The following is a 72,089-nucleotide window of genomic DNA, read 5'->3' as shown; positions in this document are numbered from 1 at the left end:
GGGTCGTCTTATACACCAGGTCGTCTTATACGTCGGAATATACGGTAATATAATGTGCCCCACATAGCCTTCCTTCTAATATAATGTGCCCCACATAGCCTTCCATCTAATATAATGTGCCCCACATAGCCTTCCATATAATATAATGTGCCCCACATAGCCTTCCATCTAATATAATGTGCCCCACATAGCCCTCCATATAATATAATGTGCTCCACATAGCCTTCCATATAATATAATGTGCCCCACATAGCCTTCCATCTAATATAATGTGCCCCACACAGCCTTCCATATAATATAATGTGCTCCACATAGCCTTCCATCTAATATAATGTGCCCCACATAGCCTTCCATATAATATAATGTGCTCCACATAGCCTTCCATATAATATAATATGCCCCACATAGCCTTCCATCTAATATAATGTGCCCCACACAGCCTTCCATATAATATAATGTGCTCCACATAGCCTTCCATCTAATATAATGTGCCCCACATAGCCTTCCATATAATATAATGTGCCCCACATAGCCTTCCATATAATATAATGTGCCCCACATAGCCTTCCATATAATATAATGTGCCCCACATAGCCTTCCATCTAATATAATGTGCCCCACATAGCCTTCCATATAATATAATGTGCCCCACATAGCCCTCCATATAATATAATGTGCTCCACATAGCCTTCCATCTAATATAATGTGCTCCACATAGCCTTCCATATAATATAATGTGTCCCACATAGCCTTCCATATAATATGTGTCCCACATAGCCTTCCATATAATATAATGTGCCCCACATAGCCATCCATATAATATAATGTGCCCCACACAGCCCTCCATATAATATAATGCGCCCCACATAGCCTTCTATATAATATAATGTGCCCCACATAGCCCTCCATATAATATAATGTGCCTCACATAGCCTTCCATCTAATATAATGTGCCTCACATAGCCTTCCATCTAATATAATGTGTCCCACATAGCCCTCCATATAATATAATGTGCCCCACATAGCCTTCCATATAATATAATGTGCCCCACATAGCCTTCCATATAATATAATGTGCCTCACATAGCCTTCCATATAATATAATGTGCTCCACATAGCCTTCCATATAATATAATGTGCCTCACACAGCCTTCCATATAATATAATATGCCCCACATAGCCTTCCATCTAATATAATGTGCCCCACACAGCCTTCCATATAATATAATGTGCCCCACATAGCCCTCCATCTAATATAATGTGCCCCACATAGCCTTCCATATAATATAATGTGCCTCACATAGCCCTCCATATAATATAATGCCTCACATAGCCTTCCATATAATATAATGTGCCCCACATAGCCCTCCATATAATATAATGCGCCCCACATAGCCCTCCATATAATATAATGTGCCCCACATAGCCCTCCATCTAATATAATGTGCCCCACATAGCCTTCCATATAATATAATGTGCCCCACATAGCCTTCCATATAATATAATGTGCTCCACATAGCCTTCCATATAATATAATGTGCTCCACATAGCCTTCCATATAATATAATGTGCCCCTCATAACCTTCCATATAATATAATGTGCCCCACATAGCCTTCTATATAATATAATGTGCCTCACATAGCCTTCCATATAATATAATGTGCCCCACATAGCCCTCCATATAATATAATGTGTCCCACATAGCCTTCCATCTAATATAATGTGCCCCACATAGCCTTCCATATAATATAATGTGCCCCACATAGCCTTCCATCTAATATAATGTGTCCCACATAGCCTTCCATATAATATAATGCGCCCCACATAGCCTTCCATATAATATAATGTGCCCCACATAGCCTTCCATCTAATATAATGTGTCCCACATAGCCTTCCATATAATATAATCCGCCCCACATAGCCTTCCATATAATATAATGTGCCCCACATAGCCTTCCATCTAATATAATGTGTCCCACATAGCCTTCCATATAATATAATGTGCCTCACATAGCCTTCCATATAATATAATGTGCTCCACATAGCCTTCCATATAATATAATGTGCCCCACATAGCCTTCCATCTAATATAATGTGCCTCACATAGCCTTCCATAAAATATAATGTGCCCCACATAGCCTTCCATCTAATATAATGTGCCCCACATAGCCTTCCATATAATATATTGTGCTCCACATAGCCCTCCATATAACATAATGTGTCCCACATAGCCTTCCATCTAATATAATGTGCCCCACATAGCCTTCCATATAATATAATGTGCCCCACACAGCCTTCCATATAATATAATGTGCCCCACACAGCCTTCCATATAATATAATGTGCCCCACATAGCCCTCCATCTAATATAATGTGCCCCAGATAGCCTTCCATATAATATAATGCCTCACATAGCCTTCCATATAATATAATGTGCTCCACATAGCCTTCCATATAATATAATGTGCCTCACACAGCCTTCCATATAATATAATGTGCCTCACATAGCCCTCCATATAATATAATGTGCCCCACATAGCCTTCCATATAATATAATGCCTCACATAGCCTTCCATATAATATAATGTGCCCCACATAGCCCTCCATCTAATATAATGTGCCCCAGATAGCCTTCCATATAATATAATGCCTCACATAGCCTTCCATATAATATAATGTGCTCCACATAGCCTTCCATATAATATAATGTGCCTCACACAGCCTTCCATATAATATAATGTGCCTCACATAGCCCTCCATATAATATAATGTGCCCCACATAGCCTTCCATATAATATAATGCCTCACATAGCCTTCCATATAATATAATGTGCCCCACATAGCCTTCCATCTAATATAATGTGTCCCACATAGCCTTCCATCTAATATAATGTGCCCCACATAGCCCTCCATATAATATAATGTGCCTCACATAGCCTTCCATATAATATAATGTGCCCCACATAGCCCTCCATATAATATAATGTGTCCCACATAGCCCTCCATATAATATAATATGCCCCACATAGCCTTCCATCTAATATAATGTGCCCCACACAGCCTTCCATATAATATAATGTGCCCCACATAGCCCTCCATCTAATATAATGTGCCCCACATAGCCTTCCATATAATATAATGTGCCTCACATAGCCCTCCATATAATATAATGCCTCACATAGCCTTCCATATAATATAATGTGCCCCACATAGCCCTCCATATAATATAATGCGCCCCACATAGCCCTCCATATAATATAATGTGCCCCACATAGCCCTCCATCTAATATAATGTGCCCCACATAGCCTTCCATATAATATAATGTGCCCCACATAGCCTTCCATATAATATAATGTGCTCCACATAGCCTTCCATATAATATAATGTGCTCCACATAGCCTTCCATATAATATAATGTGCCCCTCATAACCTTCCATATAATATAATGTGCCCCACATAGCCTTCTATATAATATAATGTGCCTCACATAGCCTTCCATATAATATAATGTGCCCCACATAGCCCTCCATATAATATAATGTGTCCCACATAGCCTTCCATCTAATATAATGTGCCCCACATAGCCTTCCATATAATATAATGTGCCCCACATAGCCTTCCATCTAATATAATGTGTCCCACATAGCCTTCCATATAATATAATGCGCCCCACATAGCCTTCCATATAATATAATGTGCCCCACATAGCCTTCCATCTAATATAATGTGTCCCACATAGCCTTCCATATAATATAATCCGCCCCACATAGCCTTCCATATAATATAATGTGCCCCACATAGCCTTCCATCTAATATAATGTGTCCCACATAGCCTTCCATATAATATAATGTGCCTCACATAGCCTTCCATATAATATAATGTGCTCCACATAGCCTTCCATATAATATAATGTGCCCCACATAGCCTTCCATCTAATATAATGTGCCTCACATAGCCTTCCATAAAATATAATGTGCCCCACATAGCCTTCCATCTAATATAATGTGCCCCACATAGCCTTCCATATAATATAATGTGCTCCACATAGCCCTCCATATAATATAATTTGTCCCACATAGCCTTCCATCTAATATAATGTGCCCCACATAGCCTTCCATATAATATAATGTGCCCCACACAGCCTTCCATATAATATAATGTGCCCCACACAGCCTTCCATATAATATAATGTGCCCCACATAGCCCTCCATCTAATATAATGTGCCCCAGATAGCCTTCCATATAATATAATGCCTCACATAGCCTTCCATATAATATAATGTGCTCCACATAGCCTTCCATATAATATAATGTGCCTCACACAGCCTTCCATATAATATAATGTGCCTCACATAGCCCTCCATATAATATAATGTGCCCCACATAGCCTTCCATATAATATAATGCCTCACATAGCCTTCCATATAATATAATGTGCCCCACATAGCCCTCCATCTAATATAATGTGCCCCAGATAGCCTTCCATATAATATAATGCCTCACATAGCCTTCCATATAATATAATGTGCTCCACATAGCCTTCCATATAATATAATGTGCCTCACACAGCCTTCCATATAATATAATGTGCCTCACATAGCCCTCCATATAATATAATGTGCCCCACATAGCCTTCCATATAATATAATGCCTCACATAGCCTTCCATATAATATAATGTGCCCCACATAGCCTTCCATCTAATATAATGTGTCCCACATAGCCTTCCATCTAATATAATGTGCCCCACATAGCCCTCCATATAATATAATGTGCCTCACATAGCCTTCCATATAATATAATGTGCCCCACATAGCCCTCCATATAATATAATGTGTCCCACATAGCCTTCCATCTAATATAATGTGCCCCACATAGCCTTCCATATAATATAATGTGCCCCACATAGCCTTCCATCTAATATAATGTGCCCCACATAGCCTTCCATATAATATAATGCGCCCCACATAGCCTTCCATATAATATAATGTGCCCCACATAGCCTTCCATCTAATATAATGTGTCCCACATAGCCTTCCATATAATATAATGTGCCCCACATAGCCTTCCATCTAATATAATGTGTCCCACATAGCCTTCCATATAATATAATGCGCCCCACATAGCCTTCCATCTAATATAGTGTGCCTCACATAGCCTTCCATATAATATAATGTGCCCCACATAGCCTTCCATCTGATATAATGCGCCCCACATAGCCTTCTATATAATATAATGTGCTCCACATAGCCTTCCATCTAATATAATGCGCCCCACATAGCCTTCCATATAATATAATGTGCCCCACATAGCCTTCCATCTAATATAATGTGCCCCACATAGCCTTCCATATAATATAATGTGCCTCACATAGCCTTCCATCTAATATAATGTGTCCCACATAGCCTTCCATATAATATAATGTGCCCCACATAGCCTTCCATCTAATATAATGTGTCCCACATAGCCTTCCATCTAATATAATGCGCCCCACATAGCCTTCCATCTAATATAATGCGCCCCACATAGCCTTCCATATAATATAATGTGCCCCACATAGCCTTCCATCTAATATAATGTGCCTCACATAGCCTTCCATATAATATAATGCGCCCCACATAGCCTTCCATCTAATATAATGCGCCCCACATAGCCTTCCATATATTATAATGTGCCCCACATAGCCTTCCATCTAATATAATGTGCCCCACATAGCCTTCCATATAATATAATGTGTCCCACATAGCCTTCCATATAATATAATGTGCCCCACATAGCCTTCCATCTAATATAATGTGTCCCACATAGCCTTCCATATAATATAATGCGCCCCACATAGCCTTCCATCTAATATAATGCGCCCCACATAGCCTTCCATCTAATATAATGTGCCTCACATAGCCTTCCATATAATATAATGCGCCCCACATAGCCTTCCATCTAATATAATGCGCCCCACATAGCCTTCCATATAATATAATGTGCCTCACATAGCCTTCCATCTAATATAATGTGCCTCACATAGCCTTCCATCTAATATAATGTGTCCCACATAGCCTTCCATCTAATATAATGTGCCCCACATAGCCTTCCATATAATATAATGTGCCCCACATAGCCATCCATATAATATAATGTGCTCCACATAGCCTTCCATATAATATAATGTGCCCCTCATAGCCCTCCATATAATATAATGTGCCTCACATAGCCTTCCATATAATATAATGTGCCCCACATAGCCCTCCATATAATATAATGTGCCCCACATAGCCTTCCATATAATATAATGTGCCCCTCATAGCCATCCATATAATATAATGTGCTCCACATAGCCTTCCATCTAATATAATGTGCCCCACATAGCCTTCCATATAATATAATGTGCCCCACATAGCCTTCCATATAATATAATGCGCCCCTCATAGCCTTCCATATAATATAATGCGCCCCACATAGCCTTCCATATAATATAATGCGCCCCACATAGCCCTCCATATAATATAATGCGCCCCACATAGCCCTCCATATAATATAATGTGCCCCACATAGCCCTCCATATAATATAATGTGCCCCACATAGCCCTCCATATAATATAATGCGCCCCACATAGCCTTCCATATAATATAATGCGCCCCACATAGCCTTCCATATAATATAATGCGCCCCACATAGCCCTCCATATAATATAATGCGCCCCACATAGCCTTCCATATAATATAATGTGCCTCACATAGCCTTCCATATAATATAATGCGCCCCACATAGCCTTCCATATAATATAATGTGCCACACATAGCCCTCCATATAATATAATGTGCCCCACATAGCCCTCCATATAATATAATGCCTCACATAGCCTTCCATATAATATAATGCGCCCCACATAGCCTTCCATATAATATAATGCGCCCCACATAGCCCTCCATATAATATAATGCTTCCCACATAGCCCTCCATATAATATAATGTGCCCACATAGCCCTCCATATAATATAATGTGCCCCACATAGCCCTCCATATAATATAATGTGCCCCACATAGCCCTCCATATAATATAATGTGCCCCACATAGCCCTCCATATAATATAATGCGCCTCACATAGCCTTCCATATAATATAATGCGCCCCACATAGCCTTCCATATAATATAATGTGCCCCACATAGCCCTCCATATAATATAATGCGCCCCACATAGCCTTCCATATAATATAATGTGCCTCACATAGCCTTCCATATAATATAATGCGCCCCACATAGCCCTCCATATAATATAATGTGCCTCACATAGCCCTCCATATAATATAATGTGCCCCACATAGCCCTCCATATAATATAATGCGCCCCACATAGCCTTCCATATAATATAATGTGCCTCACATAGCCTTCCATCTAATATAATGTGCCCCACATAGCCCTCCATATAATATAATGTGCCTCACATAGCCCTCCATATAATATAATGTGCCTCACATAGCCTTCCATATAATATAATGTGCCCCACATAGCCCTCCATATAATATAATGTGCCTCACATAGCCTTCCATATAATATAATGTGCCTCACATAGCCTTCCATATAATATAATGTGCCCCACATAGCCCTCCATCTAATATAATGTGCTCCACATAGCCTTCCATATAATATAATGTGCCCCACATAGCCCTCCATATAATATAATGTGCCCCACATAGCCTTCCATATAATATAATGTGCCCCACATAGCCTTCCATCTAATATAATGTGCCCCACATAGCCCTCCATATAATATAATGTGCCCCACATAGCCCTCCATATAATATAATGTGCCCCACATAGCCTTCCATATAATATAATGTGCCCCACATAGCCTTCCATCTAATATAATGTGCCCCACATAGCCTTCCATATAATATAATGTGCCCCACATAGCCCTCCATCTAATATAATGTGCCCCACATAGCCCTCCATATAATATAATGTGCCCCACATAGCCCTCCATATAATATAATGTGCCCCACATAGCCTTCCATATAATATAATGTGCCCCACATAGCCTTCCATATAATATAATGTGCCTCACATAGCCTTCCATCTAATATAATGTGACTCACATAGCCCTCCATATAATATAATGTGCCCCACATAGCCTTCCATATAATATAATGTGCCCCACATAGCCTTCCATATAATATAATGCGCCCCACATAGCCTTCCATCTAATATAATGTGACTCACATAGCCCTCCATATAATATAATGTGCCCCACATAGCCTTCCATATAATATAATGTGCCCCACATAGCCTTCCATATAATATAATGTGCCCCACATAGCCTTCCATCTAATATAATGTGACTCACATAGCCCTCCATATAATATAATGTGCCCCACATAGCCTTCCATATAATATAATGTGCCCCACATAGCCTTCCATATAATATAATGTGCCCCACATAGCCTTCCATATAATATAATGTGCCCCACATAGCCTTCCATATAATATAATGTGCCTCACATAGCCTTCCATCTAATATAATGTGACTCACATAGCCCTCTATATAATATAATGTGCCCCACATAGCCTTCCATATAATATAATGTGCCCCACATAGCCCTCCATATAATATAATGTGCTCCACATAGCCTTCCATATAATATAATGCGCCCCACATAGCCTTCCATATAATATAATGTGCCCCACATAGCCCTCCATATAATATAATGTGCCCCACATAGCCCTCCATATAATATAATGTGCCTCACATAGCCTTCCATATAATATAATGTACCCCACATAGCCTTCCATATAATATAATGTGCCTCACATAGCCTTCCATATAATATAATGTACCCCACACAGCCTTCCATATAATATAATGTGCCTCACATAGCCTTCCATATAATATAATATACCCCACATAGCCTTCCATATAATATAATGTGCCCCACATAGCCCTCCATATAATATAATGTGCTCCACATAGCCTTCCATATAATATAATGCGCCCCACATAGCCTTCCATATAATATAATGTACCCCACATAGCCTTCCATATAATATAATGTGCCTCACATAGCCTTCCATATAATATAATGCGCCCCACATAGCCTTCCATATAATATAATGTGCTCCACATAGCCTTCCATATAATATAATGCGCCCCACATAGCCTTCCATATAATATAATGTACCCCACATAGCCTTCCATATAATATAATGTGCCCCACATAGCCCTCCATATAATATAATGTGCCCCACATAGCCCTCCATATAATATAATGTGCCTCACATAGCCTTCCATATAATATAATGTACCCCACATAGCCTTCCATATAATATAATGTGCCTCACATAGCCTTCCATATAATATAATGTACCCCACACAGCCTTCCATATAATATAATGTGCCTCACATAGCCTTCCATATAATATAATGTACCCCACATAGCCTTCCATATAATATAATGTGCCCCACATAGCCCTCCATATAATATAATGTGCTCCACATAGCCTTCCATATAATATAATGTGCCCCACATAGCCCTCCATATAATATAATGTGCTCCACATAGCCTTCCATATAATATAATGTGCCCCACATAGCCTTCCATCTAATATAATGTGCCCCACATAGCCTTCCATATAATATAATGCGCCCCACATAGCCCTCCATATAATATAATGTACCCCACATAGCCCTCCATATAATATAATGTGCCCCACATAGCCTTCCATATAATATAATGTGCCCCACATAGCCTTCCATATAATATAATGTGCCCCACATAGCCTTCCATCTAATATAATGTGCCCCACATAGCCTTCCATATAATATAATGCGCCCCACATAGCCCTCCATATAATATAATGTACCCCACATAGCCCTCCATATAATATAATGTGCCCCACATAGCCTTCCATATAATATAATGTGCCCCACATAGCCTTCCATATAATATAATGCGCCCCACATAGCCTTCCATATAATATAATGTACCCCACATAGCCTTCCATCTAATATAATGTGCCCCACATAGCCTTCCATATAATATAATGCGCCCCACATAGCCCTCCATATAATATAATGTACCCCACATAGCCCTCCATATAATATAATGTGCCCCACATAGCCTTCCATATAATATAATGTGCCCCACATAGCCTTCCATATAATATAATGCGCCCCACATAGCCCTCCATATAATATAATGTGCCTCACATAGCCTTCCATCTAATATAATGTGCCCCACATAGTCTTCCATATAATATAATGTGCCTCACATAGCCCTCCATATAATATAATGTGCCCCACATAGCCTTCCATATAATATAATGCGCCCCACATAGCCCTCCATATAATATAATGTGCCCCATGTATTTTCCCGTTTGGTGCAGGCTCCGGCGCTGAGCCCGCCGTTTTCTGATCACGCTCCCCTCACAGCTGCCCAGAGGTTATTGCAATAAAATACAATAACGGGCGATTAAAACATCGGATCTACCACAAAATACTATCAATAAAAACGTCAGCTCGGCCCGCAGAAGAGAAGACGTCACCCGGTCACAGACCCCGAAAAAGAGACGCTCGCAAAATGGCGACAGAAGGAAAAAATTAAGTTTTTTTTTTTATTTATTTTGTTTACAAATTATTATTTTTTTCACCATTGCAATAAAAAAAAAAAAAGTTTGGGGTCTTTACTGGCCCTGCCCCGGGATGGAGGGGGGGATGGGTCAGTGGAAGCTTCTAGAACAGCGGAGGTCGCGGGAGCGCAGGGTTCAGCGGTGACCGGGACGTCTCCTGCTGATGACTAATAAAGTGTCGGTGTGTTATAGTGAGGACCCCCGGATGTACGGAGCAGTCACGGCCGGCGGAGTCCGGGATATCAGCGCTGCTGTGGACGGATAGCGGATCCTCGGTGTACGGGATGTGCTCGGTGCTGCCGCTCGGGTTGTGACTAGATACTTGTCGCCGCCATTTTATGATCCGAGAGTTGCCGCCATTTTGAGTGGCGTGTGGGCGGCGCATGCGCACATAATCTCAGCGTTTGGCCGCTTTCCCGCCTTTTCTCTCTGATGAGACGCTTGAGGACCTTGTCATTCCTGTCACCAGGTGTCATGGCGACTGAATGTGAGGTGATTCCCTGTAACAAGCTGGTGGCCATTGTGTGTGTATAAATATGTGTATGACCTGGTGATAACATCACTGCTGGTTACATAAAACTACACAGAAGCTTCAATGGAACAACCGTGAGCCACCTAACCCTAGAACTACAACTCCCAGCATGTTCCTACTGTATAACTACAACTCCTAGCATGTCCCTACTGTATAACTACAACTCCCAGCATGTCCCTACTGTGTAACTACAACTCCTAGCATGTCCCTACTATAGAACCACAACTCCCAGCATGTCCCTACTGTAGAACCACAACTCCCAGCATGTCCCTACTGTAGCACCGCAACTCCCAGCATGTCCCTACTGTAGCACCGCAACTCCCAGCATGTCCCTACTGTAGCACCGCAACTCCCAGCATGTCCCTACTGTAGTACCGCAACTCCCAGCATGTCCCTACTGTAGCACCACAGCTCCCAGCATGTCCCTACTGTAGCACCACAACTCCCAGCATGTCCCTACTGTAGCACCGCAACTCCCAGCATGTCCCTACTGTAGCACCACAACTCCCAGCATGTCCCTACTGTAGCACCACAACTCCCAGCATGTCCCCACTGTAGCACCACAACTCCCAGCATGTCCCCACTGTAGCACCACAACTCCCTGCATGTCCCTACTGTAGCACCACAACTCCCAGCATGTCCCTACTGTAGCACCACAACTCCCAGCATGTCCCTACTGTAGAACCACAACTCCCAGCATGTCCCTACTGTAGCACCACAACTCCCAGCATGTCCCCACTGTAGCACCACAACTCTCAGCATGTCCCTACTGTAGAACCACAACTCCCAGCATGTCCCCACTGTAGCACCACAACTCCCAGCATGTCCCCACTGTAGCACCACAACTCCCAGCATGTCCCCACTGTAGCACCACAACTCCCAGCATGTCCCTACTGTAGCACCACAACTCCCATCATGTCCCTACTGTAGCACCACAACTCCCAGCATGTCCCCACTGTAGCACCACAACTCCCAGCATGTCCCCACTGTAGCACCACAACTCCCAGCATGTCCCTACTGTAGCACCACAACTCCCAGCATGTCCCCACTGTAGCACCACAACTCCCAGCATGTCCCCACTGTAGCACCACAACTCCCTGCATGTCCCTACTGTAGCACCACAACTCCCAACATGTCCCCACTGTAGCACCACAACTCCCAGCATGTCCCCACTGTAGAACCACAACTCCCAGCATGTCCCCACTGTAGAACCACAACTCCCAGCATGTCCCCACTGTAGCACCACAACTCCCAGCATGTCCCCACTGTAGCACCACAACTCCCAGCATGTCCCTACTGTAGCACCACAACTCCCATCATGTCCCTACTGTAGCACCACAACTCCCAGCATGTCCCACTGTAGCACCACAACTCCCAGCATGTCCCCACTGTAGCACCACAACTCCCTGCATGTCCCTACTGTAGCACCACAACTCCCAGCATGTCCCTACTGTAGCACCACAACTCCCAGCGTGTCCCTACTGTAGAACCACAACTCCCAGCATGTCCCTGCTGTAGCACCACAACTCCCAGCATGTCCCGACCACCGCAGAACTACAACTCCCAGCACGCCCCGACCACCGCAGAACTACAACTCCCAGCACGCCCCGACCACCGCAGAACTACAACTCCCAGCACGCCCCGACCACCGCAGAACTACAACTCCCAGCACGCCCCGACCACCGCAGAACTACAACTCCCAGCACGCCCCGACCACCGCAGAACTACAACTCCCAGCACGTCCCGACCACCCCAGAACTACAACTTCCAGCACGTCCCGACCACCGCAGAACTACAACTCCCAGCACGTCCCGACCACCGCGGAACTACAACTCCCAGCACGTCCCGACCACCGCGGAACTACAGCTCCCAGCACGTCCCGACCACCGCGGAACTACAGCTCCCAGCACGCCCCGACCACCGCGGAACTACAACTCCCAGCACGTCTCGACCACCGCAGAGCTACAACTCCCAGCATGCCCCGACCACCGCAGAACTACAACTCCCAGCAAGCCCTGACCACTGCAGAACTACAGCTCCCAGCACTCCCCGACCACCGCGGAACTAGAACTCCCAGCACGCCCTGACCACTGCAGAACTACAGCTCCCAGCACGCCCCGACCAGCGCAGAACTACAACTCCCAGCACGCCCCGACCACTGCAGAACTACAACTCCCAGCACGCCCCGACCACTGCAGAACTACAACTCCCAGCACGCCCCGACCACCGCAGAACTGTAACTCCCAGCACGCCCCGACCACTACAGAACTACAACTCCCAGCACGCCCCGACCACTGCAGAACTAACACTCCCAGCACGCCCCGACCACTGCAGAACTACAGCTCCCAGCACGCCCCGACCACTGCAGAACTAACACTCCCAGCATGCCCCGACCACTGTGTAATTTGTGTCACAAAGTGAAATTTACATGTAAATTTAACTTTGTGACACAAATTATACTGTCAGTATGTAAAACAGAAGCAGGTGACTGACAGCACAGTGACCGGTCACAAGGCACAGAGGCATACATGAATAGAGAGCACGAGCAGATCATTAATGCAGACATGAAAATAAAGACTATAAAAGAACCACTGGACGGATTTCATCAACCAAGGTATCACTTTACTCAGTGTAACGGCGCTCACCTGACAGTGTACAGGTGCTTCTCGCAAAATGAGAATATCATCAAAAAGTTTATTTCAGTTCTTCAATACAAAAAGTGAAACTCCTATATTATATAGAGTCATTACACACAGAGGGATCTATTATATAGAGTCATTACACGCAGAGGGATCTATTATATAGAGTCATTACACACAGAGGGATCTATTATATAGAGTCATTACACACAGAGGGATCTATTATATAGAGTCATTACACACAGAGGGATCTATTATATAGAGTCATTACACACAGGGGGATCTATTATATAGAGTCATTACACACAGAGGGATCTATTATATAGAGTCATTACACACAGAGGGATCTATTATATAGAGTCATTACACACAGAGGGATCTATTATATAGAGTCATTACACACAGAGCGATCTATTATATAGAGTCATTACACACAGAGGGATCTATTATATAGAGTCATTACACGCAGAGGGATCTATTATATAGAGTCATTACACACAGAGGGATCTATTATATAGAGTCATTACACACAGAGGGATCTATTATATAGAGTCATTACACACAGAGGGATCTATTATATAGAGTCATTACACGCAGAGGGATCTATTATATAGTCATTACACGCAGAGGGATCTATTATATAGAGTCATTACACGCAGAGGGATCTATTATATAGAGCCATTACACACAGAGGGATCTATTATATAGAGTCATTACACACAGAGCGATCTATTATATAGAGTCATTACACGCAGAGTGATCTATTATATAGGGTCATTACACGCAGAGGGATCTATTATATAGAGTCATTACACACAGAGGGATCTATTATATAGAGTCATTACACACAGAGGGATCGGTTATATAGAGTCATTACACGCAGAGCGATCTATTATATAGAGTCATTACACACAGAGGGATCTATTTCACGTGTTTATTTCTGTTAATGTTGATGATTATGGCTTACAACCAATGACAACACAAAAATCATCTCATTATATTAGAATATTTTATAATACCAGCTTGAAAAATGTTTTTAAAATCCCAAATGTTGTCCTCTTGAAATGTCTGTTCAGTAAATGCCCTCAATACTTCGTCGGGGCTCCTTTTACATCAATGCAGCAATGTGGCATGGAGGGATCAGCCTGTGGCACTGCTGAGGTGCCATGACCCTTCTTTCCTCTTCTCCATTTGCCATGACTCTTCCTCCTTTTCTCCATCCGTCATGACCCTTCCTTTTCTCCATCCGCCATGACCCTTCCTCCTCTTCTCCATCCTACATGACTCTTCCTTCCACTTCTCCATCCGCCATGACTCTTCCTCCTCTTCTCCATCCGCCATGACTCTTCCTTCCTCTTCTCCATCCGCCATGACTCTTCCTTCCTCTTCTCCATCCGCCATGACTCTTCCTTCCTCTTCTTCATCCGCCATGACTCTTCCTTCCTCTTCTCTGTCTGCCATGACTCTTCCTTCCTCTTCTCCATCTGCCATGACTCTTCCTTCTGACGCGCCCCTGGGCCTGTGTCGCGCTGCGGTGCGCACGCGGGAGCTTACCCGGAGCCGGATCCGTGGAGGGTTGTAGTCTCGTGGCGGTGACCCGGTCCGTGCCCAGGGAGTCAAACTGGACGGCAGTCTACTAGTAGTAAATAGTTGATGACTACGCCACCCGTTGAGTGCAGCCAAGGAGCTGCTGCTGCGGGGCAGACCGCTGAGGCCGATGGTAGGATTATGCAGCGTGATAGTATAACCCCCAACGGGAGGGGTATGGTCTCAGGGCAGCCGACGTGGATGATGGGGGTAGCAGGAACCACTCAGAGACGGTACAGTGTAGTTCAGGGTCTTTACTGGTAACAACGATAGACCCTCCCGGAGTACTTGCTAGCGAACGGGGCCTGGTCAGTCCTTGAGCAGATGGGATCTCCCCTGGCCAGGCGTAGTTGTAGGCCTCTGACTGTACTCTTCTGGCTACCTTGCTAGAAGCTGATGTAAGTAGCCCACGTCCCTGAGTGTACCGTGTGGTGCTCACCCGTATGGCCGGTGACTCGGGGCCTTCTAATGGCTTCCGCTCCACGATGGCGGTGCTGGTCCCACGCGTGTGACCGTGCCTTCGGGCTTCTGGGCCAGAGGACCTGAAATCCCCTGCCTGACGGATTCTGCTGCTGGGTAGGAGTTAGTCCCCACAGCCTCGGACTCCGGGTCCGGAAAGAAGTCTTCTTAGTCAGGGCGAGCTCTGCAGCTGCCAGCCCCTGACTCCTTGTAACTCTGCTGTTTCCTATGCTGCTTCTTGTCTCTACTCCACTTGTCTGACTCACCCTGCCTCAGCCCCGGGTTTATACAGGGGAAGTTCTTCCCCTCCCAAGACTGGGCAGGAGGTGTGGCATGCACAGGATCCCTGACCAAAGGACCTCCCACCTGCTCTCAGACATAACATTACATTACTGTGGAAAACCAGACCCCTGGGGTGCCACATTCCCCCCTAGTGAAATTTAGTACTCCGGGACTAAACACATTTAGAAAAACATAACAAGGCAAAAACATTAATAATACAATAAGAAAACATATAAAGATGGTTACGGCGTGTCCGCAACCGGGTGCAGTCTCTGAAGAGAGCAAGGTGTCCATTTCACCAACACAGGGAGACGTAACCAGGTAGGGGTCTGTCCTACCCCGAGTCCTTAACAGTCTCTAGTCCATCCTGGGTTACGCTCCAACTATGTACAAGGATTCCCGGTAAATCCACCAAGGATTCCTAAAAATAACTAGAAACACAAAATTATACACAAGCAACAAGACACAGAAAAACATAAATAAAACAATTTATACACTTTAAATTCTCCAGCGTGCGGGTAACTGGCCTCTAGTGGCCCGAGTGGACCTACGGAGCTGACTGTCTGGCCCTGAACTACAGGGTGTAGGAGCTGTCAAGGGTAAACTGGGCAGCTGTCTACCGGCTCTTTGTCTCACTAGGGGTACGGCAGGCTCACTATAAGCAGAGGGTTGATTCTCCTGTTCTGCTTGTGTGGAGTCTTCTGCCTCCTGGACCGGCTGTTCTTCCAGCTCTACCCGTTGCTCCGTAGGTTCTTGGGATGATGGTTGGAGGAAGGTGAGTACGGGTACCACAACTGCACCATTGACTTGAGTCCAAGACTGAGGGAAGTCCCCGAGCACGGTACTAACCATATCTTCCCTTTCTTCCACGGGTCGATGGTCTTCTTGTTCCTCTTCAGGGTTCCTCAGTTGTTCGGGACACTTCTTCAGGTGGTCCCGGGATACAATGGCTGTGGTTTCCCCTCCGTCTTTACTGATGGTACAGACCTTCGGGTTCTCGTGGCTTGAGGGCAGTACGGTGTACGGGTCCTTCTCCCACTGGTCGTCCAACTTGTGGAGCCGTCTCTTCCTCTTCAAGACCTGCTCTCCGGGTACCAGGGGAACAGCGGGAGCATACTGGTTGTAAGTTTTCTCTTGTCTTTCCCTAGCCTGACAGAGACTTCGCTCCACGCTCTCCTGTACTCTCCGGTACTGCTGCTGCCTCTCTGTGTCCCAGTCTGTTTCTGGTGAAGTGTCCTCGGGGGTCAGGACTCCCATTTCCAGGTCAACAGGTAACTTACCAGGTCTTGCCCTCATTAGGTAAGCCGGGGTACAGTTGGTGGAACCTACCGGGATGTGGTTGTATAGGTCCACCAGATCGGGCAACTTTTCAGGCCACAGACTGCGTTCTTCCAGGGGCAACGTTTTTAGAAGATCCATTACCACCTGGTTCATTTTTTCACAAAGTCCATTAGTCTGCGGATGGTAGGGTGTCGTCCTTATCTTCCGGCAGCCATACAGATTGCAGAATTCCTGAAAGACCTCCGCTTCAAAGGCAGGTCCCTGGTCCGTCAGCACTTGGTCCGGGTACCCGTGTGGACGGCAGAAGTGCTGCTGGAAGGCTCTAGCTGCTGTTTGAGCCGTTAAGTCCTTGACGGGGACGACAACCAAGAACCGGGAGTAATGATCCACGATGGTTAACGCGTAGACGTAGCCACTTCTGCTTGGGGTCAGTTTTACATGATCCAAGGCTACCAGTTCCAACGGTTGCCGGGTGACGATGGACTGCAGGGGAGTCTTCTGGCTGGCTCGGTCCTTCCTTCTCAGGTTGCACGGGCCACAATCTCTGCACCACTTCTCGATGGTTCCCCTCATGCCTACCCAGTGGAACCGCTCGCGCAGCAGGAACTCCAGCTTTTTCCACCCAAAGTGTCCAGCTCCGTCGTGGTATGCCTCCATCACCATGGCTGCGTCTCTTCGTGGCACCACTACTTGCCAGAGTAATTCATGCGTCCGGGAGTTAACCATTCTGCGGCACAACTTCCCTTTGTAAAGGAACAGTCGACTCTTCTCTGCCCATAGTTGTTTGGCTTCCTCCGGAGCGTCTGGTTCAAGGCGAGCCTCCGGCCGAGTCAGCATCTCCTTCACCAGTCGGACGGCAGGGTCGCTGTCTTGCGTTTCCGCCCAGTTGTAGTGGGGTAAGGGGTTCAACGTAGCAGCCTGCTTACTCCTTACCCGGTGGGAATACTGAATAGTCCCATGACGGTGGAACGCAGGGAGTTCAACTTCTTCCAGTCCCTCCGGATCTTCTCCTCCGTCCGGCAGGTTGGGCATCCTGGACAGGGCGTCCGCGTTGGTATTGGAGCGTCCTGCCCGGTATTTAATTGTGAACTCGTAGTTGGACAGACGGGCCATCCACCTCTGCTCCAGGGCACCGAGTCTTGCCGTGTCCAGGTGTGTCAGCGGGTTGTTATCCGTGTACACGGTGAACCGGGAAGAAGCGAGGTAATGCTTAAAGCGCTCAGTGATTGCCCATACTACGGCCAGGAACTCTAACTTAAATGAGCTGTAATTCTCGGGGTTCCTTTCGGTGGGTCGCAGTTTTCGGCTGGCGTAGGCGATTACTCGTTCCTTCCCCTGCTGGATCTGGGACAGTACGGCTCCTAGCCCGATGTTACTGGCGTCGGTGTAGAGGATAAAGGGCTGGCTATAATCCGGGTACGCCAGGATTTCGTCCCCCGTGAGGGCCATCTTCAGCTGGCGGAAGGACTCTTCTTCCAGCTCTTCCCATTTGAAGGGCGGCTTCTGGTTCTTGGCCTTCCGGGACTGGCCTATCAGGAGGTCCTGCATAGGTGCTGCCTTTTTGGTGAAACCGGGAATAAACCTTCGGTAGTAGCCTACCAACCCGAGGAACTGCCACACTTCTTTTACGCTGGAGGGGCTTGGCCATTCCTTAATTGCGGTGATTTTATCAGGGTCGGGAGCCACTCCGTCAGCGCTCACTACGTGTCCCAGGTACTGCACCTTTGGTTTCAGGAGGTGACACTTGGAGGGTTTCACCTTTAGGCCGTAACTCGCCAGAGCCTCGAACACTTCCGCCAGGTGTTTCAGGTGGTCCTCATACGTCTTGGAATATACGATGACATCGTCCAGGTACAACAGGACCGTCTCGAAGTTTCTGTGGCCCAGACAACACTCCATTAGGCGTTGGAAGGTTCCTGGTGCGTTGCAGAGTCCGAACGGCATGCAGGTGAACTCGCTAAGTCCCATCGGGGTGGTGAATGCGGTCTTCTCCCGGTCCGCCTCTGCTACAGGAACCTGCCAGTACCCGCTAGTGAGATCCAAGGTAGAGAAGAAGTTAGCAGATCTTAAAGCAGCCAATGACTCCTCTATCCTTGGTAAGGGGTACGCATCCTTGTGTGTGATACGGTTGATTTTCCGGTAATCTACACACATCCTCATGGTGTTGTCTTTCTTTTTGACTAAAACTAATGGGGCTGCCCAGGGGCTACAACTATCCTGGATTACCCCAGCCTCCTTCATGTCTCTAAGCATCCCCTTGGCGTGTTGGTAATGTGCAGGGGGTACGGGTCGATACCTCTCTTTTATGGGAGGATGATCTCCCGTGGGGATGCGATGTTCTACCCCCTTGACTCGCCCGAAGTCTAACGGGTGTTTACTAAACACTCTCTCATACTCTTGAACCACCCGATAGACTCCTTGTTTCTGATGTGAGGGAGTGGAGTCAGTACCCAGATGTAGTTGCTGACACCAGTCCTCCATGTCTTTCTTAGAGCCGTTACCTTCCTCCGGGTGAGATGGAGGCAAGGGTTCCACAGATTGTATAGAATTTTGATTAGTGATATATAATTTGGCTAGCGTGGCATACCGGGGCAGGTACACTTCCCTCTCCCCGATATTTATTATGCGAACGGGCACCCTCCCATGGCGTACATTGACGACCCCCCGTGCTGTCAAAATGGTGGGCCTACTGTCTGAGTAAACTGGTTCTACCATTGCCTGGTAATCTCTACCTCTCAGACCAATAGCTGCCCGGCACCAAATCATCATTTCACTTTTTGGGGGCATGGCAATAGGAAAAGGGTCACACATTCTTACGCTACCAATCTCACCGCCGGAGAGTTCCACTTGTTGCCGTTGCATCAGTGCCCGGATCTCTTTCTGGAGCACCCGCTGCTCGCCGGAGCTGGCATTCTTGGCAACCTGCTGTAAAAGGAAAATCACCTCTGCAAGACAATTTTCAATTACATTAGTTCCTAGAGTTATTTTTGGGTGACTCTCATGTTTATCAATATCTACAATGATCAGTCCCTGTGCGGCCAGTTCGACTCTACCAATTTTGATGGTCACCTCTTTAAATCCGATCTGTGGCACGGGCTGACCATTGCTGGCGATGATACTCAAGTCGTCGTCGGGGTAGCGGGTAATATCCGAGTCATTCCAGTACTGCTTGAAGAGCACGTACGGGATGGTGGTGACCTGTGACCCGGTGTCCAGTAGGGCACTCATGGGAATGCCATCCAGTACCACAGGCAAGACTGGACGTCCTCCCACATATCTGTCGCGCCAGTTCGATGGGCCTGGTGATCTTTTTCCTGGGGGTTGGCCCTCTACCCCAGGTTGTGCCCGTTTAAAGAACAGTACCTTGCCATATGTCCGGGTTGATTGCAGCGGCGGCAGATGGGTCGTCCGTCCTCACTGTATCGGTCACTGGGTCTTCCTCTGGCCGGTGGGGTCCTCCTTGGTCGACGCCACGGGATGTCCTCCGGTCCGGATGCCAGCTGGATCTTCCCTGGGGTGGAAACCTGTAAAGACTGCACAGTTCGGGTTAGCGCAGCAACGCTCTTAGCTAGCTCTTGGACCTGATGGTGTAGGTCTGGAGCCGGGTCATTGTCCAAAGCCTGCGCATCAGCTCCCACAGGCCCTGCTGACAAGGGCGCCGCCTCCTGGTAGTAAGTGGTAGTGGGGCGTCTGTGGGTCACAACGCCACCTGGTGCCGGTTCTCGGAGCACCCGGATGGCTCTGTCCTTGAACTGTGCAAAGTCCAGATGGGGATCCTGTAAGGCCATTGCCCGCAACTGGGTTCGGTGGGCATTGCAATATAAACCCTCTATAAATTGTTCAGTCAACAGCCTGTCCTCGTTTCCCACCCCATCAGGGTCGGTCTGCTTTATGGCCCTCAGGGCCTCTTGTAGGTTTAGTGCATAGTCCCTTATACTCTCATGCGCTCGCTGCTTGCACCCGTAGAATCTAAGCTTAATCTCGGCTGAGGTGCGGGTATCAAAGGTGTCCTTCAGCCGGGTTAGTATCCCTGCGACAGTCTTCCTCCCAGGTGGCCAGGATTTTACTTCCCTTTTGGCTGCCCCTGTTAGTTGGGCCACCAGGATGCTCACTTTTTGCTCTTCTGTGAGGGGGTACACCTGGAAGAGGCTATCCAGCTTTTCTCTAAAGTCATGCAGGGTATGTGACTCCCCTGAGTACTGGGGTAGCCAAGCTGCTCCCGGGATATAGGGCATGGTGAAGGGCATAACTGCAGCAGCGGTAGCGCTGGCGGGGGTTGAGGCAGTGAAGCTCTCCTCCGTATCCGACATCTTCCTCCCCCCTAGTGGACCGTGGCCTACCTTGCGATGATCCTCTTCCGTAGGCCGCGGCTCCGCAGTGGATCGTCAGGGTTGAGGACCTTCCGTCGCGCTCCTGTAACGTCGGCGTCTGCTGGGCTCCTTCCAGGACCTTACGCAACGTCCGGACGTGAGGCGGGGCTTCAGTTCTCGCGCGCTTTCGGAGTCCACGCCCCTCTTCTTCCCGCGCGGCGTCCTCAAGATGGCGTCCAATGGCGGGAAAACTACACGGATGGCGGGAAGAAGGTCGAAGATGGCGCCGGATGGCGGGAAAACTTCGCGGATGGCGGGAAGAAGGTAGAAGATGGCGCCGGATGGCGGGAAACCTCCACGGATAGCGGGAATCTTCACCACTGGTAAGTTTGAACAGTCTTTGCTTTTCAGGCACGCAGTACCCGGTGGTTGCGGGCACGAAATCCTGCCGACTACGCCAAAGTTGACGCGCCCCTGGGCCTGTGTCGCGCTGCGGTGCTCACGCGGGAGCTTACCCGGAGCCGGATCCGTGGAGGGTTGTAGTCTCGTGGCGGTGACCCGGTCCGTGCCCAGGGAGTCAAACTGGACGGCAGTCTACTAGTAGTAAATAGTTGATGACTACGCCACCCGTTGAGTGCAGCCAAGGAGCTGCTGCTGCGGGGCAGACCGCTGAGGCCGATGGTAGGATTATGCAGCGTGATAGTATAACCCCCAACGGGAGGGGTATGGTCTCAGGGCAGCCGACGTGGATGATGGGGGTAGCAGGAACCACTCAGAGACGGTACAGTGTAGTTCAGGGTCTTTACTGGTAACAACGATAGACCCTCCCGGAGTACTTGCTAGCGAACGGGGCCTGGTCAGTCCTTGAGCAGATGGGATCTCCCCTGGCCAGGCGTAGTTGTAGGCCTCTGACTGTACTCTTCTGGCTACCTTGCTAGAAGCTGATGTAAGTAGCCCACGTCCCTGAGTGTACCGTGTGGTGCTCACCCGTATGGCCGGTGACTCGGGGCCTTCTAATGGCTTCCGCTCCACGATGGCGGTGCTGGTCCCACGCGTGTGACCGTGCCTTCGGGCTTCTGGGCCAGAGGACCTGAAATCCCCTGCCTGACGGATTCTGCTGCTGGGTAGGAGTTAGTCCCCACAGCCTCGGACTCCGGGTCCGGAAAGAAGTCTTCTTAGTCAGGGCGAGCTCTGCAGCTGCCAGCCCCTGACTCCTTGTAACTCTGCTGTTTCCTATGCTGCTTCTTGTCTCTACTCCACTTGTCTGACTCACCCTGCCTCAGCCCCGGGTTTATACAGGGGAAGTTCTTCCCCTCCCAAGACTGGGCAGGAGGTGTGGCATGCACAGGATCCCTGACCAAAGGACCTCCCACCTGCTCTCAGACATAACATTACATTACTGTGGAAAACCAGACCCCTGGGGTGCCACACTTCCTCTTCTCCATCTGCCATGACTCTTCCTTCCTCTTCTCCATCCGCCATGACTCTTCCTTCCTCTTCTCCATCCGCCATGACCCTTCCTTTTCTCCATCCGCCATGACCCTTCCTCTTCTCCATCCGCCATGACTCTTCTTCCTCTCCTCCTTCCGCCATGACTCTTCCTTCCTCTTCTCCATCCGCCATGACTCTTCCTTCCTCTTCTCCTTCCGCCATGACTCTTCCTTCCTCTTCTTCATCCGCCCTGACTCTTCCTTCCTCTTCTCCATTTACCATGACTCTTCCTTCCTCTTCTCCATTTACCATGACTCTTCCTTCCTCTTCTCCATTTGCCATGACTCTTCCTCCTTTTCTCCATCCGCCATGACCCTTCCTTTTCTCCATCCGCCATGAGCCTTCCTCCTCTTCTCCATCCTACAAGACTCTTCCTTCCACTTCTTCATTCACCATGACTCTTCCTCCTCTTCTCCATCCGCCATGACTCTTCCTTCCTCTTCTCCATCCGCCATGACTCTTCCTTCCTCTTCTTCATCCGCCATGACTCTTCCTTCCTCTTCTTCATCCGCCATGACTCTTCCTTCCTCTTCTTCATCCGCCATGACTCTTCATTCCTCTTCTTCATCCGCCATGACTCTTTTTTCCTCTTCTCTATCCGCCATGACTCTTCCTTCCTCTTCTCCATCCGCCATGACCCTTCCTCTTCTCCATCCGCCATGACCCTTCCTCTTCTCCATCCGCCATGACTCTTCCTTCCTCTTCTCCATCCGCCATGACCCTTCCTTTTCTCCATCCGCCATGACCCTTCCTTTTCTCCATCCGCCATGACCCTTCCTTTTCTCCATCCACCATGAGCCTTCCTTTTCTCCATCCGCCATGACCCTTCCTCCTCTTCTCCATCCTACATGACTCTTCCTTCCACTTCTCCATCCTACATGACTCTTCCTTCCACTTCTCCATCTGCCATGGCTCTTCCTTCCTCTTCTTCATCTGCCATGACTCTTCCTTCCTCTTCTCTGTCCGCCATGACTCTTTCTTCGTCTCCTCTATCCGCCATGACTCTTCTTCCTCTTCTCCATCCACCATGACTCTTCCTTCCTCTTCTCCATCCGCCATGACTCCTTTTCCTCTTCTCCATCCGCCATGACTCTTCCTTGCTCTTCTCCATCCGTCATGACTCTTCCTTCCACTTCTCCATCTGCCATGACTCTTCCTCCTCTTCTCCATCCGCCATGACTCTTGCTCCTCTTCTCCATCCGCCATGACTCTTGCTCCTCTTCTCCATCCGCCATGACTCTTCTTTCCTCTTCCTCATCTGCCATGACTCTTCCTCCTCTTCTCCACCCGCCATGACTCTTTCTTCCTCTTCTCCCTCCCCCATGACTCTTCCTTCCTCTTCTCCATCTGCCATGACTCTTCTTCCCTCTTCTCCATCCCCCATGACTTTTCCTCCTCTTCTCCATCCGCCATGACTCTTCCTTCCTCTTCTCCATCCGCCATGACTCTTCCTTCCTCTTCTCCATCCGCCATGACTCTTCCTTCCTCTTCTCCATCCGCCATGACTCTTCCTTTCTCTTCTCCATCTGCCATGACTCTTCCTTCCTCTTCTCCCTCCTCCATGACTCTTCCTTCCTCTTCTCCATCCTACATGACTCTTCCTTCCTCTTCTCCATCCCCCATGACTTTTCCTCCTCTTCTCCATCCGCCATGACTCTTCCTCTTCTTCATACGCCATGACTCTTCCTCTTCTCCATCCGCCATGACTCTTCCTCTTCTCCATCCGCCATGACTCTTCCTCTACTCCATCCGCCATGACTCTTACTTCCTCTTCTCCATCCGCCATGACTCTTCCTTCCTCTTCTCCATCCGCCATGACTCTTCCTTCCTCTTCTCCATCCGCCATGACTCTCCCTTCCTCTTCTTCATCCTCCATGACTCTTCCTTCCTCTTCTTCATCCGCCATGACTCTTCCTTCCTCTTCTCTATCCGCCATGACTCTTCTTCCTCTTCTCCATCCGCCATGACTCTTCTTCCTCTTCTCCATCACTCTTCCTTCCTCTTCTCCATCCGCCATGGCTCTTCTTCCTCTTCTCCATCCGCCATGACTCTTCTTCCTCTTCTCCATCTGCCTTGACCCTTCCTTTTCTCCATCTGCCTTGACCCTTCCTTTTCTCCATCTGCCTTGACCCTTCCTTTTCTCCATCTGCCTTGATCCTTCCTTTTCTCCATCTGCCTTGACCCTTCCTTATCTCCATCTGCCATGACTCTTCCTTCCTCTTTTCCATCCGCCATGACTCTTCCTCCTCTTCTCCATCCGCCATGACTCTTCCTCCTCTTCTCCATCCCCCATGACCCTTTATTTTCTCCATCCGCCATGACCCTTCGTTTTCTCCATCCGCCATGACCCTTCGTTTTGTCCATCTGCCATGACCGTTTGTTTTCTCCATCCGCCATGACAATACAAGGTAATACATATTTCCTCAGTTACATGAGGAGTGAGGGCCTGCTGCTCACAAGCTATAATCTATAAGGAAATGGGCGGGGGGAGGGGGGGGCACAATAGTTAGAACATGCTGTCATGTATGGTCCAGCCATTATTATTATAAATAGGCCATTTCACGTAACGCTGCATGATCTGCCAGTATCTAAGTACAGTCACAAAGTGCTATACTGTGCATGAAGTATATGGAGACAGATGAACTAAAAGGGCCCAGCATCTGAGGAAAAAATAGAGGGGGGAACAGGAAAGTTAGATTAGTGAAGTGAGGTGATAGGACTGTCTGAATGTTGTTTTCAAAGCACGCCTAAAAATGTGGGGGCTAAGTATTAGTTGGATTATCTGGGGTAGTGCAGCATGAGAGAAGTTTTGGAGACGGGAGTGGACGGTTCGGATTATGGAGGAAGTTAGTCTTGGATCAGTTGCAGAACAGAGAGCACGGGAAGAGTGGTAGACAGAGATGAGGAGGAGATGTAGGGCAGTGCAGTACTGTGGAGAGGATGGGTAGGTGGTAGACAGATGAGATGTAGGGCGGTGCAGCACTGTGGAGGGGACGGGTAGGTGGTAGACAGAGATGAGGAAGGAGATGTAGGGCGGTGCAGCACTGTGGTATGGACAAATAGGGTGGTAGACAGAGATGAGGAGACGTAGGGCAGTGCAGTACTGTGGAGAGCATGGGTAGAGTGGTAGACTGATAAGGAGATGTAGGGAGGTGCACCACTGTGGAGAGGATGGATAGGGTGTTAGACAGATGAAGAGGAGATGTAGGGCAGTGCAGTACTGTGGAGAGGATGGCTAGGGTGACAGACAGATGAGATGTAGGACGGTGTGGTACTGTGGAAAGGAAGGGTAGGTGGTAGACAGATGAGGAGATGTAGGACGGTGCAGTACTGTGGAAAGGAAGGGTAGGTGGTAGACAGAAATGAGGAGGAGATGTAGGGTGTTGCGGTACTGTGGAGAGGACAGGTAAGGTGGTAGAGATGAGGGAGAAGATATAGGGCAGTGCAGTACTGTGTAGAGGATGGGTAGGATGGTAGACAGGTGAAGAGATGTAGGGCGGTGCAGCACTGGAGATAACAGTCGGGTGGTAGACAGATGAGGGAGGAGATGTAGGGCGGTGCAGCACTGTGGAGAGGACGGGTAAGGTGGTAGAAAGATGAGGAGATGTAGGGTGGTGCAGCACTGTGGAGAGGATGGATAGGGTGGTAGACAGAGATGAGGAGATGTAGGGCGGTGCAGTACTATGGAGAGCATGGGTAGGGTAAACAGGTGAAGAGATGTAGGGCGGTGCAGTACTGTGGAGAGGATGGGTAGGTTGGTAGGCAGAGATGAGGAGTAGATGTAGGACGGTGCAGTACTGTGGAGAGGATGGATAGGGTGGTAGACAGGTGAAGAGATGTAGGGCGGTGCAACACTGTGGAGAGGACGGGTAAGGTGGTAGACAGATGAGAAGTAGGGCGGTGCAGTACTATGGAGAGCATGGGTAGGGTAAATAGGTGAAGAGCTGTAGGGCGGTGTAGTACTGTGGAGAGGATGGGTAGGGTGGTAGACAGATGACTAGATGTAGGACGGTGCAGTACTGTGGAGAGGATGGGTAGGGTGGTACACAGGGATGAAGAGGAGATGTAGGGTGGTGCAGCACTGTGGAGAAGACGAGTAGGAGGTAGACATAGACGGGATGCAGGGCAGTGTAGCACTGTGGAGAAGACAGATAAGTAGTAGACAGAGATGAGGAGAAGATGCAGGTTGGTACAGCACTGTGGAGAGGACAGGTAGGGTGGTAAACAGATGAGGAGGAGATCTAGGGTGACGTAGCACTGTGGAAAGAATGGGTAGGTAGTTGACAGATATGAGGAGCAGATGTTGGATAGAGCAGCTTTGTGGAGAGGACTGATAGGTGGTTAACAGATGAGGAGATATAGGGTGGTGCAGCACAGCAGAGGACGGGTAGAGTGGTAGACAGAGATGAGACAATATAGGGCGTTGCAGCACTGTGGAGAGGATGGGTAAGTGGTTGACAGATATGAGGAGTAGATGTAGGGTGGTGCGGCACTGTGGAGATGATGCGTAGGTTGGTAGATAGATGAGGAGAAGTAGAGCGGTGCAGCACTGGGGAGAGGACAGGTAGGTGGTTGACAGATATGAGGAGATGTACTGTGGTGCAGCACTGGAGAGGACGGGTAGGTTGGCAGATAGAGATAAGGAGGAGATGTAGGGCAGTGCAGCGCTGTGGAGAGGATGGGTAGGTGGTATACAGATGAGGTGATATAGGGTGGTGCAGCACTCTGGAGAGCTATGTGGGGAGATAAGTTTGTATTGTATTCTGTAGCGGATGGGTAACTAGTGTAATGACTGGCACAGGGTGGAGGCATCGGTGTAGCGGCTGGACAGAAACATGACCCTGGCTTCTCCGTTCAGCACGGACTGAAGCGTAGACAGTTTGGTTAGAGGGAGACCGATCAGTAGAGTTGCCGTAGTCTAGATGAGAATGAATAAGAGCGACAGTAAGAGAATTTCCAGTTTCAACGGTGAGAAAAGGTCTGATTCTGGAGATGTTTTTTACATGCGGGTAACATGAGTGAGTGATCGGATATAGGGAATAAACAAAAGCTACGTGTCACATGTGACCCAAAACAGCGAGTGTGCTGCTGGGGAGTTATGGTTGAACCACCCAAGGTAAATTTGAAATATCAGGTATAAGTAGGTTAGTAGAGGGAGGAAACACAAAGAGTTCAGTGTTGGAGAGATTCAGTGTCAGATAGAGGGAGGATATGATGTTAGAGGCAGCAAACCGGCCATCCAATACAATGAGTCTGATGGGGTGTTCCTGGTATCCAGTGGGTCTCCTGGGGTGCTTCTGGTAAATGTCAGATCTCTTTTGGTGCTCCCAGTATATGATGAGTCTGGAGGTGTACCCCCTTTATAGGATGAGTCTGGAGGGTTCTCCTGGTATAGGATGAGTCTGGAGGGTTCTCCTGGTATAGGATGAGTCTGGAGGGTTCTCCTGGTATAGGATGAGTCTGGAGGGTTCTCCTGGTATAGGATGAGTCTGGAGGGCGCTCCTGGTATAGGACAGGTCTGGAGGGCGCTCCTGGTATAGGACAGGTCTGGAGGGCGCTCCTGGTATAGGACGGGTCTGGAGGGCGCTCCTGGGATAGGACGGGTCTGGAGGGTTCTCCTGGTATAGGATGAGTTTGGAGGGCGCTCCTGGTATAGGATGGGTCTGGAGGGTTCTCCTGGTATAGGATGAGTCTGGAGGGCACTCCTGGTATAGGACGGGTCTGGAGGGCGCTCCTGGTATAGGACGGGTGTGGAGGGCGCTCCTGGTATAGGACGGGTGTGGAGGGCGCTCCTGGTATAGGACGGGTGTGGAGGGCGCTCCTGGTATAGGACGGGTCTGGAGGCTTCTCCTGGTATAGGCCAAGTCTGGAGGGTGCTCCTGGTATAGGCCGAGTCTGGAGGGCATCTTGGTATAGGATGAGTCTGGAGGGCGCTCCTGGCATAGGCCGAGTCTGGAGGGCGCTCCTGGTATAGGATGAGTCTGGAGGGCGCTCCTGGTATAGGACAGGTTTGGAGAGCACTCCTGGTATAGGACAGGTCTGGAGGGCGCTCCTGGTATAGGACGGGTCTGGAGGGCGCTCCTGGTATAGGACGGGTCTGGAGGGCGCTCCTGGTATAGGACGGGTCTGGAGGGCGCTCCTGGTATAGGCCGAGTCTGGAGGGCGCTCCTGGTATAGGCCGAGTCTGGAGGGTTCTCCTTGTATAGGATGAGTCTGGAGGGCGGTCCTGGTATAGGACAGGTCTGGAGGGCGCTCCTGGTATAGGACGGGTCTGGAGGGCGCTCCTGGTATAGGACGGGTCTGGAGGGCGCTCCTGGTATAGGACGGGTCTGGAGGGTTCTCCTGGTATAGGACGGGTCTGGAGGGTTCTCCTGGTATAGGCCAAGTCTGGAGGGTGCTCCTGGTATAGGCCGAGTCTGGAGGGCGCTCCTGGTATAGGATGAGTCTGGAGGGCGCTCCTGGTATAGGATGAGTCTGGAGGGCGCTCCTGGTATAGGACAGGTTTGGAGAGCACTCCTGGTATAGGACAGGTCTGGAGGGCGCTCCTGGTATAGGCCGAGTCTGGAGGGCGCTCCTGGTATAGGCCGAGTCTGGAGGGCGCTCCTGGTATAGTCCGAGTCTGGAGGGCGCTCCTGGTATAGGACGGGTCTGGAGGGCGCTCCTGGTATAGGCCGAGTCTGGAGGGCGCTCCTGGTATAGGCCGAGTCTGGAGGGCGCTACTGGTATAGTCCGAGTCTGGAGGGTGCTCCTGGTATAGGCCGAGTCTGGAGGGTTCTCCTTGTATAGGATGAGTCTGGAGGGCGGTCCTGGTATAGGACAGGTCTGGAGGGCGCTCCTGGTATACGATTAGTCTGGAGAGTGCTCCTGGCATAGGACGTGTCTGGATGGCACTCCTGGTATACGATCAGTCTGGAGGGTGCTCCTGGCATACAGTGGTTAGTAGAAAGCAAAATTATCCGAGTGAGGATAAATGGTAAAAGTGATGGGTGCCCAAAGCCTGTTGATGTGTACTAGAGGTGCCGGCCACCTGCAGACTACCTGGTCTGACCCACATGCATCCCTGAATGTGCCTATAATGGGCATGATGTTCTGCAGGGTTACGGGGCGATGCCCTGCAGGCAGTTGACGCCTCCTGGCAGTGGATTCCCTAATGGCAGCACTCGAAGATTCGAGGTCATGATCCCAGATCTCATGCTATGGATGGAGGCATCACCGAGCAACGCACAGATCTGCTGTCAGGTACACAGGACCGTGCTGACAATCTCCGTCCTATCCTGGAACAAGGCTTCTATTTACTTTTTGTGTAACATTCCAATAATCCGGCATCCGGCACAGCGCTGCAGTGTTATGTGGGATGTCACAATGATGGAAACCTGTAATCCGTACACAGCCTGATGTATTTTATCCTTCCATCTTCGGCCACAGGATGGTTTATCAGTCGCGGTCCTGTCCTGGTGATGCCGTACTGTATGTCCTGTGCTCTCGTCGCCCCCTGGTGGCCACAAGTCTGTAGTACGCAATGGTTGTGTTACTATTTATCACCAAAAAATATATATCTTTGTACCATATCAGCCAGTAGATAGAACATATTTAGATTTGAGAGTCCTCAGTGGTTGATACCTTTTAATGGCTAACTGAAAAGATGGTAAAAAATTGCATGCTTTCGAGACTACTCAGGTTTCTTCACCAGGCATAGAATAACCCTGGTGACCACACGTCTGTAGTACGCCATGGTTGTGATGCTATTTATCACCAGTTTTTGTTAGCACCTCAGCGAAAAGATCAACCAGGAGAAAGGAGCCGAGGGTTACCCTTCTGGAAGGAAAACGAGACCTAATGGCACAATGTCCCAAAATTCTCTGGATTTACACATGCTATTTTATACCTTACTCCTTCCCCATTATCCTGTAGACTGTAATCCCACAAGGGCAGGGCCTCCCTCTGTACCCGTCTGTCATTGTAATCTATATTTGTATTTTGTATGCCACCTCCTCACATGTACAGAGCCAGGAATCCAATGGTGCTCTAAGAATAAATAATAAAACCTTTACAAAATAATTTTGAAATAATCTCTTCCTCTCATGAAGGGGATCGCAGAGGTCTACTTAAGGGTATGTGCGCACGATCAGGATTTGAAGCAGAAATTTCCTGAGCATCTCCTTGGCAAGAAAAACACTGGGTGTTTTTTATGCGGTTTTTGAAGCGTTTTTGTACATCAATGAATGCTTTTTGGAGCTTAATAAAGTTATTTGGTGGGACATTGCTCAAACCCTTGGATTACCATCAGAACTGGGGTGAGTGTATTGGTTAATTTAAATGATTAAAGAATGAGTCTGTTGTATTTTAAATAAAGTGTTTGCTCTGGGTATGTGTGTTTATTTAACGCTTTAATTAGTTTTGGTCATGAAAAGGTCTGATTATGACACCTTGTCATAACCAAACAAAAGAGCTGGGTGTCATCTAGACCCATTCACCCAATCTCATTAGCATTTTCTATTCATGTAATTTATGCGGCTGCTGTGAGCTGGTATTTTTAGCTTGGAAAGGTGCCATTTGCAAACATGGTCCCTAGCCATTATTAACAGCTCACAGCTGTTTTGTTAGCCGCTATGTACCCCCCGATCAGCATTCAGCAGCACATTTTTGTTGCATCCAAAACGCAGTGTTCTAATGTTGCACTTTTGTTGTCGATACATGTGAATCCACCGCATATAATGACACTTCAATCGGTCATACTCTGCAGCGGAGACTAGCGTGTCTGCTACAGAAATTGACATGCTGCGGGTGAGTTTGGGTACGTGGCCACAGTCAGGAGCAGCTGCAGGTTTGACACTGCGTGTTTATACAGCGTCAAACCCGCAGCGTGTTACAGTATAGTGGACTAGCTATTGAACCCGTTCTACGCCTGGGTGGCGAGCATTTTTATTGGTATATGGTCTCCCATGTTGGTATGTGCTGCCCCCCTCCTGGTATTTGTGCTGCCCCCACCATCCTATCCCGGTATGCGTGGCACCCCTCATCCCCAATCCCGGTATGCGTGGCACCCCTCATCCCCAATCCCGGTATGCGTGGCACCCCTCATCCCCAATCCCGGTATGCGTGGCACCCCTCATCCCCAATCCCGGTATGCGTGGCACCCCTCATCCCCAATCCCGGTATGCATGGCACCCCTCATCCCTATTTTGGTATGCATGGCACCCCTCATCCCCAATCCCGGTATGCGTGGCACCCCTCATCCCCAATCCCGGTATGGGTGGCACCCCTCATCCCTATCCCGGTATGCGTGGCACCCCTCATCCCCAATCCCGGTATGCGTGGCACCCCTCATCCCCAATCCCGGTATGCGTGGTACCCCTCACCCCCAATCCCGGTATGCGTGTCACCCCTCATCCCCAATCCCGGTATGCGTGTCACCCCTCATCCCCAATCCCGATATGCGTGGCACCCCTCATCCCCAATCCCGGTATGCGTGGTACCCCTCATCCCCAATCCCGGTATGCGTGGCACCCCTCATCCCCAATCCCGGTATGCATGGTACTCCTCATCCCCAATCCCGGTATGCGTGGCACCCCTCATCCCCAATCCCGGTATGCGTGGCACCCCTCATCCCCAATCCCGGTATGCGTGGCACCCCTCATCCCTATTTTGGTATGCATGGCACCCCTCATCCCCAATCCCGGTATGCGTGGCACCCCTCATCCCCAATCCCGGTATGGGTGGCACCCCTCATCCCTATCCCGGTATGCGTGGCACCCCTCATCCCCAATCCCGGTATGCGTGGCACCCCTCATCCCCAATCCCGGTATGCGTGGTACCCCTCATCCCCAATCCCGGTATGCGTGGTACCCCTCACCCCCAATCCCGGTATGCGTGTCACCCCTCATCCCCAATCCCGGTATGCGTGTCACCCCTCATCCCCAATCCCGATATGCGTGGCACCCCTCATCCCCAATCCCGGTATGCGTGCTACCCATCCCCAATCCCGGTATGCGTGGCACCCCTCATCCCCAATCCCGGTATGCATGGTACTCCTCATCCCCAATCCCGGTATGCGTGGCACCCCTCATCCCCAATCCCGGTATGCGTGGCACCCCTCATCCCTATTCTGATATGCATGGCTTCCCTCATCCCCAATCCTGGTATGCGTGTCACCCCTCATCCCTATTCTGGTATGCGTGGCACCCCTCATCCCCAATCCCGGTATGCGTGGCACCCCTCATCCCCAATCCTGGTATGGGTGGCACCCCTCATCCCCAATCCTGGTATGCGTGGCACCCCTCATCCCCAATCCCGGTATGCGTGGCACCCCTCATCCCCAATCCCGGTATGTGTGGCACCCCTCATCCCCAATCCCGGTATGCGTGGCACCCCTCATCCCCAATCCCGGTATGTGTGGCACCCCTCATCCCCAATCCCGGTATGCGTGGCACCCCTCATCCCCAATCCCGGTATGCGTGGTACCCCTCATCCCCAATCCCGGTATGCGTGGCACCCCTCATCCCTATTCTGATATGCATGGCTCCCCTCATCCCCAATCCTGGTATGCGTGTCACCCCTCATCCCCAATCCCGGTATGCGTGGCACCCCTCATCCCCAATCCTGGTATGGGTGGCATCCCTCATCCCTATTCTGGTATGCGTGGCACCCCTCATCCCCAATCCCGGTATGCGTGGCACCCCTCATCCCCAATCCCGGTATGCGTGGCATCCCTCATCCCTATTCTGGTATGCGTGGCACCCCTCATTCCCAACCCCGGTATGCGTGGCACCCCTCATCCCCAACCCCGGTATGCGTGGCACCCCTCATCCCCAATCCCGGTATGCGTGGCACCCCTCATCCCCAATCCCGGTATGCATGGTACCCCTCATCCCCAATCCCGGTATGCATGGTACCCCTCATCCCCAATCCCGGTATGCGTGTCACCCCTCATCCCCAATCCCGGTATGCGTGGCACCCCTCATCCCCAATCCTGGTATGCGTGGCACCCCTCATCCCCAATCCCGGTATGCGTCACCCCTCATCCCCAATCCCGGTATGCGTGTCACCCCTCATCCCTATTCTGATATGCATGGCTCCCCTCATCCCCAATCCTGGTATGCGTGTCACCCCTCATCCCCAATCCCGGTATGCATGGCACCCCTCATCCCCAATCCTGGTATGCATGGCGCCCCTCATCCCCAATCCCGGTATGCGTGTCACCCCTCATCCCTATTCTGATATGCATGGCTCCCCTCATCCCCAATCCTGGTATGCGTGTCACCCCTCATCCCCAATCCCGGTATGCATGGCACCCCTCATCCCCAATCCTGGTATGCATGGCACCCCTCATCCCCAATCCTGGTATGGGTGGCACTCCTCATCCCTATTCTGGTATGCGTGGCACCCCTCATCCCCAATCCCGGTATGCGTGGCACCCCTCATCCCCAATCCCAGTATGCGTGGCACCCCTCATCCCTATTCTGGTATGCATGGCTCCCCTCATCACTATTCTGGTATGCATGGCACCCCTCATCCCTATTCTGGTATGCATGGCACCCCTCATCCCTATTCTGGTATGCGTGGCACCCCTCATCCCCAATCCCGGTATACGTGGCACCCCTCATCCCTATTCTGGTATGCATGGCTCCCCTCATCACTATTCTGGTATGCATGGCACCCCTCATCCCTATTCTGGTATGCATGGCACCCCTCATCCCTATTCTGGTATGCATGGCACCCCTCATCCCCAATCCCGGTATGCGTGGCTCCCCTCATCCCTATTCTGGTATGCATGGCTCCCCTAATCCCGGTATGCGTGGCCCCCTCACCCCCCCACTATACACACAGCCCCCAAAAAATAAACACTTATACTTACCTTTCTTCTCTGTACTCCAGCGTCCTGTTCTGCCGGAGGCCAGGGGAGGAGTGCGGCCCCAGAGCACCGCGCTGTCCGGCGCCATTTTGCTGAAGACACACTGTAAATGTGTCTTCAGTAAAATGGCGCCGGATAGCGCTATGCGCACGCGCCGATCCGACGTCTCACTCTGCCCCCGGTCTCCGCTGAAGAGAGGCGCCGCGGCAACGCTCTTCCCGGTCAGGTAAGTAAGTATGGCGCCGGAGATCGCAGTGTGCGTTCAGTGCCTACACATACCTGGCGATCTCCGACGCCATACACCTCCTCTTACTTGTAACGGCTGGATGCGGTCTTCTGTCTGGAGCCAGACTGCGCGTCACGCATGCGCAGTCTATCGAGGCTTCGGACAGAGACCCGCATCCCCGGTTATATTATAGATGGGATCTCTAGAAATCCTATGTCCGCTATCCGTGCATCTGAGGCTGCGAATCACCCGTGGACACGGACATGCGGCGCGTCTTTCAGGATCGCAGCATGTCAAATTCTCTTGCTGAGTCGCTAGTCTCCGCAACAGAAATTTGACCACTAGAATGTATTGAGTGCGGTAAATCCGCATGGTTCAGTGAACACGTGTATTTAATTGCGTTCAATAGAATGCAACGTTTTGGACGCAGCAAAAAATATGCGTCCAAAGCGCTGCTACGTCCGGATCGTGGGCACAGAGCCTAAAATTAAAAAAAATGGCGTGGGCTCCTGTGTCATTTTTATAACCAGCAGAGGGAAAGCTGACCACTGGGGGCTGATATTAGTAGCCGGGGAAGGGGCCATTAACCAACAGTGTTCCCTGGCTATTAATATCAGCCCACAGCTGTTTGTTTAGCCTTTACTGCCTAGATTACAAGGGGACCCCAGAAAAAAATTGATGTGGTGTCCCCCTATAAAATCTAACCAGCAAAGGCTAAACTACACAGCTGCGGGCTGATATTAATATACTCGATTTCGCGCCCATTGACTTTCATTGAAACGCAGCATATCCGCAGGTATAGATATTATACCTGCGGGTTTGCTGCGATTCTATGCAAGTCAATGGTTGCGAATTCGCGGCGGAAACGCCCAAACAATGGTGATGCCGCGATTTTTACCGTAATGCGAATCCGGAGCGGAAATTTCTGCATCATGTGCACAGCACATCCGGATTCACATTGCTATACCTGGCAGACCTATTAACAAGCGCCTTCGCAGTGTTTCTGCAGCGGGAAAACCGCCGCGAAAACGCATCGTGTAAACTTAACCTAAATCTGCTTTTATTTAAATGAGGTGCTTGGGTATTTTTGAGCTGACCTCAGAGTCTTTGGTAACTCGTACTGTCGTATGTATCAGGTAGCATGGTGGCTCAGTGGTTAGCACTGTACTGTTTATACAGTGGCACGGTGGTTAGCACTGTACTGTAACTAGGGCAGCATGGTGGCTCAGTGGTTAGCACTGTACTGTATATGCACGGCAGCACGGTGGCTAGCCCTGTACTCTATACAGAGCAGCATGGTGGATCAGTGGTTAGCACTGTACTATAGATAGGGCAGCATGGTGGCTTAGTGGTTAACACTGTACTACATATAGGGCAGCATGGTGGCTCAGTGATCAGCACTGTACTGTATATAGGACAACATGGTGGCTCAGTGGTTAGCACTGTACTGTATATAGGAAGCACGGTGGCTCAGTGGTTAGCACTGTACTGTAAGTAGGGCAGCACGGTGGCTCAGTGGTTAGCACTGTACTGTATATACGGCAGCACGGTAGCTCAGTGGTTAGCACTGTACTGTATAAGGCAGCATGATGGCTCACTGGCTAGCACTGTACTGTATAGGGCAGTATAGTGGCTCAGTGGTTAGCACTGTACTGTATAGGGCAGCATGGTGGCTCAGTGGTTAGGGCAGATCAGTGGTTAGCACTGTTGCGTTGCACTGCTGGGGTCCTGGGTTTAAATCCTACCAAGGACAACATCTGCAAGGAGTTTGTATGTTCTCCCCGTGTTTGCGTGGGTTTCCTCCCACACTCCAAAGACATACGTTCAGACTCATATCAACAACAGTCTATGTCTACTGAAAATATACGTCTGGCATAACTAAGACTAGATGCTGTGTCGTCACAATACTGCTAAGGAGTTTAGATTGTGAGCCCCAATGGGGACAGTGTTGATGCTATCTGTAACGCCGTGGAATATGATGGTGCTATATAAATAATCATGGCTTCTGACAGCGATGCTTCATAGGGCATAACTGACACCTCCCTGAATAATGACACCCTGTGGTCCTGTGTGTTATTGCTGTGCTATGATACCATACAATGGGTTATCTGAGCTTTGTAATGTCAACCTGTGTGTTACCGGCACTTTGTGATGTCACTCCGCGTCTATGATGAGGAGTCAGTGACGTGGTGCTCGCAGGTCTCCGTGTCTATGATGAGGTGTCAGTGACGTGGTGCTCACAGGTCTCCGTGTCTATGATGAGGTGTCAGTGACGTGGTGCTCGCAGGTCTCCGTGTCTATGATGAGGTGTCAGTGACGTGGTGCTCACAGGTCTCCGCGTCTATGATGAGGAGTCAGTGACGTGGTGCTCGCAGGTCTCCGCGTCTATGATGAGGAGTCAGTGACGTGGTGCTCGCAGGTCTCCGCGTCTATGATGAGGTGTCAGTGACGTGGCGCTCGCAGGTCTCCGCGTCTATGATGAGGTGTCAGTGACGTGGCGCTCGCAGGTCTCCGCGTCTATGATGAGGTGTCAGTGACGTGGCGCTCGCAGGTCTCCGCGTCTATGATGAGGTGTCAGTGACGTGGTGCTCGCAGGTCTCCGTGTCTATGATGAGGTGTCAGTGACGTGGCGCTCGCAGGTCTCCGTGTCTATGATGAGGTGTCAGTGACGTGGCGCTCGCAGGTCTCCGTGTCTATGATGAGGTGTCAGTGACGTGGCGCTCGCAGGTCTCCGTGTCTATGATGAGGTGTCAGTGACGTGGTGCTCGCAGGTCTCCGTGTCTATGATGAGGAGTCAGTGACGTGGTGCTCGCAGGTCTCCGTGTCTATGATGAGGAGTCAGTGACGTGGTGCTCGCAGGTCTCCGTGTCTATGATGAGGTGTCAGTGACGTGGTGCTCGCAGGTCTCCGTGTCTATGATGAGGAGTCAGTGACGTGGTGCTCGCAGGTCTCCGTGTCTATGATGAGGTGTCAGTGACGTGGCGCTCGCAGGTCTCCGTGTCTATGATGAGGTGTCAGTGACGTGGCGCTCGCAGGTCTCCGTGTCTATGATGAGGTGTCAGTGACGTGGCGCTCGCAGGTCTCCGTGTCTATGATGAGGTGTCAGTGACGTGGCGCTCGCAGGTCTCCGTGTCTATGATGAGGTGTCAGTGACGTGGTGCTCGCAGGTCTCTATGATGAGGTGTCAGTGACGTGGTGCTCGCAGGTCTCCGCGTCTATGATGAGGTGTCAGTCACGTGGTGCTCGCAGGTCTCCGTGTCTCTGATGAGGTGTCAGTAACGTGGCACTGTGGGTTGTCAGATGCCGCCCCTCCCCCATTACATAACTGCAATGTCTCGTGATGTCAGGTCATGATTGTATTGATCACTGACAAGTACAGGACATGGGGACACGAGATACACGGATACAATCAGCACAGTCTATATTAAGGTGCAAGTGGATGGCGGCCAAATTCCAGGAAATGTTCTGGCGAGGTCTGGAAATGGGCCGGGCGCCCTCCTCCCAGGTGCTGGGGACATCACTTTCCCTGGCGTCAGCTTTTACTCCTAGTGATGATGTCCGGGTGCTGGGGACATCGGGACGTGGGGCGCTGGCCTCCCGGGGTTACGACACCTCGTCTTTCCAGGACAGGTGGCAGGATTTGCACATTAAACGGCCTTTCAGGGGGAAGCAGCCACTGTCCGTCGGCTCCAGAGACAGCAGAACTCCACAATTCTAGGAGAAAACAGACGATTATTGAGAGATAACCTGTAGAACTGATGCAGGAACCCCAAAGTACGCCCGCTCCAGGACGGTCACTGTGATGTAGACTATGCGCACCGGCAGCCCAGAGGACGTACGCACCGCACAGCGATAGCAGTTCTCGTGGTAGTTATGTCCCATACATTCAATCTTGTAGGAATCCTGCCCGTTCTTCGCTATTATCGGCTGCCGGCAAGAAGTGCAAATCGGAGCATATTTCCTGTGCGACAAACAACAATGTAGGATGAACAAAGTGGAAATCTGTAAAGCATAGATGACTATTCTGTCTGGGCAAGAAGATGGACCCCGAAGGTTTTGGGCTGAGTTTGCCTAATTGAAGTCAATGTTCCTGTTTTGTCACATGGTTCATGAATTTGGACCAAAGCAACGAAGTGTAAACACAATTTAATACGGGATGTGTCCTCCCTCCGCCCCAGCACACCGTATACCACATCACACAGTGTATGGAGAAAGATCAATCTAGGTGTCTTCTCCAGTCCCCCCCCACCCCCAGTGTACCGCGAGGGTGCCGAGTGCGGAAGAGCAGGCAAGTCTATGGATGTATGTGAGGACAGAGAAGCCCCCGGAGGTGGATGTGGGGGCCATGTACCATCCCATCGCCCGGTCCCCTGCGGTCTCCACCTGTAATAATCCTCGGCACAGTGAACGTCGTTGAACTCGTCCACAGCGAAGCTCTCGTCGGCGATGGTCCGGCTGCAGACCACACAGGTGAAGCATTCGGGGTGGTAGCTGCTCCCCAGCGCCCGGACGATGTGCTGCAGGATCAGGCTGTCACACTTACCGCACTTCTCCAATGTTTCCTGCAATAAGCATTAGTTCGGAGGAATAAGACAAGACCGAGACTCTGGACAGCCCCAGGATCACTAACTGTACGGTGAAAATGGAGAAGATGAGCAGAAATGTGAGCGACTGGATCAGAGGATCGGTGGCTCACTGGAGATCACTAGTTCAACCACTTTCAGCTCATGCAGGGACCGTCCAGAAGAGACGATGCAGAATCTGTAGTTTCGGGGCCTGTGATTTACATCGCGGCCATTTCCCTCTCAGTTGGAAGGATGTTTGCTACAATGTGTCAGGGAGTGTCAGCTCTTCAGCTCCCTTTGTGAGCTGGACTAATCAGGGTCACTATTCCTTCTGCCACTGACAGCAGCAGAGATCCTAAGGAAACAACCCGTCTATAGGAAGCCTCTCAGCGTTCGGCTCTCACGTTCTCTGTTATCAGCCACGTACCTTATAGCAGTGTTCACAAATTGGCTGTCCGTCTTTCTGGTAGTACATCTGCCCGGCCAGGAGCCGGTGACACTTCCGGCAGGTGAAGCAGCCGGCGTGATACTGCTTTTTCATGGCCTCGATGGTGGCGGTGCTGGGGGGGATGGTTTTATGGCAGAAAGCACAAATGTCTGGAGGAGAAAAGAAGAGATAAGGCCTCTTTCACAGGTCATTGTGTCCGGTACGAGTGGTGACAGTTTCCACATGTACCGGAGACACTGACGCCCGTAGACCCATTCAAGTGAACGGGTCTGCGCACATGTCAGTGTGTTTCCACGGACGGTGTGATCCACACGTAGACTTGTCCGTTTTTGGCCGGCAGCATGAATCACACGGACCCATTCAAGGCAATGAATCCATGTAACACATACTGGCGTTTGGGATCAGCGGTACAGTTAGCTCTGTTTCCAAGCGCATGGTGCTGAACGCTGCCCTCATCATAGTCCCTTGTCAGCGCTGCGATCAGCACCAACAGGGGATAATGATGAGAATAGTAGTGTCTGCTCCCAGTGTCTCCACCTGTAAAAATAAGAATAAAAGTGTTCCCCGCTGTAATCCATACGACTGCTCACACCAAGGAGCTGGGAAGAATGACTCCTGCAGAGAGTGGGCCCCAGAGCTGCGCTCAGCGAGTTGTGTCCTGTCACTCGCTGACCGCAGCAGAGGTCCGGGGCCCATTCGCTGGAGCGAGTCATTCTCCCTGGCTCCTCTGCTGAGCGGTCACATGGATTACAGCAGGGGACACTTATGACAGGTGAGTACATGGATTTTTTTATTTAATTCTTATTTTTACACCAGGACACACTGGGAGCAAAATACTACTCATCATTGTCCCTTGCTCGTGCTGATCGCACTGCAAGCAAGGGACAATGATGAGGGCAGCGTTCAGCACCCGGCACTTGTGAACAGCGCAAACTGTACCGCTGATTCCCAAACACCGGTACGTGTCCTTCTGATGCCGCACACGGACACAGATATCTCCGGTACCGGAAATATCAGGACATGTGAAAGAGCCCTAATGATGTGAGGGGACGTGACTGCATCCAGCAGGTCACTCTGTGTAGGGGTCTGCACGTCCTGTGCTGAGCACACCTGCTTCCGGCGGCCGTCTAACCATGCGCAACTCTGGGAAATCTTCCCCCAATCACGACAATTGTAGCGACTCCTGTAAATCTGCACATTCCCCAAGAGGTGATATACACGGTGTACCCCATGTATGGCCCTGATTCCGGGGGTCACGCTGGCCACTGCTGATCGGCCATTGAAGTGAGCCGGATCCTCAGACTTGTCATTACACCTGCTTCTAAACCAGGCGGCCATGGACAGGAGTGATCCCCGCCGTACCTGAGCCCTCCTGCTTCCCTTTGTGTCCGTTCACACTCTGCTTCCCCGGAGCGGCCTCCTCTCTCTTCTCTTGGTTATCGGACAGCGGTCTCGTAGTCTTCAGCGGTCTCTGTATGTAACAGATAAGACTTGTGATTTGTATATAGTGATTTTCGGCAGTCATATTACATTGTGAGTCTCTGAGTTACATCATGTTATGCTCCAGTCACATCCAGAGCTGCATTCACATTGAATGTATGGGACTCTTCCGTGTAGAGTGCGCCCTGCTGTGGTGCATTGTGGAAGAGTAGTGCTAACTCATGGGCTCCAAGTGGAGCAGAGTTGTGAATGCAGCTCTGGGATTGCCCGGAGTAGGTACCTGGGACGGAGGAGGTCGGGTGAGGTCCAGCTTCTGTAGCTCCAGACTTAATGAGTCCGGGATAGGAGCAGGGGAAGGATCTAGGGGGACACGTTTAGGGGACAGTGGCAGGACCAGAGGTGAGGGGGGTGGAGGTGGGAGGTCCAGGCTGAGGCAGTCGTCTGTGGGGATCTCATCCAGGAACGTGGAGCGAAACGTCAGGAGATCTGCAGAGAAAGAATAGTTATCACAGACACAGAAACGCTCACTAGTGACGGCATTTCTGTTTTTTGCAGGAAAATCTGCTCCAAAATCCACACAATTCAGGGAGGAAAGCGTGGGGCAATAATCAGCAGCAAATCTGCTGTGTGTGGACTCGCCCTAATGGGGCACAGGGGTGAAACTACTCTGAGCTGTTTACACAGAGATCTTATCAGATGCTGGAATGTGTGATGTCAGATCCCCGTCCTCTGCTGATCCATGAGGTCCGCCACTTCTGGCACCTCCTGTCTAGTCACCCCCTTATAACGCTCTCCCCCCCCCCCCCGCAGCAGCCCACGGACCTGTACATATCAACGCTGTATGGGATATGCCCCACTCAGCAGAGCAAATATCCCCAGGATGACAAGCTGACTGTTCCACCACCAGAGGGCGATGCTAACCAGGTGCCAGCAGAGCAGGGCTGCGACCGCCGCCAGAGCACGACCGCCAGAAGAGCTCAACTCCGACCGCCACCAGAGTACGAACGTGACCGCCAGCAGAGCACGACCGCCAGCAGAGCACGACCGCCAGCAGAGCTCAACTCCGACCGCCAGCAGAGCTCAACTCCGACCGCCGCCAGAGCACGACCGCCAGCAGAGCTCAACTCCGACCGCCAGCAGAGCACGACCGCCGCCAGAGCACGACCGCCAGCAGAACTCAACTCCGACCGCCAGCAGAGCTCAACTGCCAGCAGAGCTCAACTCCGACCGCAAGCAGAGCACGACCGCCGCCAGAGCACGACCGCCAGAAGAGCTCAACTCCGACCGCCACCAGAGTACGAATGTGACCGCCAGCAGAGCTCAACTCCGACCGCCAGCAGAGCTCAACTCCGACCGCCAGCAGAGCTCAACTCCGACCGCCGCCAGAGCACGACCGCCAGCAGAGCTCAACTCCGACCGCCAGCAGAGCACGACCGCCGCCAGAGCACGACCGCCAGCAGAGCTCAACTCCGACCGCCGCCAGAGCGTGAACGTGACCACCAGCAGAGCACGACCGCCAGCAGAGCTCAACTCCGACCACCGCCAGAGCACGAACGTGACCGCCAGCAGAGCACGACCGCCAGCAGAGCTCAACTCCGACCGCCAGCAGAGCACGACCGCCGCCAGAGCACGACCGCCAGCAGAGCACGACCGCCGCCAGAGCACAACCGCCAGAAGAGGTCAACTCCGACCGTCGCCAGAGCACGAACGTGACCGCCAGCAGAGCACGACCGCCAGCAGAGCACGACCGCCAGCAGAGCTCAACTCCGACCGCCGCCAGAGCACGAACGTGACCGCCAGCAGAGCACGGCCGCCAGCAGAGCTCAACTCCGACCGCCAGCAGAGCACGACCGCCAGCAGAGCTCAACTCCGAATGCCGCCAGAGCGTGAACGTGACCACCAGCAGAGCACGACCGCCAGCAGAGCTCAACACCGACCGCCAGCAGAGCTCAACCGCCGCCAGAGCGCGAACGTGACCGCCAGCTGAGCACGAGCACGACCGCCAGCAGAGCTCAACTCCGACCGCCGCCAGAGCACGAACGTGACCGCCAGCAGAGCACGACCGCCAGCAGAGCTCAACTCCGACCGCCAGCAGAGCACGACCGCCAGCAGAGCTCAACTCCGAATGCCGCCAGAGCGTGAACGTGACCACCAGCAGAGCACGACCGCCAGCAGAGCTCAACACCGACCGCCAGCAGAGCTCAACCGCCGCCAGAGCGCGAACGTGACCGCCAGCTGAGCACGAGCGCCAGCAGAGCTCAACTCCGACCGCCGCCAGAGCACGAACGTGACCGCCAGCAGAGCACGACCGCCAGCAGAGCTCAACTCCGACCGCCAGCAGAGCACGACCGCCAGCAGAGCTCAACTCCGAATGCCGCCAGAGCGTGAACGTGACCACCAGCAGAGCACGACCGCCAGCAGAGCTCAACACCGACCGCCAGCAGAGCTCAACCGCCGCCAGAGCGCAAACGTGACCGCCAGCTGAGCACGAGCACGACCGCCAGCAGAGCTCAACTCCGACCGCCGCCAGAGCACGAACGTGACCGCCAGCAGAGCACGACCGCCAGCAGAGCTCAACTCCGACCGCCAGCAGAGCACGACCGCCAGCAGAGCTCAACTCCGAATGCCGCCAGAGCGTGAACGTGACCACCAGCAGAGCACGACCGCCAGCAGAGCTCAACACCGACCGCCAGCAGAGCTCAACCGCCGCCAGAGCGCGAACGTGACCGCCAGCTGAGCACGAGCGCCAGCAGAGCTCAACTCCGACCGCCGCCAGAGCACGAACGTGACCGCCAGCAGAGCACGACCGCCAGCAGAGCTCAACTCCGACCGCCGCCAGAGCACGACCGCAGCAGTTGCCTCTCCTAGTAATGGCTGACAACAGGGAGCAATGCAATGTATGTGGTCAGGTATCGGTGGTGCTGCTGTGAGTTGTCGGAGCGGTCAGGAGTTAGTAGCCGGATCTTACCTCCGTTCTGCAGAGCCTCGCCCTCCTGCCAGCTGTCGGCTCCCGGAGGATAGTCCGCCCTTGTCGGTTCTGGATTCCTGGGTTGGTTCTTCTGTGACAGTTCTGCCCTCCACGGAGGCGCCAGCGTGATCTGGACAGAGGACACCATGCGTTTACTGGACGACATCTGTCAGGAAGATTCAGAATAACCATATGACATGAAGCAGCTGAAACATTGTAACAAACCATCAGCGCCAGCGAGATTCCAGTTACTGAGGCTGAGAGCGCACAGACCTGGATTTAATCACTACAGTTTCTATTCATTGACGGCAGCAGAGATCCCGGAAATAGAGAGACAAGTGCAAAGCCTGACAGACCTGTAATGTCACCTCCTGAGAGATGAAACAGAGCGGGTATATACAGGGTATACACCGGGGATAGAGAAGGTATATACAGGGTACACGGCTGGAATAGAGAAGATATATACAGGGTACACGGCGGGTATACACCGGGGATAGAGAAGGTATATACAGGGTACACGGCGGGTATAGAGAAGGTATATACAGGGTACACGGCGGGTATAGAGAAGGTATATACAGGGTACACGACGGGTATAGAGAAGGTATATACAGGGTACACGGTGGGTATAGAGAAGGTATATACAGGGTACACGGTGGGTATAGAGAAGGTATATACAGGGTACACGGCGGGTATAGAGAAGGTATATACAGGGTACACGGCGGGTATAGAGAAGGTATATACAGGGTACACGGCGGGTATAGAGAAGGTATATACAGGGTACACGACGGGTATAGAGAAGGTATATACAGGGTACACGGTGGGTATAGAGAAGATATATACAGGGTACACGGCGGGTATACACCGGGGATAGAGAAGGTATATACAGGGTACACGGCGGGAATAGAGAAGATATATACAGGGTACACGGCGGGTATACACCGGGGATAGAGAAGGTATATACAGGGTACACGGCGGGTATACACAGGGTATAGAGAAGGTATATACAGGGTACACGGCGGGTATACACCGGGGATAGAGAAGGTATATACAGGGTACACGGCGGGTATACACAGGGTATAGAGAAGGTATATACAGGGTACACGGCGGGTATAGAGAAGGTATATACAGGGTATACACGGCGGGTATAGAGAAGGTATATACAGGGTATACACCGGGGATAGAGAAGGTATATACAGGGTACACACCGGGGATAGAGAAGGTATATACAGGGTACACGGCGGGTATAGAGAAGGTATATACAGGGTACACGGCGGGTATAGAGAAGGTATATACAGGGTACACGACGGGTATAGAGAAGGTATATACAGGGTACACGGTGGGTATAGAGAAGGTATATACAGGGTACACGGCGGGTATATACGGGGTACAGGGAGGGTATATACAGGGTATAGAGAAGGTATATACAGGGTACACGGCGGGTATACACCGGGTATAGAGAAGGTATATACAGGGTACACGGCGGGTATACACTGGGTATAGAGAAGGTATATACAGGGTACACGGCGGGTATACACAGGGTATAGAGAAGGTATATACAGGGTACACGGCGGGTATACACTGGGTATAGAGAAGGTATATACAGGGTACACGGCGGGTATAGAGAAGGTATATACAGGGTACACGGCGGGTATAGAGAAGGTATATACAGGGTACACGGTGGGTATAGAGAAGGTATATACAGGGTACACGGTGGGTATAGAGAAGGTATATACAGGGTACACGGCGGGTATACACCGGGTATAGAGAAGGTATATACGGGGTACAGGGAGGGTATATACAGGGTATAGAGAAGGTATATACAGGGTACACGGCGGGTATACACCAGTTATAGAGAAGGTATATACAGGGTACACGGCGGGTATACACCAGGTAAAGAGAAGGTATATACAGGGTACACGGCGGGTATACACAGGGCATAGAGAAGGTATATACAGGGTACATGGCGGGTATACACCGGATATAGAGAGGGTATATACAGGGTACACGGCGGGTATACACCGGATATAGAGATGCGGGGTACACGGCAGGTATACACAGGGTATAGAGAAGGTATATACGGGGTACACAGCGGGTATACACAGGGTATAGAGAAGGTATATACAGGGTACACAGCGGGTATACACAGGGTATAGAGAAGGTATATACAGGGTACACGGCGGGTATACACCGGGTATAGAGAAGGTATATACAGGGTACACGGCGGGTATACACCGGGTATAGAGAAGGTATATACAGGGTACACGGCTGGTATACACAGGGTATAGAGAAGGTATATACAGGGTACACGGCGGTTATACACCGGGTATAGAGAAGGTATATACAGGGTATAGAGAAGGTATACACAGGGTACATGGCGGGTATACACAGGGTATAGAGAAGGTATATACAGGGTACACGGCCGGTATACACAGGGTATAGAGAAGGTATATACAGGGTACATGGTGGGTATACACAGGGTATAGAGAAGGTATATACAGGGTACACGGCGGGTATACACCGGGTATAGAGAAGGTATATACAGGGTACACGGTGGGTATACACAGGGTATAGAGAAGATATATACAGGGTACATGGTGGGTATACACAGGGTACAGAGAAGGTATATACAGGGTACACGGCGGGTATACACCGGGTATAGAGAAGGTATATACAGGGTACACGGCGGGTATACACCAGGTAAAGAGAAGGTATATACAGGGTACACGGCGGGTATACACAGGGCATAGAGAAGGTATATACAGGGTACATGGCGGGTATACACCGGATATAGAGAAGGTATATACAGGGTACACGGCGGGTATACACCGGATATAGAGAAGGTATATACGGGGTACACGGCGGGTATACACAGGGTATAGAGAAGGTATATACAGGGTACACGGCGGGTATACACCGGGTATAGAGAAGGTATATACAGGGTACACGGCGGGTATACACAGGGTATAGAGAAGGTATATACAGGGTACACGGCGAGTATAGAGAAGGTATATACAGGGTACACGGTGGGTATAGAGAAGGTATATACAGGGTACACGGCGGGTATAAACCGGGTATAGAGAAGGTATATACAGGGTACACGGCGGGTATACACCAGGTAAAGAGAAGGTATATACAGGGTACACGGCGGGTATACACAGGGCACATGGCGGGTATACACCGGATATAGAGAAGGTATATACAGGGTACACGGCGGGTATACACCGGATATAGAGAAGGTATATACGGGGTACACGGCGGGTATACACAGGGTATAGAGAAGGTATATACAGGGTACACGGCGGGTATACACCGGATATAGAGAAGGTATATACGGGGTACACGGCGGGTATACACCGGGTATAGAGAAGGTATATACAGGGTACACGGCGGGTATACACAGGGTATAGAGAAGGTATATACAGGGTACACGGCGGCTATACACAGGGTATAGAGAAGGTATATACAGGGTACACGGCGGGTATAGAGAAGGTATATACAGGGTACACGGCGGGTATAGAGAAGGTATATACAGGGTACATGGTGGGTATAGAGAAGGTATATACAGGGTACACGGTGGGTATAGAGAAGGTATATACAGGGTACACGGCGGGTATACACCGGGTATAGAGAAGGTATATACGGGGTACAGGGAGGGTATAGACAGGGTATAGAGAAGGTATATACAGGGTACACGACGGGTATACACCGGGTATAGAGAAGGTATATACAGGGTACACGGCGGGTATACACCAGGTAAAGAGAAGGTATATACAGGGTACACGGCGGGTATACACAGGGCATAGAGAAGGTATATACAGGGTACATGGCGGGTATACACCGGATATAGAGAGGGTATATACAGGGTACACGGCGGGTATACACCGGATATAGAGAAGGTATATACGGGGTACACGGCGGGTATACACAGGGTATAGAGAAGGTATATACGGGGTACACAGCGGGTATACACAGGGTATAGAGAAGGTATATACAGGGTACACGGCGGGTATACACCGGGTATAGAGAAGGTATATACAGGGTACACGGCGGGTATACACAGGGTATAGAGAAGGTATATACAGGGTACACGGCGGGTATACACCGGGTATAGAGAAGGTATATACAGGGTACACGGCGGGTATACACCGGATATAGAGAAGGTATATACAGGGTATAGAGAAGGTATACACAGGGTACACGGCGGGTATACACAGGGTATAGAGAAGGTATATACAGGGTACACGGCGGGTATACACAGGGTATAGAGAAGATATATACAGGGTACACGGCGGGTATAGACAGGGTATAGAGAAGGTATATACAGGGTACATGGTGGGTATACACAGGGTATAGAGAAGGTATATACAGGGTACACGGCGGGTATACACCGGGTATAGAGAAGGTATATACAGGGTACACGGCGGGTATACACCGGATATAGAGAAGGTATATACAGGGTACACGGCGGGTATACACCGGATATAGAGAAGGTATATACAGGGTACACGGCGGGTATACACAGGGTATAGAGAAGGTATATACGGGGTACACGGCGGGTATACACAGGGTATAGAGAAGGTATATACAGGGTACACGGCGGGTATACACCGGGTATAGAGAAGGTATATACAGGGTACACGACGGGTATACACAGTGTATAGAGAAGGTATATACAGGGTACACGGCGGGTATACACAGGGTATAGAGAAGGTATATACAGGGTACACGGTGAGTATAGAGAAGGTATATACAGGGTACACGGTGGGTATAGAGAAGGTATATACAGGGTACACGGCGGGTATACACCGGGTATAGAGAAGGTATATACAGGGTACACGGCGGGTATACACCAGGTAAAGAGAAGGTATATACAGGGTACACGGCGGGTATACACAGGGCATAGAGAAGGTATATACAGGGTACATGGCGGGTATACACCGGATATAGAGAAGGTATATACAGGGTACACGGCGGGTATACACCGGATATAGAGAAGGTATATACGGGGTACACGGCGGGTATACACAGGGTATAGAGAAGGTATATACAGGGTACACGGCGGGTATACACCGGGTATAGAGAAGGTATATACAGGGTACACGGCGGGTATACACCAGGTAAAGAGAAGGTATATACAGGGTACACGGCGGGTATACACAGGGCATAGAGAAGGTATATACAGGGTACATGGCGGGTATACACCAGGTAAAGAGAAGGTATATACAGGGTACACGGCGGGTATACACCAGGTAAAGAGAAGATATATACAGGGTACACGGCGGGTATACACAGGGCATAGAGAAGGTATATACAGGGTGTGATGAAAGCCGGCCGGTGGGTGCAGCTCTCTGGCGCCCCCTTACCTCTCAGGTCAGTCAAGGTACTGCACCTAGAGAAAGTAGTGCCAGGAAGCTGCAACCAGCGCAGGGAACACGGTAGTGTGTTATCCCTTCAACGTCACTAAACCGTAACGTCACTACACAGCACAACTCGCTAGCGCCCTCTTAGCCTCAGGTCAGTCAAGGAACTGCACCTAGGATAAGCGGTCGCCAGGGAGACTGTCCTGTAACCTACTGGGTATCAGGGCCCTCTGTAGTGAGGGCGGTATATATATCTTCCTTGGCCGCGCCAGGAATATATATATCTGAACCTCCGACCGTCACTACCAGCCTTCCCCAGTCCCCAGTTGGTATGCTGCCACCAGTCCCTATTTTAGATATACGCCCAGTCCGTGAATGGGCCTATATCGGGTCAGGAACCAACCCTGGGTAGCGTTTTTGGCTTGAGCCGAGCTCACACGGACGTGCGTTCGTTATGCAGAATAAAAGGCGGGCCCACAATTACTTGAGGTAATTGATTATAATAATACACTAGATACACGATATACAACTAAATATACACAGGTATAAGGTCAGGCTAAACTATACAACAATGGAATACAACACACAGAATCACCACAGCATATCAGTTACCGGTTTCTTGATTTTCTTGTGACGCAGGGAGAGGATTCTGCGGTCGCAGGCACGGTTCTTTGTTACAGGCTGAGGCCTACCACCGCATGGTCAAACTGCTCCTCCCCTTGGTGGCCTCAGCTGGTGCTCAGATGTTCAGCACACCACTCTTGGGTCAAAAACTGACTTGTCTCTTGTCTGTCCTGCTATCTTACCTGCCCCGTCCCGCCCACTGCTGGTGAGGTCAGCTGGCTCAGTCTCCACCCTCAGGTCTAACTTCGATCAGAAGCCCAAATTCTATGGAACCCAATAACTTCTTCTGGGATGGTCTCATGATACCCCCAGGGGTTCCCATGGATTCGGGCCGCCGTAACCGACCTTTTGATATCAATTATGATACCATACGGTCCTCAGGAATGGCTCCGCGCTATATCTTGGCTTCCAGAGCACGTACAAACGTCTACCGCGGAGGCTTGTGTGCGCAATGGCTCCGGGACGCCGTGATATTTTTTTATTGGCCCATCCCACGCAACATGCGTGTACTATTCATGTTTCTATATCTTATGCCTCCATGCTTGTGACAAAGAAACTAGTCCTATGGGACAAATGGTCAGGTACAGATAGACGAAGCACCCCCCCCTGCTGGCTGTGTTTCCTCTCGAAGTCTTTGAAGCTCCTAGCATTCAAGTGTTAAGTAGGCTTCTTATCTTACAGGAGCCTGGATGGGGGGAAACTATCTAGTTGACGTTTTAACAGAAGGTCCCAAGGGTGGGGGCTGCTGAAGTGTGGCCATCCCTGGATATGATTTATCATTACCAAGATGGCGGCTACAGGTTCATCACACCTCCCCCTATACGAGGGCGCGAGGGGGTAGCACATTCCTGTGTTCCCCCGTGCGTCCTTCTGCACCCTCCCCTTGCCGGGATAACCCGTCAGCGTTACCGTGGTCACGGCCTCTTCTGTGGCGAATGGAGAAGTGGTACTGCTGGAGAGCGAGGCTCCAGCGTAGCAACCTGCCATTCGACCCAGAGACCGTGTGTAACCAGCTGAGGGGGTTGTGGTCCGTCTCCACGGTGAAATGGCTCCCGTACAAGTAGGGCTGCAGACGCTGCAGGGCCCATACAATTGCCAGGCATTCTTTTTCCACCGTGGAGTAAGCCACCTCCCGGGGCAGTAGCTTCCTGCTCAGGTACAAGACAGGATGTTCCTGGCCTGTCGTGTTGACCTGACTTAGCACAGCACCGAGGCCAAAGTCACTGGCGTCGGTCTGTACCACAAACGGCCGGTCGAAGTCGGCAGCTTGCAGTACAGGGGAGCTACTTAGGGCGGCCTTGAGTGCCCCGAAAGCTGTCTCGCAGGCGACTGTCCAGTCGACTGCGACGGGCAGCTTCTTCTTGGTGAGGTCCGTCAGGGGCTTGGCCAGGGTGCTATAGTGTGGGACGAACCTCCTATAGTACCCGGCGGTCCCCAAGAAGGACATCACCTGCTTTTTGGTCCTAGGAGTGGGCCAGGATGCGATGGCATCCACTTTCCCCGGTTCTGGCTTCAGAACCCCCCCGCCTACCCGGTGACCCAGGTAGAGGACCTCACTCATGCCCAGCTGGCACTTTTCCGGCTTGATGGTCAAGCCTGCCCGGTGGATCCGACCGAGCACCTGCCGCAGGTGCTCTAGGTGATCCTCCCAAGTGGGACTGAAGACTGCAATATCGTCCAAGTACGCAGCCGCGTACCCTTCAAGTCCCTCAAGCAGCGTATTGACCATCCGCTGAAAAGTGGCAGGGGCATTCTTCATGCCGAATGGCATCACTGTGGACTCGTACAGTCCAAAAGGGGTGATAAAGGCAGAGCGTTCCCTTGCCGCGGGGGTCAGAGGAATCTGCCAGTACCCCCGGCTCAGATCCATGATGGTCAGGTACTTAGCCCCGGCCATCCGATCGAGCAGGTCATCGATGCGTGGTATGGGGAACGCATCGGTGGCCGTTACAGCGTTGAGCCCCCGGTAGTCCACGCAGAACCGTGTAGTTCGGTCCTTCTTTGGTACGAGGACTACAGGCGAGGCCCACGCGCTGCTGGATGCCTGGATCACCCCCAGCTTCAGCATCTCGTCTATCTCTTGGCGCATGTTTCCCTGCACCTCGAAAGAGACCCGATATGCTGAACGCCGGATCGGCGGGTGATCGCCAGTGTCCACGTCGTGGACAGCCATCTCAGTCCTTCCGGGCAGGCTGCTGAACAGCCCCCGGAAGGGGTGCAGGGTGGTTCCCAGCTGGGACCGTTGGTCCTCCGTGAGCTGGTGGCCAACCCCCACATCCTCGATGGACCCACCCGCCTTGGCTTGGGTGAGCAGATCCAGGAGGGTTTCTACCTCTCCTTCCTCGGGAAGGTTGCACACTGGGTGGGCAGTCGCTTCCCGCTCATGATGAGCCTTCATCATGTTCACGTGGAAGGCCTTCCTCCTTCCACGGGCGTGATCCAGGGTGACCAGATAGGTGACGGCATTGAGTTTCTGGTGCACGAAGTAGGGACCTTCCCAGGCTGCCTGAAGCTTGTTCTGTGGTACGGGGACCAGTACCCACACCTTTTGACCCACCTGGTAGGTCCTCTCACAAGCATTCTGGTCGTACCACCGCTTCTGGTCGGCCTGGGCCTGGGCCATATTGTCCTGCACCAGCTTTGCCAAGGCCATCATCCTGTCCCGGTGGCGCACGACATACTCGATGACCGACACCTCGGGGGTGGCCAAATCCCCTTCCCATGCTTCCTTCACCAGAGCCAGGGGGCCCCGTACCCGTCGCCCGTACAGGAGCTCAAAGGGGGAGAACCCCGTTGAGGCCTGCGGAACCTCCCGGTAAGCAAATAGGAGGTGTGGGAGGTAACGCTCCCAGTCTCTCCCGTGGGAGTCGACCAACATCTTAAGCATCTGCTTTAAGGTGCCATTGAACCGCTCACACAGGCCATTAGTCTGTGGGTGATACGGGCTGGCCACCAGATGTTGCACCTGCATTTGCTTACAGAGGGACTCCATCAGCCGCGACATGAACTGGGTCCCTCGGTCGGTGAGCATTTCTTGGGGGAAACCCACTCTGGAGAAGATCTCCAGTAAGGCGGTAGCCACCTTGTCGGCCCGAATGGACGACAAAGCTACCGCTTCCGGGTACCGGGTGGCATAGTCCACTACCGTGAGTATGAAGCATTTCCCGGAGTGGCTGGGAGTGGACAGAGGTCCAATAAGATCCACAGCGACCCTCGAGAAAGGCTCTTCGATGATTGGCAGAGTTACCAGTGGGGCTTTGGGGCGCGGCCCCGCCTTCCCCACCCTCTGACAGGTGTCACACGAACGGCAGTAGGCACCCACCGCGGCTCCCATCCCAGGCCAGTAGAAATGCTGAGCTATCCTGGCCTTGGTTTTAGCGATCCCTAGGTGTCCGGCCATCGGAATCTCGTGTGCGATCCGCAACAATTCCGCCCTGAACGGATAGGGTACCACTAACTGTCGGTCCCTGGGCCACGCCTCCGGTGAACCCTGCTGGACCGTTACCCGGTACAGCCGTCCCTGGTCCCAGACCACACGCTCGCAGTCTGACTCCATGGGAGGCTGTGCCGCCTGTTCCTTGAGAGCTTTCAGGCTGTCGTCTGCTTCCAACGCAGCCTGAAATTCCTGACTTGATGTGGCCAGAATCGACGAAACTGCCACATCCTCCGTCAGCCCCTCCGGGCATGTCACCTGGCCGCTGTCTGACCCGGCAGACACTTGGTCAGAAGTGGGGAAGCCGTCGGACCTCTGCAAGGCTCCTTGGGCTCCGGCGCTCCCACTCCTGGTGACAGCGGCTATGACCGCTGTGACCGTGGGTAGTGCCTGCTTCCCCTCTGTTTCTGACCAAGCCGCCCGATCAGGCAGGCTTCCTAGGCCTTTGGACATCTCGGATGTGGGGAACTCCTGCCCTGGGGTCTTACCTGGCGGCTCCTCTCTTGGGACACCCCCACCTCCCATGGCCTGTTCCTCCCCCTGCAGTGGGCCTATACTCAGCAGCCTGGATACCCCTGGGAGCCCTACACTGCCGGTAGCTGCCCCCCTCTCCATCCCTGAGCTTCCCTCTACAGAATCCTGCCCGCCCCCTCCCTCACCGGAGGACAAGAGGTCACGGCACGCCGGCTGAGCACCTCTGCGGGCATCCCCACACTCCCCACCTGCTTTCACTAACCCTGTTTGTGTTGTGTCTGTGCAGGTGTTACCCTCAGGTTTCACTCCCTCCTCCTCAGCAGGACACACACTACATACAACATGGTTGGCATTAGCAGCAGACAAATCAATACACTCTTGGGGGGCCGAACTTGGGGGTTCAGAGGGTACATACTGCGATACTAGACGCCCCAAGTCGGTCCCTAATAAAACATTTGCGGGAATATTTGGCGTTACTCCCACCTCCCGCATCCCCCTTCCGGCACCCCAGTCCAAATACACCATGGCAACGGGAAGTGCCGGCTCCACGCCTCCAACCCCGGAGACGGAAAGAGTCTTTCCTGGTACCAAGTCCTGGGGGGACACCACCTCAGGCCGTACCAGTGTTCGTTCAGCGCCCGTGTCCCGCAGTCCCATGACCGCAGAACGGCCTATGGTGACGGGTTGGATGTTGTCCAGGGACCTACCACCACCCCCTCCCACACACAAAACATTGGGCGCTCTCTGGGACTGGGATGGGGTCTTTTGGCGCTGGGGACACTCAGCCCTAAAGTGTCCTGGTTTGTTGCATAGATGACAACGTCTTACGTCTGGTCCTTGCCTGGAGAGGGCAACAGGGGGATACACCCCTTGTGTTCTAGGGGCCGGGGAAACAGGGGCATGACTGGGCTTACCCCCTCTCCAGGTGCTGCTGGCAGACTTCTTCAGCTCAGGCGCCCTGTTATTGGCATACTCGTCTGCCAGGGCGGCTGTAGCAGAAGCCCCTGTTGGTTTTCGGTCACGGAGGAACTGTCGGAGGTCCTCTGGGCAGTTCCACAAAAACTGCTCCGTGACGAACAGTTCCTGGACCTCCTGGCGGGTAGTAAGCGCTAGACCCGAGGTCCAGTGCTCTGCGGCTCTCAACAGCGCCCGCATATGATCGGTCCAGGTGTCCTTGGGGCCACGCAGCAGGCTCCGGAACTTCTGGCGGTACGACTCGGGAGTGAGGTTGTACTGCCGGATCAGGGCCCGCTTGATGCAGTCGTAGTTCTGTACCTCCCCGGCAGGTAAGTCCCCCAAGGCATCCAGGGACTTACCCCTCAAACGGGGGGTCAGGTATCTGGCCCACTGATCCCGGGCCAGATGGTGCTGAAGACAGGTCCGTTCAAATGCCACCAGAAAGGAGTCCAGGTCCCCATCCTTCTCCAGTAGAGGGAAGTCCTCAGCTCGGACTTTGGACGACTTGGTCTCCTGATGGGTTGGTTGCTCTAGCGGAAGCCCCCGCTGGGCCAGGTCCAGTTGGTGCTGGCGCTCCGCAGCTCGCTCTGCACGCTCCGCAGCCTCCCGGCGCTCTGCAGCTTCACGCTCCGCAGCCTCCCGGCGCTCTGCAGCTTCGCGCTCCTCCTCCGCTGCCTTCTCTGATGCTGCCAGGAGGGTTTTGTAGACGGCATCGCCATGAGACTGGAGACTTGCCATAGCCGCTTGTAAAAGGGCTTGTGATCTGGACAGGCTGGGCTGGGTAGGTGGTGGGCAGCCCACTGCGGGACCGTATACTGGGGACTGGCTCCCTGAGGTGCCCGGGCTGGACTCCTCCTCGCCATGAGTAACAATGTCCTCCCCTCCTGCCACACGGACCGTAGCATTAGCCTCCTGCAGGGTCTTGCTCCTGGTGCCGTCTGCCATCTTGGTAACCGACACCGCTGCAACCCTGAGTTTGCACACACCTTGTTATACTTTTAGCCTGACCGTCTAACGTTGGGCTGACCTTAAGACTCCAGCAGTGGAAGTTACCACTGGCAGTCTTTAGTGCCTGGGAGTAGGGGTCCCACAACACTATTATTCTGCAATCCCACCGCTCTGCCACCAATGTGATGAAAGCCGGCCGGTGGGTGCAGCTCTCTGGCGCCCCCTTACCTCTCAGGTCAGTCAAGGTACTGCACCTAGAGAAAGTAGTGCCAGGAAGCTGCAACCAGCGCAGGGAACACGGTAGTGTGTTATCCCTTCAACGTCACTAAACCGTAACGTCACTACACAGCACAACTCGCTAGCGCCCTCTTAGCCTCAGGTCAGTCAAGGAACTGCACCTAGGATAAGCGGTCGCCAGGGAGACTGTCCTGTAACCTACTGGGTATCGGGGCCCTCTGTAGTGAGGGCGGTATATATATCTTCCTTGGCCGCGCCAGGAATATATATATCTGAACCTCCGACCGTCACTACCAGCCTTCCCCAGTCCCCAGTTGGTATGCTGCCACCAGTCCCTATTTTAGATATACGCCCAGTCCGTGAATGGGCCTATATCGGGTCAGGAACCAACCCTGGGTAGCGTTTTTGGCTTGAGCCGAGCTCACACGGACGTGCGTTCGTTATGCAGAATAAAAGGCGGGCCCACAATTACTTGAGGTAATTGATTATAATAATACACTAGATACACGATATACAACTAAATATACACAGGTATAAGGTCAGGCTAAACTATACAACAATGGAATACAACACACAGAATCACCACAGCATATCAGTTACCGGTTTCTTGATTTTCTTGTGACGCAGGGAGAGGATTCTGCGGTCGCAGGCACGGTTCTTTGTTACAGGCTGAGGCCTACCACCGCATGGTCAAACTGCTCCTCCCCTTGGTGGCCTCAGCTGGTGCTCAGATGTTCAGCACACCACTCTTGGGTCAAAAACTGACTTGTCTCTTGTCTGTCCTGCTATCTTACCTGCCCCGTCCCGCCCACTGCTGGTGAGGTCAGCTGGCTCAGTCTCCACCCTCAGGTCTAACTTCGATCAGAAGCCCAAATTCTATGGAACCCAATAACTTCTTCTGGGATGGTCTCATGATACCCCCAGGGGTTCCCATGGATTCGGGCCGCCGTAACCGACCTTTTGATATCAATTATGATACCATACGGTCCTCAGGAATGGCTCCGCGCTATATCTTGGCTTCCAGAGCACGTACAAACGTCTACCGCGGAGGCTTGTGTGCGCAATGGCTCCGGGACGCCGTGATATTTTTTTATTGGCCCATCCCACGCAACATGCGTGTACTATTCATGTTTCTATATCTTATGCCTCCATGCTTGTGACAAAGAAACTAGTCCTATGGGACAAATGGTCAGGTACAGATAGACGAAGCACCCCCCCCTGCTGGCTGTGTTTCCTCTCGAAGTCTTTGAAGCTCCTAGCATTCAAGTGTTAAGTAGGCTTCTTATCTTACAGGAGCCTGGATGGGGGGAAACTATCTAGTTGACGTTTTAACAGAAGGTCCCAAGGGTGGGGGCTGCTGAAGTGTGGCCATCCCTGGATATGATTTACCATTACCAAGATGGCGGCTACAGGTTCATCACACAGGGTACATGGCGGGTATACACCGGGTATAGAGAAGGTATATACAGGGTACACGGCGGGTATACACCGGATATAGAGAAGGTATATACGGGGTACACGGCGGGTATACACAGGGTATAGAGAAGGTATATACAGGGTACACGGTGGGTATACACAGGGCATAGAGAAGGTATATACAGGGTACACGGCGGGTATACACAGGGTATAGAGAAGGTATATACGGGGTATACACAGCACAGGGTATAGAGAAGGTATATACAGGGTACACGGCGGGTATAGAGAAGGTATATACAGGGTACATGGTGGGTATAGAGAAGGTATAGAGAAGGTATATACAGGGTACACGGCGGGTATACACCGGGTATAGAGAAGGTATATACAGGGTACACGGCGGGTATACACCAGGTAAAGAGAAGGTATATACAGGGTACACGGCGGGTATACACAGGGCATAGAGAAAGTATATACAGGGTACATGGCGGGTATACACCGGATATAGAGAAGGTATATACAGGGTACACGGCGGGTATACACCGGATATAGAGAAGGTATATACGGGGTACACGGCGGGTATACACAGGGTATAGAGAAGGTATATACAGGGTACACGGCGGGTATACACCGGATATAGAGAAGGTATATACGGGGTACACGGCGGGTATACACAGGGTATAGAGAAGGTATATACAGGGTACACGGCGGGTATACACAGGGCATAGAGAAGGTATATACAGGGTACACGGCGGGTACACACAGGGTATAGAGAAGGTATATACAGGGTACACGGCGGGTATACACAGGGTATAGAGAAGGTATATACAGGGTACACGGCGGGTATACACAGGGTATAGAGAAGGTATATACGGGGTACACGGCGGGTATACACAGGGTATAGAGAAGGTATATACAGGGTACACGGCGGGTATACACCGGATATAGAGAAGGTATATACGGGGTACACGGCGGGTATACACAGGGTATAGAGAAGGTATATACGGGGTACACGGCGGGTATACACAGGGCATAGAGAAGGTATATACAGGGTACATGGTGGGTATACACAGGGTAAAGAGAAGGTATATACAGGGTACACGGCGGGTATACACCGGGTATAGAAAAGGTATATACAGGGTACACGGCGGGTATACACCAGGTAAAGAGAAGGTATATACAGGGTACACGGCGGGTATACACAGGGCATAGAGAACGTATATACAGGGTACATGGCGGGTATACACCGGATATAGAGAAGGTATATACAGGGTACACGGCGGGTATACACCGGATATAGAGAAGGTATATACGGGGTACACGGCGGGTATACACAGGGTATAGAGAAGGTATATACAGGGTACACGGCGGGTATACACCGGATATAGAGAAGGTATATACAGGGTACACGGCGGGTATACACCGGGTATAGAGAAGGTATATACAGGGTACACGGCGGGTATACACCAGGTAAAGAGAAGGTATATACAGGGTACACGACGGGTATACACAGGGCATAGAGAAGGTATATACAGGGTACACGGCGGGTATACACAGGGTATAGAGAAGGTATATACAGGGTACACGGCGGGTATACACAGGGTATAGAGAAGGTATATACAGGGTACACGGCGGGTATACACAGGTTATAGAGAAGGTATATACAGGGTACACGGCGGGTATACACAGGGCATAGAGAAGGTATATAGAGGGTACATGGCGGGTATACACCGGATATAGAGAAGGTATATACGGGGTACACGGCGGGTATACACAGGGTATAGAGAAGGTATATACAGGGTACACGGCGGGTATACGCAGGGCATAGAGAAGGTATATACAGGGTACACGGCGGGTATACACAGGGTATAGAGAAGGTATATACAGGGTATAGAAAAGGTATATACAGGGTATAGAGAAGGTATATACAGGGTACACGGCGGGTATAGAGAAGGTATATACAGGGTACACGGTGGGTATAGAGAAGGTATATACAGGGTACACGGTGGGTATAGAGAAGGTATATACAGGGTACACGGCGGGTATACACCGGGTATAGAGAAGGTATATACAGGGTACACGGCGGGTATACACCAGGTAAAGAGAAGGTATATACAGGGTACACGGCGGGTATACACAGGGCATAGAGAAGGTATATACAGGGTACATGGCGGGTATACACCGGATATAGAGAAGGTATATACAGGGTACACGGCGGGTATAGAGAAGGTATATACAGGGTACACGGTGGGTATAGAGAAGGTATATACAGGGTACACGGTGGGTATAGAGAAGGTATATACAGGGTACACGGCGGGTATACACCGGGTATAGAGAAGGTATATACAGGGTACACGGCGGGTATACACCAGGTAAAGAGAAGGTATATACAGGGTACACGGCGGGTATACACAGGGCATAGAGAAGGTATATACAGGGTACATGGCGGGTATACACCGGATATAGAGAAGGTATATACAGGGTACACGGCGGGTATACACCGGATATAGAGAAGGTATATACGGGGTACACGGCGGGTATACACAGGGTATAGAGAAGGTATATACAGGGTACACGGCGGGTATACACCGGGTATAGAGAAGGTATATACAGGGTACACGGCGGGTATACACCGGGTATAGAGAAGGTATATACAGGGTACACGGCGGGTATACACAGGGTATAGAGAAGGTATGTACAGGGTACACGGCGGGTATACACAGGGTATAGAGAAGGTATATACAGGGTACATGGTGGGTATACACAGGGTATAGAGAAGGTATATACAGGGTACACGGCGGGTATACAAAGGGTATAGAGAAGGTATATACAGGGTACAGGGAGGGTATACGCAGGGTATGGAGAAGGTATATACAGGGTACACGGCGGGTATACACCGGATATTGAGAAGGTATATACAGGGTACACGGCGGGTATACACAGGGTATAGAGAAGGTATATACAGGGTACACGGTGGGTATACACAGGGTATAGAGAAGGTATATACAGGGTACACGGCGGGTATACACAGGGTATAGAGAAGGTATATACAGGGTACACGGCGGGTATACACAGGTTATAGAGAAGTTATATACAGGGTACACGGCGGGTATACACAGGGTATAGAGAAGGTATATACAGGGTACACGGTGGGTATACACAGGGTATAGAGAAGGTATATACAGGGTACATGGCGGGTATACACCGGATATAGAGAAGGTATATACAGGGTACACGGTGGGTATACACAGGGTATAGAGAAGGTATATACAGGGTACACGGCGGGTATACACCGGATATAGAGAAGGTATATACAGGGTACACGGTGGGTATACACAGGGTATAGAGAAGGTATATACAGGGTACACGGCGGGTATAGAGAAGATATATACAGGGTACACGGCTGGTATACACAGGGTATAGAGAAGGTATATACAGGGTACATGGTGGGTATACACAGGGTATAGAGAAGGTATATACAGGGTACACGGTGGGTATACACAGGGTATAGAGAAGGTATATACAGGGTACACGGCGGGTATACACAGGGTATAGAGAAGGTATATACAGGGTACACGGCGGGTATACACAGGGTATAGAGAAGGTATATACAGGGTACACGGCGGGTATAGAGAAGATATATACAGGGTACACGGCGGGTATACACAGGGTATAGAGAAGGTATATACAGGGTACATGGTGGGTATACACAGGGTATAGAGAAGGTATATACAGGGTACACGGCGGGTATACACCGGGTATAGAGAAGGTATATACAGGGTACACGGCGGGTATACACAGGGTATAGAGAAGGTATATACAGGGTACAGGGAGGGTATACACAGGGTATAGAGAAGGTATATACAGGGTACAGGGAGGGTATATGCAGGGTATGGAGAAGGTATATAGAGGGTATGGAGAGGGTATATAGAGGGTATACGCAGGGTCCACCTCTATGCTCCTGGCTGTGGTGCGGGTGGACGGGTGTGCGGGTGGACGGGTGTGCCGGGCGTGGATATTTACTGTTCCTGCCTACAACGTCTCCGCTGTCATCTCAATGTGACCTTTGCCTTGTGAGGCTGGCATCGTGGGCTTATACAGGCTGGGCCCCTGAGATGTGTGATGGGGGTCCGCTGCTAATCCCCCATACACAGTGTAGGGATTTCTGAGCGTTAAGGAGGGTCCCAACCCCAATAATTCCTGTTAAGATACTGAGGAGAATCCAGAGTTCTGTCACCCAGGAACGTTAACTCCTTGAACGCTGGAAGGAGAATGCTGAAATCTACAGTGGTACCAGGAGCCCCCGAACCGGAGCCCATGAACTAATTACTAATCAGGACCCCGTTCTCAGAGTGGGACAAATAGAGCTGTAGTTGGAGGGGTCTTCTGTTCATCGTCCTGTCTGCCTCCAGGTGTAGGATGTCATGTCCGCGCTCAAAACCCTGACGATCAGCCTGATCAGATGGGTAATCCGTCCCCCAATCCCTATTGATCCCCATGTCTCTTTACCCGTCACCACCTACAGATGTCTGGTTTTTATGGGGTCCGCTGGGTGCATATATACTGTATATAGGTTCTCAGCATACATAGTATATACAATAACTGGGCCCTGTATACTCCGCACCATGTGGACTGGAAACAATCACTGGTATCAATCCAGTCATCAGTGTCAGGAAGGAAACTCATTACCGTCTGCCCCCGAAATATCAGCCCCCCGAACAGGAATGATCTCATCCCACACAAGATTCACAAAGGAATATAACATCGGTATCTAATCCTCTCCTGTGTGATACTGTCTGCTGAGCTGGGTATCTAATCCTACCCTGTGTGATACTGTCTGCTGAGCTGTGTATCTAATCCTCTCCTGTGTGATACTGTCTGCTGAGCCGTGTATCTAATCCTCTCCTGTGTGATACTGTCTGCTGAGCCGTGTATCTAATCCTCTCCTGTGTGATACTGTCTGCTGAGCTGGGTATCTAATCCTACCCTGTGTGATACTGTCTGCTGAGCCGTGTATCTAATCCTCTCCTGTGTGATACTGTCTGCTGAGCCGTGTATCTAATCCTCTCCTGTGTGATACTACCTGCTGAGCCGTGTATCTAATCCTCTCCTGTGTGATACTGTCTGCTGAGCCGCGTATCTAATCCTCTCCTGTGTGATACTGTCTGCTGAGCCGTGTATCTAATCCTCTCCTGTGTGATACTGTCTGCTGAGCCGTGTATCTAATCCTCTCCTGTGTGATACTGTCTGCTGAGCCGTGTATCTAATCCTATCCTGTGTGATACTGTCTGCTGAGCCGTGTATCTAATCCTATCCTGTGTGATACTGTCTGCTGAGCTGTGTATCTAATCCTATCCTGTGTGATACTGTCTGCTGAGCTGGGTATCTAATCCTACCCTGTGTGATACTGTCTGCTGAGCTGGGTATCTAATCCTACCCTGTGTGATACTGTCTGCTGAGCTGGGTATCTAATCCTATCCTGTGTGATACTGTCTGCTGAGCCGTGTATCTAATCCTATCCTGTGTGATACTGTCTGCTGAGCCGTGTATCTAATCCTCTCCTGTGTGATACTGTCTGCTGAGCCGTGTATCTAATCCTCTTCTGTGTGATACTGTCTGCTGAGCCGTGTATCTAATCCTCTCCTGTGTGATACTGTCTGCTGAGCCGTGTATCTAATCCTCTCCTGTGTGATACTGTCTGCTGAGCCGTGTATCTAATCCCATCCTGTGTGATACCGTCTGCTGAGCCGTGTATCTAATCCTCTCCTGTGTGATACCGTCTGCTGAGCCGTGTATCTAATCCTATCCTGTGTGATACTGTCTCCTGAGCCGTGTATCTAATCCTCTCCTGTGTGATACTGTCTGCTGAGCCGTGTATCTAATCCTCTCCTGTGTGATACCGTCTGCTGAGCCATGTATCTAATCCTCTCCTGTGTGATACTGTCTGCTGAGCCGTGTATCTAATCCTCTCCTGTGTGATACCGTCTGCTGAGCCGTGTATCTAATCCTCTCCAGTGTGATACTGTCTGCTGAGCCGTGTATCTAATCCTCTCCTGTGTGATACCGTCTGCTGAGCCGTGTATCTAATCCTCTCCTGTGTGATACAGTCTGCTGAGCCATGTATCTAATCCTCTCCTGTGTGATACCGTCTGCTGAGCCGTGTATCTAATCCTCTCCTGTGTGATACTGTCTGCTGAGCCGTGTATCTAATCCTCTCCTGTGTGATACTGTCTGCTGAGCCGTGTATCTAATCCTCTCCTGTGTGATACTGTCTGCTGAGCTGTGTATCTAATCCTCTCCTGTGTGATACTGTCTGCTGAGCCGTGTATCTATTCCTCTCCTGTGTGATACTGTCTGCTGAGCCGTGTATCTAATCCTCTCCTGTGTGATACTGTCTGCTGAGCTGTGTATCTAATCCTATCCTGTGTGATACCGTCTGCTGAGCAGTGTATCTAATCCTCTCCTGTGTGATACCGTCTGCTGAGCCGTGTATCTAATCCTCATGTGGATCCGCCATAGAAGTGCACTACGCCCCCCATCATTGAGGAGAGGAGGCAGTCAGTAGACATATCTGTGGAATAATCTATATGGTGTATAGTCCTGCAGGGTCGGGGGTCTCCTATCATTAGGGGCTGAGCGCAGACCCCCTGACAACATTCAGTTGAACATTAGTGGAGATGGTCATGGATGGATGGACACAGGTTAATGATCTCCTGCCCAAGTCCTGAGTCCCACTGCTAAGTGTTGGTACATAGAGCATGCTGGGACTTGTAGCCCTCCAGCTGGCACATATAGCAGAAAAGAAAGCAAAATCAGTCATGCCAGAAGATAGACTGAAGAGCTGACAATTCATTTGCCCACAGATTCCAGTCTCATGCCCTCCAAGGTCAGATCCTTGAGGGAGGAGGGGAACTCTCTTACCTGGCTGCTGGGGGGATTTGGGTGGATATTCCTCTCTCCAGAACAATAGGCTCCCGGTGTGTCTGCCTCTCAGATCCTAGGAGAATTGTACAGGGGTCAGTGACTGAGGCAGAGCCTGCCACTGACATCACTCACCAGCCCCCCACACCCCTCCCAGTCCTGCCCCAAAACCTCCCAGTCCTGCCCCACACCCCTCCCAGTCATGCCCATTATCCTCCCAGTCCTGCCCCACACCCCTCCCAGTCCTGCCCATTATCCTTCCAGTCCTGCCCCAAAACCTCCCAGTCCTGCCCCACACACCTCACAGTCTTGCTCCTTACCCTCCCAATCTAGCTCCTCATCCTTCCACTCCTGTCCCACACTTTACCCTCCTAGTCCTGCTCCTTACCCTCCCAGTCCGGCTCCTTAACCTCCCAGTCCGGCTCCATACCCTCCCAGTCCGGCTCCATACCCTCCCAGTCCGGCTCCTTACCCTCCCAGTCCGGCTCCTTACCCTCCCAGTCCTGCTCCTTACCCTCCCAGTCTTGCTCCTTACCCTCCCAGTCTTGCTCCTCATCCTTCCACTCCTGTCCCACACTTTACCCTCCCAGTCCTGCTCCTTACCCTCCCAGTCCTGCTCCTTAACCTCCCAGTCCTGCTCCTTAACCTCCCAGTCCGGCTCCATACCCTCCCAGTCTTGCTCCTTACCCTCCCAGTCTTGCTCCTTACCCTCCCAGTCCTGCTCCTTACCCTCCCAGTCCTGCTCCATACCCTCCCAGTCCTGCTCCTTACCCTCCCAGTCCTGCTCCTTACCCTCCCAGTGCTGCTCCTTACCCTCCCAGTCCTGCTCCTTACCCTCCCAGTCTTGCTCCTTACCCTCCAAGTCCTGCTCTTTACCCTCCCAGTCCTGCTCCATACCCTCCCAGTCCTGCTTCTTACCCTCCCAGTCCTGCTCCTTACCCTCCCAGTCCTGCTCCTTACCCTCCCAGTCCTGCTCCTTACCCTTCCAGTCCTGCTCCTTACCCTCCCAGTCCTGCTCCTTACCCTCCCAGGCTTGCTCCTTACCCTCCCAGTCCTGCTCCTTACCCTCTCTGTCCTGCCTTCCACTTATATTACCTCTGCCCCTCCCTGCCTTCCATCCACAGCTCTCCCGGTGGGGGTGGGGGGCATTACATTGTACATTGGTATGTGTATATGGCTCACGTCCTGTTTCTATGGATTTTTATTAATTTTCTTGTTGCAACAGAAGAAACATGAAATGATGATTCCTGTTCCCTTCCTTTTGAATACTGATTTCTGTAACTATGAATCTTTTTATTGGGTGAGCTAAGAAAAGGCGGGTGATGGGTGGGTAACCTGAGTGTTATAAGGTACCACAAGGGAGGGTCCACAGACCAGGGATCCACAGTGCTTCTCCTTCTACACAGTGGATTTCCACAGTTGCAGATCTTACCTCTTCTTACATTTTTTTCTTGTGAAACTTTGTTTATAAACTTTGTAAAACAACAGATAAATCTCGAGGGTAACAGGGAAAAATGGACCCCAAAATTTATTGTGCAATTTCTCCTGGGCACCCCATATGTGGGGGAAAACCACTGTTTGGGCGCACGGCAGGGCTCTGAAGGGAAGGAGCGCCATTAGACTTTTTGAATGCAAAATTTGCTTGAATAATTAGCGGACGCCATGTTGCGTTTGGAGAGCCCCTGATGTGCCTAAACAGTGGAAACCCTCCGACAAGTGACCCCATTTTGGAAACTAGACCCCTTAAGGATTTTATCAAAGGGTGCAATGAACATTTTGAACCCAGAGGTACGACACAGAATTTGATAACATTAGGTCATCGCATTGAATAAGTTGTCATCAGTCTTGATTGCAAGTGCTCGCTACTTGAGTTTGCATCAGGTACTCAGGCAGGGGCGTACATAGGAATCATGAGGCCCCATAGCAGAAGTTCTAATTGGGCCTCCTCCACCCCCCAAAAAAAATTATATAATTGTCGGAGTCACAGAAGAGCAGATCTCATAACTTTCCTTCCTTTACATGCTAATTTTCCTCCTGCTGAAGTCCTAGATTCCTCTTTCATTGCCCCATAAAGTGTGATGCTGACAAAAGTGTCCCCCAAACACAGTATGATACCCTCATGGTGAATTCCTCCACAATAGCCTCCACATGCACAGTATGATGACCCTACTGTACCTCTCCTCAACTCCCAGGGCAAAGTATGGTGACCCCAAAACACTATGATCCCCCTAACTGTGACCCCCACACAGCTCTCCATGCAGTATAATGGGCCTATATATAGTATAATGGCCCACACACAAACCTTCACACTACACAGAGTATAATGCACTCCCCATGGTCCTCCGCACAGTATAATGCACTCCCCATGGTCCTCCACACAGTATAAAACACTCACCATGGTCCTCCACACAGTATAATGTGCTCCCTATGGTCCTCCACACAGTATAATGCACTCCCCATGGTCCTCCACACAGTATAATACGCTCCCCATGGTCCTCCACACAGTATACTGCACTCCCCATGGTCCTCCACACAGTATAATGCACTCCCCATGGTCCTCCACACAGTATAATGCACTCCCCATGGTTCTTCACACAGTATAATGCACTCCCCATGGTTCTTCACACAGTATAATGCACTCCCCATGGTCCTCCACACAGTATAATGCACTCCCCATGGTCCTCCACACAGTATAATGCACTCCCCATGGTCCTCCACACAGTATAATGCACTCCCCATGGTTCTTCACACAGTATAATGCACTCCCCATGGTCCTCCACACAGTATAATGCACTCCCCATGGTTCTTCACACAGTATAATGCACTCCCCATGGTTCTTCACACAGTATAATGCACTCCCCATGGTTCTTCACAAAGTATAATGCACTCCCCATGGTTCTCCACACAGTATAATGCACTCTCCATGGTCCTCCACACAGTATAATGCACTCCCCATGGTTCTTCACACAGTATAATGCACTCCCCATGGTCCTCCACACAGTATAATGCACTCCCCATGGTTTTTCACACAGTATAATGCACTCCCCATGGTTCTTCACACAGTATAATGCACTCCTCATGGTTCTTCACACAGTATAATGCACTCCCCATGGTCCTCCACACAGTATAATGCACTCCCCATGGTCCTCCACAAAGTATAATGCACTCCCCATGGTTCTTCACACAGTATAATGCACTCCCCATGGTTCTTCACACAGTATAATGAGCTCCCCGCAATCCCCGTGTATTTTTTTTGGCCGTATAACAGCCGCAAAACATGGAGCAGAGACTCGAGCATGTCGCTCGAGCACCCGCGATACTCGGTGCATACCCGAGCACCCGATGCAAACTCAAGTAGTGAGCACTTGCGCTTAACACTAGTCGCCATATCGTCATCATTTGTTTTTCTTTTCTTTCGAAAAATCCCAACCCCAACACAACCCTAACCCTAATACAACCCTAGCCCAACCCTAACCCTAAAGTTTATTTTTTACACCGTTCCTCGTGTGGTGTAAGTGATTAGATGACTTTATTCTTCGGGTCGGTGCGATTACAGCGATGCCAGAATCATATCGGGTTTTTAGGACTGACAGCTGTCGCACACTAAGCAACCCTTTTTTGACTAGTTTTTGCATCGTCATATTTTGAGAGCTATAATTTTTCCATATTTCGGCCGACGGAGTCATGTGATGGCTTGTTTTTTTGCGGGACAAGCTGACGTTGTTATTGGTGCCATTTTCAGGCACGTGACATTTTTTGATCGCTTTCTATTCCGATTTTTGGGAGGCAGAATAAACAAAAACCAACAATTCAGGATTTTTTATTATTATTTTTTTTTAATGCCGTTCCGCGTGTGGTAAAATTGATAAGGCAGCTTTATTCTTCAGGTCAGTACGTTTACAGCGGTACCACATTTATATAATTTTTTTATGTTTTGGCGCTTTTACACAATAAAAACTATTTTATAGAAAAAATATTTTTTTGCATCGCTTTATTCTGAGAGCTGTAACTTTTATTTTTTGGTTGTTGGAGCTGTATGGCGGCTTGTTTTTTGCGGGACAGGATGATGTTTTCAGCGGTACCATTTATATTTACATTCGTCTTTTTGATTGCGTTCTATTCCATTTTTTGTTTGGCGGTGTGATGGTAAAGCATCGTTTTTTGCTTTGTTTTTTTTTTTTATTACCGTGTTCATTAAAGGGGTTAACTAGTAGGGCAGTTTTATAGGTCAGGTCATTCTAGATGCAGTGATACCAAATATGCGTACTTTTTATCTTTTTTTTCCATAATATTTATTTATGGTTACAGTATATATATATATATATTTTTTTTCTAAATATTTTTTCAAATTTTTTTTTTCACTTTTTGACACTTTCTTTTACTTTTACACTTTGTCCCACTATGGGACTTTCACTTTTTGCAGGCTGATCACTTGTATAGCATAGGGCATCTCTATGCTATCCAGGCTGTCAGCCTGCATGCAGACATTACTTTGATCGTGCACTGCGCATGATCAAAGCAAGTTCCTGATGCCTGGTGTCCTGACATCCGGGTCACGATGACAACGATCGGGACACCGCTCACACAGCGCGGGGTCCTGATTGAAGGTAAGAGGGGCTCAGCTTGCTCCATGAATGCTGCGATCAACTTCGATTGCAGCATTTCGGGGGTTAATGTGCCGGGAGTGGTGCGGCACCGCTCCTGGCACATGGCGCCGGGTGTCAGCTATGAGAATCAGCTGACACCCGGCGGCGCTTGCGCTTGCACAGCTTAAGTGCGAGCGCGATCGCCAGGGAGTAATAATCAGTACCTGGTCCAACAGGCCCAGGGCGCAGGTACGTATTATTACGTCCGATGTCAGAAAGGGGTTAATAATTCAGCTTCCCTCCTTTTATAACAATCCCAGACCAATGGGGGAGTCTGTGACCAGTCACTGTCCCCCCCCCCCCCCAAATATCACATCTGGCTGCAGACCGGGAACCAGAAACCAGATCAGCTATTACTCCCTGTTATCAGCCATTACTAGGGGAAGGTAACTGTAGGACAGGAGACTACAATCTATTACTCCCTGTTATCAGCCATTACTGGGGGAGGAGACTATAGGACAAGTGCCTGCAATCACTACTCCTTGCTGAGAGTAGCACCTGCCTCGTGAGCTCCAGGACTTCCAGGAGGAGGGTCATTGTCTGCCTCTCTTCTTCCCAGGGGTAGGCCGGCTTCCTGGGAGGCCGACATGGCTTCCCAGCCTTCTGTTTCCCGATCTATGCCGGCAGGGTACAAGGAGTTACAACAACCGGCCCAGGAGGGAGTGAGGAGATCAGGAAGGGTGAGGAGGAACGTACCCACCTACTCCAACCCCGAGACGGTTCATCGCCCGCCCAGAGAGGGAGACCGGGGCACCCCAGGCCCCAGGAACAAGAGCCCAGCAAGATCCTGGGGGAAGATGAGCTCCAGTGAGTCCACAAGTTCCTTCTCCTCCCGAGTGGTCGCCACGTTGCGAGAATACGAGGACACCGGCAAAGCACTAACCCAGCTGAAAGAGGAGCTGAGGGAGGCCCGGGTCCTCAACACCCGGGCGTCCAACAAGGAAAGACCCGTGACCTCCGGGAGGGGATTGAGAAAAGCGCAGGTCCCTTCCTGGAGAGGTTTAAGAACCAGCGGCGGTTCTCGGAAATGAAGGGGTTAAAAACCTCAGGACAACCGCCAGCCAGCGTCCTTAGCGAAGAGGAGTAGGATGAAGGGGTGACTGGAGTCCCAGATGCTGGAGGAAATCGAGAGAGTGAGGGGCAGAGCCAGAGACCAAGTGGCCTCCCTGCAGGGCAGAGGACTCTGACAGCAGAGGCTGGAGTGTCGGGGGAGGAAGAAGGTGGATTACTGAGGGAGATCCAACTGCTGGAGTCTTCTGTAGACCTGACTAAGTTTTCTTTTGGTGAGGACGAATCAGTGGAGGAGACAAAGAAGAAGAAGAAGACCGGAGGAGCTGCACAGGAGGTGGTGAGTTACAAGTATGTACCAATGTCTGATGTTGCGCCTGCCACCTCCTGTGTAAACCCCACCAAACCTAAAAGCACGGGCTCTGGAGTGGGTCCGAGGCAGAGGCAAGGTGGGGAGAGGAGGACGTCCGGCTATGCTGCCATCTGTGCGTGGAACAGTGCAGGGGGTGAGGCGGTGGAGGTACTCACGGCGCCGGACATAGGAAATCTTGTGGAGTTTCCCTCCCTGCCCTCTGCAGCTAAGCCGGCTATCACCGGGGCCGGGAAGGCCGGGAGGGTTGTAAAAAAAAACATCTGTGAGGAACACTGGGCGCACTGCTGCAACAGGGGGGCAGTGTGCCCCAGCGCCCAAAAAGGACACTAAGGCCCCAAAGTCTGTGGGTGCAGGGCGGGCAGCAGTGCCAGACAAACAGTCTGCACAGAACAAGGACCAAAATGTTGCAGTAGGGGGGCAGGGCACTCCAGGAGAACACCAGCAGAAAGCCAGTACAAACCAAGGGAAAATGGGTGTGGTGCTCCCCTTCCCCGGCCCAGCAGGTGTGAGAGCAGAGACACCAGATACAAGGGAAGAAGGAATGGATGTGACTGTGGAAGGTGCAGAGAACAGAGGAATAAATGGTGGTGAGAATAGTGGTAATGGGGTGACGGGAGATGGTGGTATGAGTGGTAATGGGGTGACAAGTAAAGGGAATGAAAGTAGTGGTGCAGCAAGTGATGGGAGTAGTGGTGGAATAAATGATGGGAGTAGTGGGAATGGTGGGAGTAGTGGTGCAGCAAATGGTGGGAGTAGTAGTGGAGTGAATGATGGGAGTAGTGGTGCAGCAAATGGTGGGAGTAGTAGTGGAGTGAATGATGGGAGCAGCACTGGTGTTCGTGGGGGGGAAGTAGGCGCTGGTCCCGCTGCCCCCCCAGCATTGGCGGGGGCTTCAGCCCAAAGCTATTCAGGAGCTGTCAGTGCTGGGGGTAGTAGTGCGCCCTCGTCTGGTGGCCCTGGGGATGGTGACTTGCAACAGCAGCTCCTGGATG

The 72,089-nt window shown here is 50.8% G+C and overlaps 1 protein-coding gene across 8 annotated transcripts; it reads right to left on the bottom strand.

Annotated features, from left to right (window-relative positions):
- Window positions 1–38,620: 38,620 nt before the first annotated feature.
- On the bottom strand, window positions 38,621–65,944 carry FBLIM1 (filamin binding LIM protein 1). 8 transcript variants are annotated; one of them, XM_073656102.1, is made up of 9 exons: window positions 65,926–65,944; window positions 65,071–65,146; window positions 44,704–44,869; window positions 42,016–42,221; window positions 41,658–41,766; window positions 40,275–40,444; window positions 39,666–39,844; window positions 39,102–39,243; window positions 38,621–38,996 (listed from the first exon to the last, which is right to left on the bottom strand). In XM_073656102.1, the coding sequence occupies exons 3-9, from the start codon at window positions 44,867–44,869 to the stop codon at window positions 38,886–38,888; spliced, it is 1,083 nt and encodes a 360-aa protein (XP_073512203.1). In that variant the 5' UTR covers window positions 65,071–65,146; window positions 65,926–65,944; the 3' UTR covers window positions 38,621–38,885. The 8 variants fall into 8 exon arrangements, with proteins under 8 accessions (XP_073512203.1, XP_073512201.1, XP_073512199.1 ...); XM_073656100.1 differs by lacking the exon at window positions 65,926–65,944 and adding an exon at window positions 65,674–65,743; XM_073656098.1 differs by lacking the exon at window positions 65,926–65,944 and adding an exon at window positions 65,606–65,685.
- Between the last annotated feature and the right edge of the window lie 6,145 nt (window positions 65,945–72,089).

The sequence above is a fragment of the Phyllobates terribilis genome, unplaced genomic scaffold, assembly GCF_046119375.1.
Source record: "Phyllobates terribilis strain yellow unplaced genomic scaffold, ASM4611937v1 Scaffold_12__6_contigs__length_324123572, whole genome shotgun sequence".
Taxonomy (NCBI): Eukaryota; Metazoa; Chordata; class Amphibia; order Anura; family Dendrobatidae; genus Phyllobates; species Phyllobates terribilis.
Note: the sequence above shows the minus strand (reverse complement) of the source record. Positions and strands in the feature narration are given on the sequence as shown.

Excerpts from the sequence above, each read along its gene's own strand:
- FBLIM1 (XM_073656102.1), bottom strand. The coding sequence starts at position 44,869 with ATGTCGTCCAGTAAACGCATGGTGTCCTCTGTCCAGATCACGCTGGCG. Across the intron at positions 41,767-42,015 it reads CCCGACCTCCTCCGTCCCAG|AGACCGCTGAAGACTACGAG; the intron begins GTACCTACTCCG and ends TGTTACATACAG. Across the intron at positions 38,997-39,101 it reads GTACGTCCTCTGGGCTGCCG|AATTGTGGAGTTCTGCTGTC; the intron begins GTGCGCATAGTC and ends GTTTTCTCCTAG.